Source organism: Hevea brasiliensis, chromosome 3 (assembly GCF_030052815.1).
Source record: "Hevea brasiliensis isolate MT/VB/25A 57/8 chromosome 3, ASM3005281v1, whole genome shotgun sequence".
In the NCBI taxonomy this organism is placed as follows: domain Eukaryota; kingdom Viridiplantae; phylum Streptophyta; class Magnoliopsida; order Malpighiales; family Euphorbiaceae; genus Hevea; species Hevea brasiliensis.
Genome location: NC_079495.1, coordinates 99,650,223 through 99,722,311, shown reverse-complemented (window position 1 = coordinate 99,722,311; position 72,089 = coordinate 99,650,223). Strand labels below are relative to the sequence as shown.

Below are 72,089 nucleotides of genomic sequence, written 5' to 3'. Positions count from 1 at the left end.
CCACTATACATGGATATGAAAATTCTATTAAATAATTAATAATGCTTACTTGCCCAAAGTAAACCTATGCTTATATATATATAGTTGGATCGATTGGTATACTAATTAGGGATTACAGATAGCAGTACTGCCTACATGGAAAATCATGAACTGACAATATATGTTTGATATGATTGTTTCACGGGCTAAATGCCTGCTTATTGGCCATTATGCCTAATTGTATTTCTGGCTTTAACAACCTGCCAGTTGGCCTTGTGCCTGACATGACAGATGTATATATGATAGAATATTTTCGTGTATGCAGACTTTATAGACTGTTATAGGTTACTTGGCATTGATATGATTTTTAAAAGACTGAGAATGCACTGATATGATTTTTACATGAATAATCATTGATCGAAAAAAAAAATGTCTGATATGATTATTCTACTGGCTTTATGCCTACCCGCTGGCCTTGTGCCTGACATGACAGTTGTATATAGGGTAGACATATGGAGGTCTAACCAATATACTCCCGTGTATCCAGTATTACTGTTTGTTATAGGTTACTTGGGCACAAATATGAGTAATGAGTCTTAAATTTAATTAAGTACCAAAAAGATCACAGATATGAGTAATAGGCTGTAAAAATCAATTGATTATATGAAGATATCTCAGTAAATTAATATGCTCCCATGGAGCAGCTAAAGTTATGAAATGACTCATATGTAATAAGTTTTAAAAATTAAATAATTACATGAAGAAACCACTGATATGAAATTAAGAAGACTGAAAATTAGAATAAATTATTAGAAATGATCCTGACAAGTTTAATTGCTTTTAAAGTTCAGTAAACATGTAATTAACTCAGAGTTCATGAAATATGAATCTCTACATGAAATTATACATGAAATAATTATTCTTGATTATTCAGTTATTTTTATTTTAAATTATGCACCACTAAACAATATGCTTAGTGCGATGGATTGTTTCCTCGTGTAGGTATTGAAGAGATTTACTAGTAGAGTCCACACAGATATTCTGAGCAAATCTGCACTAGTGTGGGAGTCACCTCAGTAGAGTATTTTTGGTAGGGCCCATGTGTAATTAGATTTTGTATTTTTGAATTCTGTACTTAAGTCAAAGATGTAATTCATTTTGAGGCTGTAATATAAATTGTAATTTATTATATATGAATTCTATTAATGAAAGTAAATGTGTTTTATATGAATTGATTATACAACATATGATATGAATTAATGATGTGATGTGATACATGAAAACTAATGAGATGAATATGACAAGAGGTAAATTGATATAGATTGAACTTATGATATGAAAATTTTAACAGGTAAATAGAGGAATCTGCTATGCACTAATAAAATAGAGGAGACTCCATCTGAGTCTTCATAAGAATGAAATGTGATTAAAAAAAAAATTATACGTGGGATAATAAAAATAAATAGACATTAAATTAATAATCTATATGACAATATAAGATAGGGTGCTCCGGCATTAAATGTGACATACCTTGCTCGGCTACACTGTAGACGAGTAAGGAGTGTTACAAAGCATTTGTAAACAAATAAATAATGAAAAATATTATTATAATACACAAAAGTTCCTAGGCGTGAGGCATCTATTTATCTATAACTATTGAAAACTATAGCATGTGTTTTTGTGGCATTCTTAATTTGAATATTTCATTATTGGCAAATGGGGAATGATTATGTGTAACATGTTCATGAGTATGTGTATTAGGGGTGTGATTGGGGTGCCTTTGGGTTAAGCGAATTTGATTAGATGCTTTAGGTCAATTTCCCATTGAATTATACTCATAAGAATCTATCCTTAATTTTTAAATTTGGGTATGGAAACCAATTGGAGAAGGTATGCTTTAAAAGCATGCCAAACCTCTCACTTAGAAAAAAGTCATCTAGTGGTACCTAATCTCTGTTAGAGTTCCAAACCAACAAACAGGTGAATTTGAATTTTCCCTTTTCCAGTTAGTTAGGTTTATGTCCTATGAATTTGTAGTACTTTGTAGAATCAAATTCCGATTTCAGATGGAGAAGTTATTGACATTTTAGTCTAGTCTACCCTGCTTCACTTGAGTCTATCTTCCCACTCATTTTATCATAGTAAATCTATAGAATTAGGTCTGATGGTGTTCATGAGAGTTGTAGGAAATTCTATCCTCTTTCCAGATTGTTATATAGGCTTAAATATGATCAGTAAATTGTGAGTTATCACTAAAAAATAGAATCTGGTTCAGTCAGCCCTGCTTTGCCTGAGTCTGTCACATAGTCTGCATTCCCACCCATTTTATCATAGTAAATTTACACAATTACATTTGATGGTCCCCATAAAATTTGTAGGAAATTCTATTTTCTTTTTAGATTGTTTTCATAGACTTAAATCTAATTAGTAGATTATGAGTTATCACTGAAAAACAGAATCTAGTTCAGTCAACCCTGCTCATTCCAAGTTCTATCTTCAGACAATAATTCATCTAACTTAATGAAATAATCAACCTTAGGTGTCTTCATAAAAGTTGTAGTGCTATGGATAAGGTTTCTGGAAATGTAAAGATCATTGATTTTTGAATTTCCTAGAGAGAATTACTCTGAAAATACCGACCTGTGTGTAGGCAAAATTGATTTCTGCACTTTTATCTGTAGTTTGGGCTAAATTTGATAGGCTTAACGAAAGAATGGAGCTAAGCTTCCTTCTTATGATCTGAAGCCCAATGAGTGTAAAGTCTAGAAATACCATTTTGTGTTTTTTATTTATTTTTTTATCAGTATATTTATGTCCTTGTGTTGGCCCTTTTTTTTTTTTTTTTGAATTTCTTATTCGATACTTTGGGGACCAATATGGTTTTATGATTGTGACCATAACACACACACACGCACACATATTTCTTGACTCTTATGCTAATACATATGAATTAATTATTATTTGCGATGCTGATTGCATTTTATTTTAGATGGTTGATTAAAATAATTGACATAATAAAATGTTAGTGTGATGCATAAGCGCATTAACTACACAAGTTGTTTGTCTGTTACTTGCTTGGTATTGCAAACATAGGCGTCAACTTCAAAATGCTAGGTCATTTATTAATTCAATAAATTACATGCCAATTACATGTTCATATTAACTCTTTTATATTATGTGCAAATTGAGAACTTTAGAGACCAATTCATTGGATATATTTATGTTATAAAATTTTATACAAAATGATTCATATTAATAAAAAAACTACTTTCGAAAATAATAATATTCATATTTTTTAAAACATAAAAAATTATTTTTTATTATTTTATTTTTTCATTTGAAGATAGAAACAAGAATTAAGCTATTAATATGGAGAGCTACATTAAATTGAATTTAAATATTTTTTTATATATAAAAAAATATTTAACGGTAGTTTAGACTTTTAACATAAAATCCCTCAATTTAGAAAAACATTATATAAAAGTCTTTTATATCAAAATTCCACCGTATCTTTGACCAATCTAATATGTAGTGGTGTCACATTATAAAATAAAAAGAAATTAAAGAGATTAAAGTATCACAAATGAACTTCATATTAGTCTCTTTTTTTCAACCTCTACCTCATTTCTATTAATCTTACTTAAAAATTTAAAAATTATCTTTCTTGCTCGATTAGAGATTGTGTCAGCATATCATTTAAAATACCCATAGCAATCGGAACTTCATAATTTCATACTCAAACACATAAATGGGGTATATTTAGTATAAGTTCAAAAAGAAAAAAAAATAATTGGTATTAAAATTAATATTTATTTATCAATAATTATGACTTTTGAAATCTAACCATATTGATGAAATTCATTGTATTTTTTCTATTTTATGGTTATTAATATGTATACATGACAAATGTCATATATTATTTTCTAATTCCCGCATATAATTATAAAAATTATAGAAATAAATTACTCAATTTATATTTTAATGAAAAAATAATATTTTTATCTTATATTTTAATGAATAAATATTGCTAAAGTTGAATATGAAGTGAAATTAGATATAAAATGTATAGATGCTTTCATTATTTTCTTACTTTTTTTTTCTTATTTTTCTTAAATTTTATTTGATCAATTGATTTTAAAATTAAAAATTAATATTTATTTATCATTAATTATAATTTTAAAAATCTAAATTACATTATTAAAACAAATTTTAGAAATATCGTTTTCACTTATTTTCTTTAGAGAATTTTTATTTTTTAATAAAAGTTTAAAAATTATTTAAAATTTCTCTTTTGTACATGTATTACTGTTAAATCTTCTCTCTTTTATAAAAGGCAGAACACAAGCCACATAAAAAACGAGGGGGATGCATAAAACCTAAGCATAAAAAATTTTAATATCTATGTAAAAGCACATCTTGGATACTAACAAAGAATTTGCTCCTTCTCCTTACAAAGGCTACATTATAATTTATTCTTGGCATTAAAGAGAGTATATTAAATTCGTTTCGTCTAATTTTATGCTACGGGCCGGCTCTATGCTATTTAAGAGACATTATTATTAATGTCCGGTTTAATATAAATTCAATATATAGATATGTGAATTTATATATTTAATAATAAATTTTATTAATAAATCAATTTAAACAAAAAATATATATTATTTAATATGATTTGACTACACGAGTGAATTTATTGTACAAATGCATTTGCTTTTTTTTTTTTTCATTTTTTTAAATGTTTCATATCATTCTTATATAGTCCACTTTTTGAGTAATAAAATTAAGACAATTTCAATGCGTTTTGAAGCATTTTTGGATCATACTATAGAAATAAAAAGGGATTAGCAGCCGATCAAATTGGTTGCTAATCCACTAAAATTGATTTCTAATGAATTTAGCAATTGATTCAGTCGGTTGCAATAAAATTGATTACTAAATTAATTAGCAACCAATTTAGCAATTGAAAATCAAATTGGTTGCTAAAATAATCAAATTTAAAAAAATAAAATTTTTTATTAAAATCGAAATAGTTACAAAAAAATTTGTGTTTTTAGTTTGATAATTTTATAATCACTTTATAAATCGCTTGTTATTTGTAACTGATTTAACAACTAATTAGTGGTTGATTATTTAAAAAAAATAAAAAAATTAAACTTTCAAATAACAAATAAAATTATCATAAATAAAATTTTCTAAAAATTACTAAAATAATAATTTATTAATGAAAAATTATTGTAAAAATTAATAAAATAATAATTTATTAATAAAAATTATTACTGCAAAAATAATATAAAAATATTATTAAAAATTATAAATAATAATTATTAATCAAAATAATAACAATATATATATATATTATAACAAAAAAATTAAGAAAAATTAATTAGTACAAAAAATTAGAATTGTAAATAATTTACTAACAAAAATATATGAAAAAAATTATAATTAAAAAAAATTAAATAAAATGGATAAAAAAGAAAAAGAGGATAAAAAAATTATATGAGAAAGAAAAATTTGATGAAGAAGAAAAATGAGAAAGAAAAATATGATAAGGAAAATAGATGAAAGAAAAAAGTTGATGAAGAAAAAAAAAAGAAAAAAAAAGATGATTAAGAAGAAAATAGATGAGAAAAAATATATAATAAATAAAATATATTAGAAATGAAAAGATAATAAAGAAAATGAGAGAGAGAGAGAATGAATAATATGAAAAGAAAATGAATAATAATTTATATAAACGAACTGGCAATTAATTTTAATAACTAATTGTTTATTACTAATTTTTTTAAAAAAAATTGAACAAAAATTTTTTGGGACAATTGATTTTCCAACGGTTGCAAAAATTAATTTCTATTAGCCTTATTGTTTATATTTTATAAATTTAGACTTATTATTTTGACAATTATTATGCAGTAATTGACATTTAAATTAATAATTATTATACTTTTTATTTTGATAATTGACATATAATATATAAAAATCTAGTGCATTCATTAATTTGTTTATTTGTGAAATTGACATTAATATTACCTGTTACAATTGTAGGTGAAAGAATATTTTCTATAATGAAAATTGTGATGACTTAATTATAAAATTGAATGGGATATTATAAATTTAAGATTATAGCAAAAATTTATTAATTTATGAAAATAGTTTCTTTTTCAACTTAATTGTTGTTATATATTGAAAAATATTCATGTATTATTTTCATTTTTTTAGTAGACAATTTTTTATTATATATAATATATATATTTTTTTAAATTGGAAAAAAAAGTATTTTGACCCGCTTATTCAATTTTTTGACTCCGTCCCGTATAGCCAAATCAAAAACCTCTGCATAGGAACATAATAGAGTAAACTCTCCAACTAACCAACTAGTGTAATTAGGGAAAAATCTCGAACTTGTCAAAAAGCTCTATTTTTTTCTCCTGTCTGTTTCTTTTCTCGCTGATCCGGACCACTTGTCACTGCCTAGTTGAGGCCTTCACCTGACCGAGATGGCTTGTTCCTTGTCTGGATAGTAGGTCTTTCCCTCCCTACCTCTAGATAGGGTTGTGAATAATTTTTTGTTGTGTTCTTTTGATTGCAGATCGGGGCGAAAAGAGTGGGATATGAAGTGAGTCCACCTTGAGCTTGCTCTACAGAGCCTCAGTTGTAGTGGTAATGTCCTGTGGTGATGTACTATACTTGCTTTGCGAGAAGGTGCACTCCTTTTAGTGTTTGAAGGGTATCTCTGGGGTGTTTCCGCTAGTCACTACTTGGCTGCCGACCCTAAAGGCTAGAGAAGTCTATGAGCTCTGTCTTTTAGCTTTCTCGCAGTGGTCGATAAGATGACGTGCTTAATGATTTGAGGCCCTTTCAGCCTTGGAAGAAAAACTCCATTGTTGCTTCAAGGTGTCCTTGTTCTTTAAGGGTACTGTTCTTTTATTCTTCCAGATGATGATAACTGGGCGGCATTGCAACAAAAATTTGTTCTGCCTTACTTGGAAGCTAGGATTTATGGTGGATGGGCTTTAAGCCTTTGTATAGGCAGTCTAGCTATCAGGGGCCTCTTTTTTATTTCTTTGATGATTTGGGTCCTGCACTTGCAAGTGTCTCATGTCTTCTTTTTTTTTTTTTGCTCCTAAGGGTCTCAAGTCTGGACTTATATGTAACTTTTAACCTAATCAGCATAAATTAAAAAAAAAGGATAATTAACCCACAAATTTAATTAAATTCAATTACAAAATAAGCTCAGGAAAACCAAAACAAAATCCTAAACGACTTTATTATTTAATAACTATTTTAATTGTGCTTTTTTTTAATTAAGGTAATTTTTTTCTTTTCCTTTATTTTAAAAAAAAATTGAAAATAAAATCTTTTTTACATTGAAATGTCTTATAAGAATCTTTTCTTTAGGTCAAGAATTAAAAAAAAATAATTATCAAAATTTAGTTATTTATATATATTTCTATGAATATAAAAAAAAACCCATTATTAAATTATTTTTTACTATTGCATATATTGATAAATTTCTTAAACCATTCTTTTTCAGTTTGCTTATCATTCAGACAATAATTGAGCATTTCACAAGAGATATTCGTGTTAAGCTTTATTAAAAGCATATTTTCTTGTTTCATTGGATTATTCTTCATTATCATTAAAAAAAAGCACGTCAGTATACATCATGAAAATTCCACTAAAAACATTAATCTCAACTGGATTAAATAAATAAATCAATCTTTGATAACGAAAGAAGAAAGAATAAAAATCAACAACACGTCTCCCTATCGCCAGATGTGGACCTACGATTTCTCCTTTAGCGGGAATCTAACGCCATTACCACCAATGTTATTTCTTTTTAGAAATATTTATTTTCCCATTTTCTTAATCAATTTATATATATAATTTTAAAAATGTTTCAATATCACTCGTTAGTGCTCGTATAAAGAGAACAGGTCGTGTGAACATCTGGTGCAGAAAAGCCTTATTTTTTCTGCTGTTTGAAAGTTACCATTTTATTCTTGATTTTCAGAAACTTATTTAAATTTATATCTTTTTTTTTTAATTTAAAATTTAATTTTTAAATATAAAATGAATAAATTTATTTAATAATTAAACAAATTTTAATTTTTTAATATTTATTATACTATTTTATTTTTTTAATACAATTACTAATGATATATTATAATAAATATGCGTAATGCGGAACAATTCCAAATGAATTAAAGCGAAAAATAACACAATTAAAAGTTGCCTCTGCTTGGCGCATGCCCTCAATTGCATCTACACGGAAAAGAAAATGACTCACCATCCACACTCCCAGTCCCCACGTATCCTTCTCTCTCTAATCAACTCAATTAATTACCCTAATTACCATTAAGCAAAACATAAATAATCATTAAATTAAGCAAAACCGCTACAATCCACCCCATTTTTCTGGTCTCCACGCCACTGGTAAAAAAAAAAAAATAATAATAAAAAATTGAAAGAAGTGAAAATGGAAATGTCCTCTTCTTTGCTGAGCCTATAAATATTGAAAGAAGACACACTTGTCCCGAATAAAGCAGAGCTCTATCAGTTGCCTTTTAGCTCGACTGTTGGGCCGAGTTCTTTTAAAAAACTTGTATCTGCTACTGCTACTACTGTATAAGCAGGGAGGGAGAGGGAGAGTGATGGATGGTTATACCGTGCATCTGGCCATGGCAGCGCTGGTGGGGGCTTCACTGGTGGCGGTATCTGCGTATTATATGCACCGCAAAACCCTAACACAGTTGCTAGAGTTTGCCAAGACGGTTGAGAGAGAAAGAGAGAGGGAGAGGGATTATAACACCGATGGAGACTCGCCGCAGCATTTGAAGAAGCGCCGTAGCCATGGACGGAGGAAGGGGAACGGCTATTACCGCCGCTGCTCTGCATCGCTGCCGGACGTCACGGTCATTTCTGGTGGCGGTGGAGGAGTCGATGGAGTGGAGAAGCGGAATGGTCCGCTTCATGTGGACGGGATTCCCCCTGGGTTACCCAGGCTGCACACGTTACCTGAAGGTATAAACATGTCGGACTTCTTGCCGGAGTGATAAAACTCCGCTTGAATTGAGGGCTATCATATTTTTATAGATTGATAACTTTATAGTCAAATTTATGGAGAAATGATTTTAGGAATATTTTATGACTCGCTCAGGGGCCATGTTGAATATTTATTCCTGATTGTTAGTTTGTATAAATATGGTTGTTGCTGATAGAACTTCTTCATATAAATGTATATTTGTCTGCTTTGATGCCTGTGAGAATTGGGAATCAGAGTTCTAGGCTGAAACTAGTTTTACTTGGTATTTGGATTTCTGCAGTGAGACCTACCAATTTGTAGGTCCTGGCTTCTCCAGGTTATTGGAATTTTGCTAGCATACTTGCTTGGTTAAATGATGTTGGGACCTCAATGATCATATTATGGAGAAGTAGATACATCTGGTATTTAGTAAACTCATTGTCACTTGTAGCAGTCATGTAAAAGAGTTAAACATTGCAAATACCACCAACCTTCAAATTCTTCCTTCTCCATTCTGTTGCGGGAAAAAAGATAATTTTTAAGTGGAGGATGAAATATTAGACTTCACACAGTCTTGAGCCAAGCCATTCTTATATTATGAAGTTCTTAGGGTGGAACTAGCTATTTTTTGCTCCATCCAACGAGCAAATTGAAGATGCTTCTGATTCATTTTTGGCTTTCTTTATTGACCAAATTACAGAGTGATCCACCAAGACATGGACTTGATTGCAGTTGTTCCTCTTCATGTCTGTCAATAAATTCTTAATACCTCCTGTACTTGTCACCTTGGTAAAGGGCATTAACTCTAGCTTAATGGCTCTGACAATGAATGAGTTGGGATAATGCTTATTCTTCCTTTTTCTTTCTTTCTTTTTATTGTAAATTTGGAGATTGCTTTACTGTTTTGCTATTAAATATAGTATCATTTTGTTCAGGTAAAGCTGCAGGACATGTCAAGAGAGCTGGAAATCTTATCAGACCAACTTCCCCAAAATCTCCCGTTCCTAGTGCTAGTGCCTTTGAGAGCGTAGAAGGATCAGATGAAGAAGATAATATGACTGACACTTCTAAGCTAGACACTACTTATCTCAATACGAATGGAAATGCTGTTTCTGTGAGTTTATTATGTGCTTATGGGATGTTTGTTCCTTACTTTGTACCATGAGCATATGTTTCTCTCTTCATTTCAGTGAGAAAATTGCTCTCTCTATCTCTCTCTCTCTCTCTCTCTCTCTCACTCACACACACACACACACATGCATAGACACATATGGTGCTCATTTTGGCGGGATTTGTTTGTTACGTTTTATTGCTGTGTTGCACATTTTCAAGGATCTATAGGATAACTTATGAACCCCCCATGTCCAGGGCCCCGAGTGTAAAGGCCTATTTGAGAATTTGTCAAAACAAGTTAATGCCAATGGAGAGCAAATTCCAATGCCTGCTTCAAGCATGATTCGATCTCATAGTGTATCTGGTGACTTGCATGGTGTACAGCCTGACCCTATTGCAGCTGATATTCTTAGAAAAGAGCCAGAACAAGAAACTTTTGCACGGCTTAAAATTTCCCCTACTGGTATTTAATGCCTCTTGTCTCTACTTTATTTTATATATTGCCGCTTGCACATGGTTTCTTCATAAATCTGAAGTAGCATACATTTGAAGATTTGTCACAGCTTGCTTCATGTATTTTTGAATTGTGGTTATTGCACATTTATTACATGATAATATCATGTAGTGCAAGTATGCAAAACAACAAGTGCAGTCAAGATACAAAGAAAGGTCAATGTGACAAAGCTACCATTTATATGGAGTTTATAGGGAAGAACTATGAAGCATGGAAACTCCAATCACTGGTGTTTCCCCTTTTCGGAAACATTTCCGAGATGGAAATGACAGGACATGCCCATGACATGTTTCGGGGCTGTGTCCAGAAAAATCAAAAGATGAAAATGCATTTCTGCGTTGGAAACACGTTTTTTACGGTTGGAGATGGCTTCTGGCTTATGATTGACGTTTATTAATTTTCCCCATAAAACCTATTGATAAACTGCCCAAAGCCACCGTTAATTCCATCTGCTTTGGTGCCGAGCTTGCTAGATCGATCAGCTGCTTCGCTATTGTCGGAGAGTGGTCTGAGTCTTGTTGGTGATGTTCATAGTGAGTAGGGTATGCTCCTTAGTTTGTTTCCTTTTTAATTTATTTTCTTTTCTTATTCTTCTTATTTTCAAAACTTAATGAAATATAATAGATTATAATAAAAGAACAACTTCTAGAACAATTGTTCTATCTACTTGTACTATACTCATTTTAAATTTCTTTCTCAATAATTAAGCGAACTAAATTAAACAATACTATTAATATTAAGAATAAAAATAAATGAAAATGCTAACAATGGTAAGTTAAACGCAAGTAAATTATCAATATAATAGCTTTATTAGTTGTAAATTAATTCCATGTATTTATTTTATTTATGTATTATTTTATTTAATATTTATAAATATACCTCTGTAATTTTTATATTTACACGTTTCTCCCATGTTTTTGTTTCGTATATTTTTGAAAATGTTGTTTCCTCGTGTCCGTGTTTCTGTTTTTGTGCTATGTTATTTTGTTAAAAAGAATAATTTGGAGTGCTTGTGCAAACACACACATATTTATAGGTCCTCAAATATATTAATGTTTCAGGCTGTCCTATGTTCATAATATTATCTATGCTTCTATTAGTTTATTTATGGCAACTATACTTATTTGAATGGTCATACTTGTAAGTTTGCAAGTGAATAAGGTTCTATTAGGATTTCAATGTTCATTTAAGATCAATATTTGGTCCTTTTTTTCTTGTAGGGGTTTGATGCATGTCTGTATGATCGAAGCTTAGGATTTGTTCTTTTTCTTTCCTTCTCATGCCCCTTTTGTTTCTTAATGTGTAATTACAAGCAGAGGTACCATCCCCTGATGAAGTGGAGTCCTATATAGTTCTTCAAGAATGCCTTGAAATGCGAAAAAGATATGTATTTAAGGAAGCAATTGCTCCATGGGAGAAAGAAGTTATTTCTGACCCCAGTACACCGAAGCCTAATCCAGAGCCATTCTTCTATGCTCCGGAGGGAAAGTCTGATGTGAGCCTATTTATTTGATTCTGTTACTTTGTGGAATTATTACCATGGATTTTTTTTTTTACTTATTTTTCTTTTTTGTTCATGTATGCATTCTGCCAGCATTACTTTGAGATGAAAGATGGAGTCATTCATGTGTTTGCAAATAAAGATTGTAAGCCAAGAAATTTGATTTCTGTTCCTCTTTCTTGTTTATTATGATTCATGGATTGTTTTATTGTTGTGATGTCAATATGATTCTACCCTTCTTTTTTTTTAATTATTTATTGTCTTTTTGCAGCTAAGGAAGAACTCTTTCCAGTTGCTGATGCAACAACCTTCTTCACTGATTTGCATCACATACTTCGAGTTATTGCAGCTGGGAATATCAGAACTTTATGCCATCATCGGCTGAATCTTCTAGAACAAGTATATATCCTTATATTATTTAGCTGCAACTTATTGAAGCACAAGCTTGTTTGTTCTTATGGATAAACAACTAAACTCTGACATTGTTTTTACTTTTCAGAAATTCAACCTTCATTTGATGCTTAATGCGGATAGGGAGTTTCTTGCCCAGAAAAGTGCTCCGCATCGTGACTTCTATAATGTTAGAAAAGTGGATACACATGTTCATCACTCAGCATGCATGAACCAGAAACATCTTTTAAGGTTTATTAAGTCAAAATTGAGGAAAGAGCCCGATGAGGTAAAATATTATATTCTCTGATTATGTGTTTAGAGTTTTTATGCCTAGCCAAAACTTCTTGTCGATTTAACTAAAATTCTAAAATTATACAATATGCATGAGTAGTTGAATAACCAATAGATTGTAATTTTTGTTTGGTTAAACATGCATGTCATGTTTGGTGACTTGAATTTTGTGTGCCACTCTAAGGTTGTTATATTTCGGGATGGAACTTACTTGACTTTGAAGGAAGTGTTTGAGAGCTTGGATTTGACTGGGTTAGTGTTTTGACCATTTTATTATTATTTTTTTAATTGCTTTCACTGTTTTCATTTTATATTGCTTCACAAGTAGGATTTAATTATATGCATATTTGTCCATGCAGGTATGACCTTAATGTTGACCTTTTGGATGTTCATGCTGACAAGAGCACATTTCATCGCTTTGATAAGTTCAACCTTAAGTATAATCCATGTGGTCAGAGTAGGCTCAGGGAGATTTTCCTTAAACAAGACAATCTTATCCAAGGTATATCTCAATTATTTTCTTAATTTGGTGCCATTGGGTTAGATGCTGAAGTCAACATTTAGAATTAGTGATTCATTCTAAGTTTTATTTTTATTTATTTATTTTGTGGGGTGGGCCGTGGAGTTGGTGTTCAAATTCCCATTACTAAAATCTCGTAAGTGTTGAGAGTGTATTTTTTTTTTCTTTGCATGCATTCTTGTTTATCCTTAGGGTTAGATGGTCTTTTGTGTCACGACATTTCATTTTATCTTCCCTACAACAGTACAACTGATGTATAAGCTTTTCTTCTTCTTTGATAGTCACACATTCTGCTTTTGTGGTTGTCAATGGATGAGCAGGTCGTTTCCTTGCTGAGCTGACAAAACAAGTGTTTTCTGATCTTTCCGCAAGCAAATATCAGGTGCTCCCTTGTCCCATTCATAGATGAATTTTTTTGCATAGATATGTAATCTATTTTGGTTTATCTGATATTGTATTGAATTTGCTGGATGACATTTGCAAGCTTTTTAGATGTAGAATCTTGAGAGTTTTATTTTTTTTTAACCCCCACTTTTGTATATTGTATGCGTTTTTCATTTTTTGGATTTTCCATTTCCATTTTTTTTTTTCTTTTTTTGGGGGGGGGGGGGTGTTGTGTGGTTAACATACTCTATATGATTCTTAGATTTTTTTTGGGTTCAAAGTTCAAGAGATATTCTGAACATTTGTTTGTAAATTTAAGAGCTTGCTTTTGTTAATTCATTTATTACATTCTAAACTTTATTTGGTCACCTAGAGACAGGCAAATATGAAATTCTGGAATTTACATGTGCTACAGTTCTGCATCCTTTCTTGGGATATCATTTCTTGATTATTATTTGCTAGCCTTGATGCATTATACTGAGAATTAGTGTGAAAATTGAAATGTGTCAATATGTTGTTCAACGCTTGTTGTTTATGAATTTGTTGACTGTTGTAATCTTAACTGCATAACACAAGTGTAAGAGAAAGAGACTTTTAGAAGCTTTTTTGGGTGTTGATAAGAAACCAAATATTTTCTTGGCAAATGGGACTGAGTTCTTTCCTTCTTTTGTGTGTGTATATGACTAGACCTGGCTATTATCCTATAACATTTGAAGCTAATGCTATTTTTTTAATATTCAATAACGGAAAAATCTACAAAGTAATAAGGATATATGTTTGTACCTTTTTACATGTGGAAGTATTTCAGAGCCATTTTTTATGCCTGATAAATGATTTTGTTGCTGTAGATGGCTGAATATCGAATATCAATATACGGCCGCAAGCAAAGTGAATGGGACCAATTAGCTAGCTGGATAGTGAACAATGAATTGTACAGTGAGAATGTTGTTTGGTTAATTCAGGTAGTGACAACAGTCTGTTTAACTCCTACAGAGGTTGCTGTGTAACTATTTTTGTTGAATACTTACTGTTATTTGCATAAATGGGCACACTTATTTGATTTTAATCAACATAAGTACTTTCAGCTGTTTTATATTCTTGTTGTGTAATACCTTGGTCTCTTTTCAGCTTCCAAGACTGTACAATGTGTACAAGGAAATGGGGATTGTGACATCATTTCAGAACATTCTTGACAATATCTTTATTCCACTCTTTGAGGTTACTGTGGATCCAGATTCACATCCACAGTTGCATGTTTTCTTAAAACAGGTTTGTCATTTACCTGTTATTTTCCATATCACCTCCCAAAGGTATAAGACATGGTTTTTCAGTTATATATAGGTATGTGGTACATACCATACTATGTTATGACTGACCAATAGCATCTTAGGACTTATAGTTGTCTGTGAAGGTAGTTAAAATATTTAAATTAATTAATAATTTAAATGAACTTGATTAGTATTTTCCTGCCTCGTGCATCCAGATACTCTTAGTGCTACTTCTTTCCATTTTATCTGTCCATATGCTATGTGGATCCTTTACCATACTACATGCCACGAAAAAGAAAGTCTAATATCTATTTGTTGAAACTTGTACCAAGCCATTTTCCCCATCAGTCTGAGTAATTCTACTCAAGAAGCATTGCTGATTGAGATCCCCAAAAAAATGTGAACTCTACCACACAATGTTAGTTGATGAGTTTACAATCTGGCAGGATTGTCAATGAATTGACCTGATAGGGAAAAGAAATTTTGAGCTAGGAATTCTCAGCAGATCTAGTACATATTATTGAACTGTAAAGTAATTTTTCTTAGGGGTATTTAAACTTCTTCCCTTTATTCCCTTCGAATGTGTCACCTCCCTGCCCCTGCCCCCCTCCCCCCACAACCGCCCCCCCCCCCTTCAAAAAAAAAAAAAAAAGAAAAGTGAAATTGATGTTGGATTCCAATCCAAGTGACAATTTTTTTTCTTCTGGTTGGATGATGAGTTGGCTTTGTTTACATTCTCAGGTTGTTGGATTGGATTTGGTTGATGATGAAAGCAAGCCTGAAAGACGCCCTACAAAGCACATGCCTACACCAGCTCAATGGACCAATGTGTTCAATCCTGCATTTTCATATTATGCATATTACTGTTATGCTAACTTGTACACTTTAAACAAGGTGTGTAGTGTACCTAATAAGGTGTTATTTGTGGATGCTTATCAAAGACCATTTACTATTATCCTTTTCTGAATATTTTGTCAACCACTTTTCCATTATTTTCCTTTTTCCCCTCATGAGCTTATGAATTTGATGCAAACATTTGATGGCTGGTTCTTTTGTTTTTTTCTTTGGCCTCCAATGCCCATGAATGGGATAATATTTCTTTCAATAAAATCATTGCTAGATGCACTGGTCTATATTGATGTATCATTCACTCACCTGATACAATTCTATTTTTTAGCTTCGTGAATCAAAGGGCATGACGACTATCAAATTCCGGCCACATTCTGGAGAGGTATTAATAGAAGCTTAATTGTACTTGATGTAACTGTTAAGGTTTTCTGGGTGCCTCACATACATATATGATTATCAGGCTGGTGACATTGACCACCTTGCTGCTACATTTCTGACGGCTCATAACATTGCACATGGGATTAATTTGAGAAAGTCTCCTGTGCTTCAATATTTATACTATCTAGCTCAGGTCTTATTATTTTTTTTTATTATTATCTTATTATTATTATTATTATTTTTTTTTTTTTTTGGGGGGGGGGGGGGGTGGTTAGGAGGGGTTATACTGAGGTTTCTGACTTGGCTATTTTTCATATCTGATTGGCAATCGCCGATGACTTTTATCAGATTGGCCTGGCGTTGTCTCCTCTAAGCAACAATTCCTTATTTTTAGACTACCATCGGAATCCATTTCCTATGTTCTTCCTACGAGGTCTCAATGTTTCCCTGTCAACAGATGATCCACTCCAAATCCACCTGACAAAGGAACCTTTGGTGGAAGAATACAGCATAGCTGCTTCTGTGAGTTCTCTTTTCACTCAAAGATGAAGATTTTTAGTTTTTAAAGTCACAAGGTTTAATGTCTTTAATATCATTCTCAATTAGGTGTGGAAGTTGAGTTCATGTGATCTGTGTGAGATAGCCCGGAATTCGGTATATCAATCAGGTTTCTCACATGCTCTGAAGGTGCGTACTTTGTCCTGGCTTGGTAGAAATGCTGAAATTTGGAAAGTGGGGGACATGGGTTTGACCCCACATTGTTTGGCAATAATAATAAAGTTGGGGTGTGTAGCAATGAATTGATTATTCCTTTTCGCCCAGTATTGCCAATCCAAATAGACATGGTGATGAAAATGCATTAGAAAAATACTTCTTGTTTTTACCCAAAGAAAAAAAAAAGACTAATTTCTGGAGTGGGGAAAAGGGAAACTCACTGATTATTATTTCTCTTGAGAACAGTGAATTGTATAGTGAAACTACTACACTTGCAGTCCTCTACTTTATTGAGGCGGTTTGGATAATAGATGCTTTATGACTTGGTTTACATAGGCTTTTGAATTTTGTGTTTCAGTCACACTGGATTGGGAAAGAGTACTACAAGAGGGGGCCAGAAGGAAACGATATTCGCAAGACAAATGTGCCTCACATCCGAGTGGAATTTCGTGAAACGGTATAGACATGTTTGAACATTTTTGCCATTTGGCTTGTTTGGTGTTTTTCTTTTAGGAAAATTCTTACCTAGTCTGTCTACCATGAACCCAAGACACGAACGTGTAGGATTCATCTATTTAATATCCTTTCTTTTATTGTGTAATGACCTTCACATTATGTGCTATTCCATTTTAGTGCTTACTATGTGAGATAATTCATAACTGCGCTTCTGTAGAAATAGTCATTCTACATCCTCTCTCTCTCTGTCTCTTCACTTCCCTTCCCCCCCCACCCCCCAAAAAAAAACCCCTTCTCTCTCTCTCTCTCTCTCTCTCTCTCTCTCTCTCTCTTCTTTTCCTCCTGTATGTCCAACTTCAAGTTTGTTTCTTCTCAATGCAATGGAATGCATGCCTCTTGCAGATATGGAGAGAGGAGATGCAACAGGTCTATCTTGGCAAGGCCATTATCCCTGAAGAAGTGGACAAGTAAATAGCAAGGAATTGCTCATAGTCCATTCATAATGTGATTATGTATAACTATAAAGGTGCTCGGGTGCTCTAATATCTCATCTTTTATTACTTGATCAACTTTCTGTGAAATTGGGCTTGATAAACTGGGCGTCTCATTTAATGCAGGAAGCGAAGAATTTTGCTTGCTCAGTTAGAATTTTGAGAAGGGCAGCATGCATCTGTTCATGCTAACTGAGAACTGGATCAACAAGCTAAAGATAAATTGAACTTTGTTCGAGAACCAAGACCATATACCTGATAAAATTGGTGTGACTTTGATGACATCTGGATTACAGCAACAAGATGGCAACATTGTGCCCGCTGAAATAACTGAATGTGGTCTGCCATGTTAGACGTAGCTTAAGGTAAAATGATATTATACATCATAGAATGAATTTTGTTGCGTTAGAATATAATAGACAATAAAATGGGCAAAGGGCAAGAATGATCTCTTGCTTCCTTGTCTTTCAGATGAATGCTTCATCAAATTTTGAATGTATTTCTGATCACAGTTTAAGAAAGTTTTGTATTGTGAGCAAAGAAATTTCATTGTTTCTTCTTTTTGTTTGCAATTTTGTTTCTGGGTTGAAAATTTTTGACACCGAGCTTATGATGTATATCGTGAAAGCTTCGTATCGTAATCGCTTCATTCTGGATTTTATGATTTCTTTTTAACTCATTCTCGTACAAGTTCAAGATTATGTTAGATATGCTTTTTGCATATTAGGAGTTTAACAGTAATTAAATTAAATATTTATATTTTTGTAAAATTAATTAAAATATATAATAAATATATAAATTTAAATGTAAATATTAAATTTAATAATAATTAAGTTTATTCTTTCTTCTTTAAATATTTTATTTATGAGAAATTATTAGGTGTATTTAATATACGGGTATATTTACTAGCATTGTTGTCGGTGTGCATGTTCGCTCGCATTGACGTGAGACTTGCCTATTCGTAAAGTCTAACAAAACGAAGTATTTTATAATTTACCAATCTGTGTGTTCTACAAAATGAAATTTATTTATTTATTTTTTCAAATGTAAAGATAAATTCATTCGATAGGAGTTGAGAATACAGGCCCAAGGATTGGTACAAAACACAACAGACGTAAAGGGGCATTAGGAGGCTCAATTACCTCAAATTTGAAAAAAAAAACAAAAGCCCATAGGCCCACTACAAGAGCTAGGCGGGATGATGCAAAAGAGGTAGCATCCAAAATAAAATTTTCAGCTATGGTTTTATCAAGACGTGGAATCTTGTCGTGAGCACTGGGTGTGTCTCTGTCTTTGATAAAACCATAAAATTCTCGGTCATCTTCTTCTATGTTAGAGGTAAGAGAACAAGACTAACAGGGGGAGGAGATTGGCTTCACGACTCTTGACGTCCACTGTAGAATTAAACGTTAACACCAAACCCACAAGCCCATCTTTCCATTGTAACCTCAACCGCTAATATCCTGCAACCTAGAATTGAACCAGCAACCCTCAAAGGGTGGCGCATGGCAGAATTCAGAGTGTTTCACTTTCTTATAGTCTTGACGGTCGGCCAGCAAGATCAAATATGAATGGTCAAATTTTAAATTGTTATATAATTATTATAATTAATAAAAATTTATAAATTACAATTTAATTAAACAGTAATCAATACTTATTTTTATAAACTATATGTTTTATTAATTTAATAATAAGCAAAAATTTAATAAAAAAGTTCCATATTACACTTACGTCACAATCAATCTATAATCTAAAATATCAAGTGGAAAACTTAGAATAAAAATATTAGAATAGGACATAAAAAGTTTGAAGGCTCCAAAAATGTGAGAAACGATTCATCATTGCTAAGGCATAAACAATCTTATTAGCTTGTCGTTCAAAGTTAAAACCCGTTAGAAGCATGAGATAAAAAAATTATAATCCAAAACTAAATTTTAGGGTTTTAAAGTTAAAGAGTTAAAGTGTGATGAAACTAAATTTAGGTTTTAAGAATTTAAACTTGCGCAAAAAATATTTTAAATTAATTAATATTTTAAAATAATAATTTATAATTATTATAATAAATAGTAAATAAAAATTTTGATTTTAGGAATAAAATATTAATAATTGAATGAAATTATTATTTTTAAATTTGGATAAAATTTTTTTTGACAAAATAATAAATTATTGACTTAAACTAAGATTTTTAATAATTTAAGCAAATATAAAAATTACTAAAACTTTATATTTATTTTTTCAAGAAAGCGTAAAGCTTTAATAATTAAATAAAACTTTAATTATTATTTTTTAGTTGGGGGCAAGGCCACTCATATGGCCCCTATATATATATATATATATATATATATTAATTTAAGAAAAAAAATGGGAGAGCCTTCAGGCCATAACTTCGGTCCGCCCTGGAAAGAACCTAAAGAAAAAATGGAAAAATATGAGAAGATTCTCTCTAAAACTAGAGATTCATTGATATATTCTTGGAGCTCTGATGTAATGCCACGTGTCTCTTCACCTTAAATAGGGTGTGAATGTTACTTCTACCTACAGCGCGGATGAGTCGAAATATATATATATATAAAAAAAATAGAAATTATTTAACGGAGATCAATAGATGTGGATTATGGAATTGGAAATCTGGTTTTCTTTTTATGTGTAAGATGCTAGAATTTTGTTTCTTCAATTGAGAGCATTTATAAAACTCAAGTCATCAACTTGTTGAGATCAATAATATCTATGTTTCTATAAATTAAAAGTTTAGGATGATAACGAATACGATACTTACAAAAATTATTTTATTTAAATTTAAATTCGATTAATATTGTTAAAACTTGAATTCGTCCTAAATTCTATTAAAATTTATTATCAATTATTCGAACTCGTTCCAAACCTGATTATTATTGTCCGAAAAAAATTCAAACTCATTTAATTTTATATATTTTAATTAATATTTTACATTAAAAATAATTTTGATTAATAATTTATATTTTAAAAATTTAATAATTTCATAAAATATTTAAAATTTATTTTATATAAAATAAAATATATAAAAATTTATAAATATTATTATGAAAAATATATATTTTATATTTAATTAAGTATTTATATAAATGAGTTCAGGTAACGAATACCCAATATGTAAAATCCAAATCCGACTGGAACCCGTCACGGATATTATTTTTCAAACCTGAACTCATCTTAAACCCGATTGTATAATACCCAAACTCATCCTATTAAAGTTCGATCGACTCAGATACTCATAAAAATCCTATCCATTGTAATCCCTGTTCAACTTAAACACGTTATCAAAAAAGAAGAGAATTCACTTAAAATACACATGAACTTCTCTGTCAAACTACTGTTACTTCACCCTTAATGGAGTAGCAAGTAGGCCATCACTTCAAGTCCTAACTTCTCTAAAACTCTTCCAAAACCCGATCTCATTTTCTTAACTAAAGATGTCACTAAGGTGGCAAAATGGTTGAAACAAAGAGCACTTGCTCTAGTGGATTACAAGGGAAAATGACCGTATAAGGGGATTGTAGCACTGAAGATACTGAAATGAGATGTAGCGTTGAGAAATTATCAAATAGGTATGAATATGCAAAGGACGCTATTCAAAACAGTGTCTCAAGACAGGACGCCAATCAAAATAGCGTCTCAAGGCTGTACGCTATTTAAACAAAATAAAATAGTTAAAGTAAAAGTTAGACGCTACTTATAGTAGCGTCTAGCTTTTACTTTAAATTTTTTAATTATTTTATTTATTAAAATAATTTTTATTTAATTAAATTTTAATTTATTTTGAAATAAAAAATAATTTTTTATAATAAAAATATTATAATATAAAATATTATAATATAAAATATTAATTATTATAATATTATTTATTAAAATAATATTTATATTTTATTTAAAATAAATAAATTAAAAAAATAGTAAAAATTGGACGCTACTATAAGTAGTGTCCAGCTTCTAATTTAAAATTTTTAAATGCTGAACGCTACTATAAATAGCGTCCAGCTTTTATTAAAAATTTTAATTAATTTATTTTAAAATTTAAATAAAATATAAATATTATTTTAATAAATAATGTTATAATAATTAATATCATATATTAAAATATTTTTATTATAAAAAAATATTTTTTATTTAAAATTAAAATAAATTATTTTAAGAAATAAAATAATTAAAAATTTTAAATTAGAAGCCGGACGTTATTTATAGTTAAAAAATAATTTTTTAATTAATTTATTTTAAATAAAATATAAATATTATTTTAATAAATAATATTATAATAATAAATATTATATATTATAATATTTTTATTATAAAAAATTATTTTTTATTTAAAATTAAATTAAATTTTAATTAAATAAAAATTTATTTTAATAAATAAAATAGTTAAAAAATTTTAAGTAGCATCCAGCTTTTACTTTGACACTCTATTTTGATTGGCGTCCTACATTGGGACTCTATTTTGATTGGCGTCCTACATTGGGACGCTATTTTGAATAACGTCTTTTTGCGTATTCATACTTATTTGGTAATTTCTCAACGCTACACCTCATTTCAATATTTTCTGTACTACAATCCCCTTGTACGGTTATGTTCCCCGATTACAAATTAAAAGAAAATCACGAAGCGCTAGAAATGTCAAGGAATGAGCAGTTTGGTTGCAGATACTATTGGAGAAAGAGAGAGTGTTGAAGACTATTGAAAGGAGTTAATATCAACTATGATGTTCAGGATCACTAAAGGAATACTTCCTCCTTGAAGAGCATTAATTACTAGCTAAGAATCACCTTCCACCACAAAATTTCTAAACCCTTTTGTTTTGGCTAACTGGACCGCCTCTTTGCAAGCAAGATTTTCAAGAATAAGAGGATCAGTAATGGCTTTGTGAATTTTACAAAACCACTCATACGAGAGACTGATGATTCCTTGCTATTACCGCAATTGCACCTTCATTCCTTTGCTTTGTAACCGAAGCATCGAAATTCACTTTAACCACACCTTTATTTGGAGGGATCCAATTCCTGGAATTTGATGGATTGTATGGTTCATTTTGTGAACCAGCATTCATTGCAATTGCAATTGAGCTGCCGTAAAATCATCATAATGTTTTATTGCCTCCCATAATAGCTTGACAGGAAGGAATTTCCTGCCTATCGAAAGTGAAGCTATTCCTACTCTTCCACAAATGCCAAAACAGGAAGATTAGTAAGAGAATTTTGCGCTGTTTCCCTGATTTGAGAGGTAGGAAGTAAGTTTAAACTAGACATCCATCAAGAAGGATCCAATAAGCAATTGAGAGCGCAAACGAAGCAGCAGGTTAATCCAAAAATCCATGGCTGAGACAAGAAACGAAGAGATATCTATCTCAATTTGTCCATATGCATCACATTCAATTGGCACATGAGGCAACCTCTGTTCAGATTTTCCTTCATTGGCAATCCAAAGCGCCATCTTGAGAAATATGAAGCTGCATAATTTATAGTATCACTAAAGAATCTTATACTTTGCCGTTTATGTTTTAGGATTTTCCCCAGGCGATAAGCTTGTGAAGTTTGCGTTCTTTTAGAATGGGAGTGTTAGGAATACTTGTCTCACATGAAAAATCTATAAAATAAAAGAGTAATATATAAATGATTGGGTTACAATATCAAAGTAAATAATCATTTTGATGTGTAAAACAATTTAATCATTTATATAAACTCAAATTAAAATAAATTAATATTTAATTTAACTCGCACTCTCTTCAAATTTAATGTGATATTAAAACCTAAGCTGAGCCTATATTGAGTTATTGTTAACTACTTATCAAGTGACAACCATATAGTTACACTTTAGACAAGCTTTAGAAATACTTATTCTACTTGAAAATTTTATAAAATGAAATACTTGAAAATTTTATAAAATGAAACAGTAACAGATAAGTAGTTGAATTGCAATATCAGGTTAATCATTTATATAAACATAAATTAAAATAAATTAATATATAATTTAATTAATACACTCTCCAAATTTAGCAGGGAGAAAACAAGAATGTGAGCAGCAACGAGGGCTGAAAAAATCGTACCTGCCAGTTGTTACTGAAGGTGACGGCATTTCTTTTGCAACACTTTGGGGCCCGTGCAAGCTGCTGAATCATAATCGAGACAATGCGCCTGCCTTTTGAAGTTTTTTCTTTTTTTTTAATTTTCTTTTATCGTATCGGTTCATGTTGCTCGCATTTACATAAGCTCATATTGCAACAATTATTGCTATTTTTGATGATTGAATACCCTGTGGCTTAGGAAAGCTGAGGGTAGAATCTTTGGAAAACATCTCATTACTAACAGTTCCATGTCCCCAGCACTCTAGGGATGTCTCGGAAACAATTATCAGGCCACAAACAAAATATAATCTTCAACTCTCCCGGAAAATATCAAATAAAAAAGATTTGGCGGAGAAAATTGAAAGTGCTCTCAGCAAGAAAAGACGCTACAGAGTTGAGCAGATATTTCTACTTTTTAGATTTGTACTGTTTTATCTCTTTAATAATACCATCTGCCAGTGACTCGACATCATTGTTCTTCCCAAAGAACTTCACAAATTCCATGCGAGGATCCATCAAGTACCTATACAATAGCAGAAATGTTGTTAGAAAACACAACTTAGAAAGTGGGGTGCTAGAGCTTAAATTGATAATCTAACAAATGAAATTGAGTATATTAATTTTTAGTCTCTATGTTTTGCCATTATAAACACTTTCATCCCTTTATTTTTAAAAAAATAGATTAAAAAATCCCTAAGATTTGATTCCGTCAAACACTTTAGTCCTTCCATCTATTTTCTAATTATATCCATATATTTTCTAATTATATTTCAGCATATTCCGCCAATCAAACAAATATGAGATAAAATTTCAAGTAAATTACCATTTCATCCATGAGTTTGGGCATTACTAATAATTTCGTCCCTCTATTTTGAGGGGGAAAAAAAAGGACCAGAACGTCTTTAAGGTTGCTGATTTCAACGAGAGTATTTTGATCTTTTCCTGAAGCATTAACGGCTAAAAATGGACTAAGATAGAATTAAAGTGCTTGACAAAACAAAAATTTCGGGATTTTTTTTGATCTATTTTTCACAATAGAGAGACGAAAGTGTTAATAATGGCAAAACAGACTAAAAAATAATTTACCTTACCAAATTCACCAAGCAGTAAGCACACAGTGTAACAAAAAGCAGATAAAAAAACAATTAGCATACCTGCAGAAAAACAGAGGGAATATTTAAACATGATTTGACAACACAGTACTCCATTAAACAATTCTTGTACTGGGAAACTAACATACCCTTTCAGAAACAATTTTTGTTTTTCAATTTCCAGTTGTTTCCTATTGAAAGAATAGTTTTGTGTTTCGTGTGTGTGTGTGCGTGGTTTTTTTATTTCCCCCTCTCTCTCTCTCCCCAACACACCACCAACCCCCCCCCAACCGCGTGAATGCAGAAACAATCATGATGGCGTGATTGCAGTGGTGGTGCCAACAATGAGATTGCAGTGGCAATGGCAGTTGAGATGGTGCAGGAACATATATGCACAAATTGTTCAATTACAAATCTAGTAGAAAACAAAAGTTAACAGCATAAACTATTTTTATTTGATTTCCTAATATCAATATAAATTTGGAGAACAGGAAAATATTTACAACTTGAGAATAAAACCCAAGAGTTTCTATTTGTATTTAAGAAAAATAATTAAAGAAAAGCCCAAATTTTCAGCATGAGAATACTCCTATTCAAAACTCAAAATATTACAGTGCAGACATTCGCAAGATTAATATTCTTATCACCACTTCAGGTTTCATGCTTTTTTTTTTTTTTTGAGGGTGTGTGTGTGTGTGTAAATTATGAATAACAATCTCAGATACATACATGACTATGGAGTGATCGACCAGATAATCTGAATCTTCCTCTGCTGTCTTCATATAATAGACCCGATATGCACGAGCAGCTTTCTTTATCTCATCAGGGTTGCCAGTTAACCCAATTAATTTTGGATGGAACTCTGGAACAGATGAGAATAATCATAAATGTGAACTCATCAATCATATGTTAATAGAATGATATAAGATGTAAAATAATAGTGAGTCCAACAAATATGTTAATAAGAACCTTTGACATATTCGCGCACTTGCTCAACAGTATCTCTCTCAGGATCGACAGAGATGAAAACAGGCACAAGTTCAAACCCTGATTTTTCCTCTACAAGCATGAAAACAAGAAAAGAAAATCATCAATTTACCATCACGCAATCATAGTGGTCCAGAAAATTTTACTTAACATATACTTATTCAGAAAAGCAATTAATGACATAGGATAGTTTCAGATAGTCTCTTTCTGATCCAAGTTCCAAATTAGGAGGCTGAAGGGTTGAAAGAACTCTTGAACATAGATTTTTCACAGATATTATTTACAGTTTCCCATAATAATTCTAATAAGATTCATAATTAACCTTCAATCACCCTTCAGATTCTAATGACCATCACAAAAGTCTTGGTTTAGGAAGTATTCATCTTGGAATTAAGGCTAGAGGTGTGTCAAAAACTGAAATCAACTGAAAAACTAAAATCATGTAAATTGTTAACCGAACCAAACCAAATTGAGAGAGGAACTAAATTGGTGGAACCATTGGTACTGAAAATCCCTAAACTCTGTCGTTTTTAGTTAAAAACAATACCGTTTACCCTCCCTCACAATCCCAAATTCCCAACATCCAAACCCAGCACCCATTCATTAACTCATCATTGAACTTGGAACAAATTCAATCAATTTCCAGCATTCACAGCAACAAATTCAATTAATTACAATTTACAAATTGAAAAAAAATATTTCAAAACAATTCTCAAAATTTCAACAGTGAGAGATGATGGCACACTGTGAGGCACAAAGCTGGACAGAGGAGGCCGGGATGATGACACACCATGAAGCACACAGCAGGACCAAGGTTAAACGCATAATGAAATGTCAAATTGTGGAAAACTAAATAAGAATGAACATTGAAGGGCAAGATCACAAGCCATGGGTCTCTGATGGCATCAAGATGACTAGTGATCATTGATGCTCTGTGCGATGGCTACAGGTGGCATAGAATGCTGTGATGCATCAATTCAATGCTCTAGAGTACGAGGTGAGAAGCAACCAGCAACAGTACAAGGCAAGACATGAAAGACATGCAGAGGGCTGAGGGTGGAGTGTGGTCTGAGATTCTGGTCTCTGAGGGTCAAGGGATTTGGAATTGGAAATTTATAATGAGAGGAGAAGTGACTGGAGAGTGGAGATTCGGACTTCGGAGAAGATGCAAACGGCCAGAGGTGACAAATGGGTTTGTGCTGAAGATAATGGAAAATGGACTTGTGTTTAAGATAATAAAGTTGGGTTGTGCTTCTTTGGGCTTATAAGCTTAAAAATGGGCTTAGAACAAAAAAAAAAAAAGAAAATGGACAGCTGAGCGTATGAGCCCAAATAATTTCGGTCGGTTCAGTTGTTTCAGTTATTTTTACCAAATTAATCAAACTGAACGGCTAACCAATTTTTTCTTCAAACAAAAACTGAACAGAATCGATAAAGTAAAAAAACCAAACTGAAAAAGCATATTCCAATGGTTCGGTTCGGTTCGGTTGTTCAGTTATAACTGAAACCAGCTCACCCCTAATTAAGGCATGGCTTAGGAGGCCTATTTCTAGCAATAGGATACCTGTTTCACAGAGACCAAATTACTGTGACCACAAGACAGCATGCTAGAAGTGAGTTGACTAAGTACTACCAGCTACATTAATTCAGCTGAACAGTTTCAGCTATTGTTAAAATATGCTAAGATGCAGGAGCATGCTTCTGCATTCTCCCAAAATCAGAAAGCAAGAGCATTATGTTTCTTATTGAATCAGAATTTGCTCTATCCGACTAACAAATATTCCTATAGACCATTCTGCAATGAGATATCAGAAATAAAGTGCCAGTAAGAAAAAAAAAATCAGCAACTCACTTATTTTATCAACTGCAGCAGCAAGCTTTTGCAGCTCATCCGGGCAAATATCAGGGCAGTGAGTGAAACCAAAATATATTAATGTCCAGTTACCCACAAAATCTTTCTCTGTTACATTCTTCCCATCATGGTTGATGAGATTAAATGGCCCCCCAATGGCTGCTTTTCCCACAGATGGTCCCTCTTTTGCAGCCTCAGAAGCTTTATTTATTTCTGCAAAGATAAGAGCTTATCAAACATGAAAATAAAGGAAGATGCAGTATAATACTTTAAAGGGGCAATTTAATGGAGATTTCAATCTGTGATTCAATCTATTCAAGAGAAAATGGTAGACAACAAATCTGATAAGTATTGGCACAAGCTACAACTCAAGTAATGGTATCAAATTTTCTTCTCCCCCAAAATTGTGACCAGTGTACCACTAAAATCAGCTAATGCAAAATAAGTTCTTTTGGACTCTGAGAAAAGGCAAAATCATAAGTTCAACTAATCTGTACCAGAATCTAAAATCCTAGATGAATTGGCCCTTGGATACGGTTTCAAAGCGGCTTTGCACTTGGAAGGTCTTGGTCACTAAGGAAATGATCATATCTTGAGTGACAGCCCAATAGTCCTTAAGCACAGGGGCACACACCAATTAGGAAGATGATAGTTTGATTTAACAGACAAACTCTTAAAAATGTCCAACTCACTCACCGTTAGAAGTCTACCTTCAATATGCCGCTTCTTCTCCCTATCGTAGTATAAGATTATTCCAACTCCAGTGGCCATCAGCAACAGAAAACTTAACCACGATACAGGCTGCAAACCCCAGCAACTAAATCAGCTCATAAATGAACCCAATAAAAGTTTCCACAATCAATGGATTCAATTAAAAGCAAATTAATAAAACACAGAGAGAAAATCAAAATTTACCCCTCCGCGTACAGGTTTTCCAGCATCACTGTCCTGCTGCGAATCGCCTGACTTCTCACCTCCATCCGATTTAGTGTCTTCAGCTTTTCCTGAAGTTTCCGAGCTAACAGTACCAGTACTTGCACTTGCACTAGATAAAAATCTTTGATAAGTCCACATGGAATGCACTCCTACATCTACAGGTACAACCTAATTAAACGAATTAAAAAACAAAAGGAAAAATATTAATCATACTGAATTAAAAATCGACAAAAAGGATAGAAATAGAAAGCACAGATAAGAAAAACGAACCGAGCAAAAGAGAGAGAGATTTCGATTATCGAATGCCGGCGACGGTGATGGTAATGGCGGCGGCGGCAGCACGGACGGTCTGCATTGACCGAGGAAGCGAAAATAGATAAAGCGACGGGCATTTCTCGATAGAACAGACGCCATATGTGAATCTTGGAAGCTTACACAGCGTTTCAGTGTTCGAATAAACCCTATCAAGGGGGCTTTCTCCTTATGCGTTGAGTATGGGCTTTCAGATCAAGGAACTGCAGTCCCTTCCAGGGTTTATAGAGGTTTAGATCCACCGCACACTGTTTTGAGTATGCAATACCGGAGATTTATTTTAATACTAGCGGAATATCCCATCACAGTAGAGAAAAATTCATATTAAATTTAATTAGATATTAAATTATTATTAATTAAAAAATATTTAATGTTATTATTTAAAATATTAAAATAATAAAATGCCCATAATAAATTTTATCAAATAAATTAGCAATTATTTTTAAATTAGTGGCTTTAACAGTAATAAATTTTTTAATAGTCATAAGTCATTTTTTGTTTATAATAATAATAAATTATTTAAAATAATAAAAATAAAATAAATTAAAATTTATTAAATATAAAAATGGAGAGAAAAAAATATTTAAGTATTGATTTTCTTTTGAAATAAATATAAATTTTGATTTTATTTTGAAATAAAAAATTAGAAAACATAATTATATTTAGTAATTATATATTATAACTATTTAAAAAATATAAAAAAATAATATTGACTCTCTTTCTTTAAAAAAAAATTAAAAATTAATGAATATGCATTACCTTTATTAGTTATATATGTGTAAAAAAATTTAATTATTAATTTCTTACAAAAATTTAAATATCTCTTAATGCTTAATTAATTTAGAGTAAATATTTGAAAAGAAATTAAATTTTTAATTTTAGTAATAATTAAAAAATCATGATAATATCCGTTAAATTTTAAAATTAAACGTCTTAGGTCGACAAATTATCAGTAATTAAATAAAAAAATTTAATTACAAATATGTGTTTAAAAATATTCTACTAAACATTTTTATATTTTTTTTAAGTAGATATGAGTCTTAATTTTACTGCTAATGTTTTTAAATTAAAAATTAAAAACCTCATAAATGACAATTATATTTTTTAATGGATACTTTTCCATCATTTAAATTTGAAAGATCAAATTAATTAAAAATTATATTTAAAAAATTAAAGTATATAATAATTATATATTACAACTAAAATAAAGAAAAAATTATCATCAATAAATTTAATTAAAAATTACTACTTGACATAAATGTAATAAATTTAAAATTCTATCTTTTCTTCGATTTGTTTTATAAAAATCTGAATCACCTTTAAATCAAGAAGTGAAAATAAAATATATATAAAATTAGCATATATGTTTGTTATGTATAATTAATAAATTAATCTAATTAAATCTTAATTTTTCCTATCTCTAATTAAATTAAAATTTTTAGGTATTTGTAATAATAATAATAATAATAATAATAATAATAATAATAGTTACTTATTATAGTATTAATGTAACATCTCGCATTTTTAAATAATTATTTTATATGTAAATTATAATATTTTATTGTATTAAATATTATGAAAATTAAATTAAAATTTTCTAGATTTTTAAAATCGAGTTTATTTTTTTAAGACAATAAATTTTATTGATTTTTAAAAATTAATTTAAAAACCATATGGCAAATGTAAAAATATATTTGGACTCCACAAATTTTTTTTAAATTTTCTATAATTTTTTCAGAATTTTTAGGCTTCATTTTGGATCTCAAGGCAGAGTAAAAATCGAATTTCTGGTATCTTAAATCGAATCAATCAAATCAAATTGGATTGGATCGAACCGATCAAATTGAATTGGCCCATCTTTTTCTTTCTTCCTTCCACTTCGCACACTGTTGCCCCCTCCCTCTCCCATTTTTTCTCTCTCCTCTCCCTTCCCCACCGTTGGCCAGCCGTCCCCCTCCCTCCCTAGCATGCTAGCGCCCCACCTGGACCTCTCCCCGCCGCTGGCTGCCACCCCAGTCATCGGAAAAACACGTTTGAAGATCCTCATCGCACAGCATGATTTTTTAACTTCCAGACCTATTTCTGGTAGATCCGGCCACCAATTGGACCAGGTCCAATTCCAAAAGTGTTCTACTCCTCGAAAGCTTTTCAAAGACACTAAGAACACAAATTTTCATTGAGCAGTTTATCCGAATCAAGCTCGGAAAATTTTAGCCCATTTCAATGTTTGGGCTAAATTTCTCCCAAACTGGGATTCTGAGACCACTAGCACGCTCTACTCAGCGAGAGCTTCGTGGTGATATAAATTTCAATTTTTTTTTACACTAAAATTTAAGTGGGTCTCATGAATTTTGCAGTATTTTTTCAGGCCTTTATTGAGTGTATTTAGTTGAATAAAAGTTATATCATTACTCCTGGTTATGTGGGCTTTGCATAGGTACTTTCGTTTCTCGAAAATTTTACTGGCGTCCGAATCTGCATTTTTTGGTCAGACAGATGAGTTGCCGAACTCTCTTTAGAAGTGGGTCAATATTAGAGTCCATTCTACCATTTTTAGACGCCCCAGAAGCGTTCCAAGTGTCAGAATTAGCGTAAATAAGTCCAAACTCCGAATTGCATTATTTATTTAATGTCGAATTTAGAATAAAATTTATAAAACATTTGTAGATAGTTAGAAAATTGTAATTCCTCTTGCAATAACTTAATAACATCGTTAAGGACTGCGAGGCATAATTTTAGAACTTTTAGAGCTAGTTTGGATGATTTTTGTAAAATGTTAGTTTTAAGGATTATAGCTGAATTATCGAAATGCTTGAGTTTGGTCTGGTTTGGTGGGCCTGTCATGACCCAACATATGGGCAGGACCGGCACTAGGACCTGAGCTAGCCTAAAGCCCTCGAGACCCGTAGTAAGCTTAATTATTCCTTAACCCAATCCTAAGGCCCATATTGAGCCCAATTTGAAGAAATCAACCGGACAGAGTCCGGCCATAACATAGACCATCCAACGGGGAGTTTTTGACTCACTCGACTTGCAAGCACAATATATATAATAATTTAAGGAGCTCAGCTCACCTTCTACATACTCATAATAATATTATTTCAAATGGGAGCTTAGCTCCCTCATTCAACCCAATAATCATCCCTGCATACTCATATATCATACTTATAATTCCAGTTAATACATACATAATAGATCCAAATGAATACATCACTAATAATAATAATACATGCGGAGTTTTAGAATAGAATAAAAGAACAAAATACAATTAAATATCGATAATAGACCTGCGAGGAAGAGAGTTGGTTAAACTCAATAAAGGGTCTCTTGTATCCTGGAAAAATAGATAAACAAGAGTGAGCGTTCGACTTAGAGAGTAAAATACCAATTTTAAGTATAATTTCTATAGCTATCTAAAGCTAATGCGTCCTAAAGAGTGGAATGCAACATCTTTATAGTTTTCATACAAATCACATCATAAACAACAAAAAGGTAATTTGGAGCACTCACACACCTGTCGCAAGGTAATTTGCGGTCACCTCAACGAAGCTCTTCACTGAAGTGGGTAAAGTGAGGAGTCGTCACTTTAATTTTGAGGGAAATTAAAGAAAATCATTTGTGAAAATATATTAAAAAAAATCACTTTGAAAACAGAGATTCTAGGTTCGGGGTCCGTATACAGGCAGGGAAGGTATTAGGCACCCTGCCTCGTCCCTCAATGAGGATAAACAGATTTAATGTTATGCTCTTCATAAGTTAAAAAGATAATTAGAGAGTTGGGATAGTGATGATATTAATCCTTTGTGCGACATAAAGGAATATTTGATATTTCACTTATTTTGGGTTGCCCAAGAACACGAGTTCACGATATGGCCTTTTAGTGAATAGGTATCGAGTAAAGTTATCTTGTGTATTGGAGTTGTGTTATTTTGATTTGGATTTTGTTAAGAGAGCTCGGATAAGAAGTTTCTACCGATCTCTAGGTATGTTTTTTAGAGTTTTAAGTGGGAGATTTCGGATAAAAACTCTCCTCTGAACTCCGAGTACATTATTAAGATTTTAGCAAAAATCGAGTAAAAACTCTCTCCCGATCTCTTAAAATATTTTGTTTAAAATTTTAAGTGAAGGGTCTCGGATAAAAACTCTCCTCCGATCTCTATGTTTTATTTAAATTTTAATGAGAATTGAGTTTAAAGTTTTGAGTGAAGGATCTCGGATAAGAACTCTCCTCCGATCTCCGTGTTTTATTTAAATTTGAATGAGAATCAGGTAAGAACTCTCCCCCGATCTCTTAAAGTATTGGGTTTAAAGTTTTAAGTAAAGGGTCTCGGATAAGAACTTTCCTCCAATCTCCATGTTTAAATTTGGAATGAGAATCAGGTAAAAACTCTCCCCCGATCTCTTAAAGTATTCGATTTAAAGTTTTAAGTAAAGGGTCTTGGATAAGAACTCTCCTCCGATCTCCGTGTTTAAATTTGGAATGAGAATCAGGTAAGAACTCTCCTCCGATCTCTTAAAGTATTCGATTTAAAGTTTTAAGTAAAGACTTTGAACTAAGGATTCTAGCGCCAGAGAGCGCCAGAAACCCACGCAAAGCTTTTCTTAACCCACTAATCCTTATAACTAGAGGGTGGATACAAGACTGAACTTCTTGCCGATTACCTATGTGATCGCCTTATCAGAGCTCTTTGGCTAGCGATATCTGATCTCTTTTGGTTACTGGTCCGGGACCCAATCTTATCTCGATTCTCGCTCCATTATGTCATCTTTTGGGCTCGTTTCGTAGCCTGACCTCATAACTTATTCATCTGACCTACTATTCGACCTTTTGTTACGACTATCCTTTTGTTATTTTTATTTGTTTGAAAACTTCCACGTTAAGATACTTCTACCAATATCTTTTAAATTACCTACAGGTTGTCCACAACCATAACATCTATTTTCGAAAGAAATGAAAACTAATAAGAGATAAATAAAATTTACGAATGAATAGAAGAAGAATACTCAGGAAATAACTATGGGCTTGAATAATCTACATTGGGATTTTAGTGCGACTGAACATAATAGAAATTTCAAGAATAAAAACAGATAAAATAAAGCACAAGTATTCGGCAAAATGATAGTCTGGACACTTACCTATGAGAGGTTGAGGTGACGGATGGAATGACTCCAGAATCCTCAAATATTGCAGAGCTAAAAGCTGACGGCCGAAAGACTAATGCTTACTTCGAAGTAACGGGAACCAGGTCGGAATACAGTTCGAAGCGACGGGAACCGGGTCAGAATGCAGTTAGGCTTAGAGAGTAATATACTGATGTTAGGGCGGCGAAGACGAAAATGGACAAAAAAGGAAAAATGGTCTCACAGAGTAATGAACAGACACTGAAAATGAAGAATTTCAGGGTCCAAAAACTCCTTCAATGAAGATACTTAATAAAACTGGTTTCCAAAGTTTCCCCAAAGCTTAGAATGGCAAAGTAGCAAGACTGAATCAAATTTAAGAGTCTTTCCATAATAATCACCACCACCTTTTTTTTCCCCCTCCCCTCTACAGTATTGCATGCAGGTATTTATAGGGAACGGGTGCTCCTTATGAAGGGTCAGGATCTCATCAGGAGAGACGGAGGGTTTAGATTCAAAAGGACACATTCCGATGTCTGAGAATTAAAGAGAATCAAAATGGAGGGTTGAGATTTCATTCAGAACATCCGTCCTTTCTTCTCTTAATCCAACGGCTCAGGGTCTTACCTTACAAGATGGATCCGAGGGCTGAGAATGAAAAGCGACGATCCTATCGTCTACTTTTTGATCCAAGGGCTCTGAGTTCGTCCTTACAAGTATGATCAACGATGGAAATCGAGGTATACAGAACTGCCATAACTGTTTTGGCGTCTGTTAGCTAGGTAGGCATTTCTGCAACTGAGGCGTGCGGTGAAGATTTGATCTGCCTGTAATGCTTTAACTAACTCGGCTCTGATTATGAAGAGAGTTGATTGAAAGTTATTTTAATCCCTCCATGCTTTCCGATCTCTATTTCTTCCGCTCTCCCTATTATGACCCTCTCCTTTTTCGATCTCTCTAGTATCAGGTCCCATCTCATTCCCCGATCTCTCCCATTCTAGATCTTTCTTGTTATCTGACCTGCCTTGGTAAAGTAATTAATTCTTCAGTTACCGATGCGTACGCTTCAGTTTTTGCATGCAATAAATGCTCAAGCCCTATATATATACACCAACGAGAAATCCCCTTCATACTTCACTTCTCCTTTTCTAGTTTCCCCATTTCTCCAATTCTAGCTTCTACGGTAACAATTCTGATTATGGTGACTGCTTTTGATCTTTTTTCGACTGTTTTCTTTACCCTTCGCCTAAAAATTTATGATCCCGGTGATCGGAGAACCATGGGGATAACATCTAATGACAGTGAGGGAACCAGACTAATTTACCAATTAAGATCGAAAGCGATGATCATGTCGATCTCGAATCGGTCTACCAATATAATTGGTGAACTAATCTCGGGCAAGAGGACTGCTAATTTCAATCTTAATATCGGTGACCGCCTCTTGAAGTTCATTTGGCTCCTCACCATATCGGGCGTCCCGACTGTAGCTTGATTCTGGTCGATGACATCGACAATGACTCCACTCACCATCATGAGAGTCATAGTCACTCTATCTGAGCTGCACATCTATCTAATACTTGTGGCTGGCTTTCTGATCAAACACATCTTTTGATTCAGCCATAAGACTAGGCTTTGACATAGGCCCTTACTAGGTAAGATGTAGTACTAATCTTTAGAGATTGCCTAAATGATATAATCTGATCTTTAAAGATTCTCTTAATGATGTAATCCGATCTCTTGAGATCGCCCAAATGATGTAAACCGACCTTTTGGAAATGAAATGAAATTTTATTTCAAGGTTATTATTTAATTATTGCATTAGTTATTTTTCCGATCTCTAATGTGCATATCCGATCTGATCTCTAACTAAATTGTCATTAGTCGATCTGTGGCTTTGAAAGTTTGCCTAATCCGATAACCCTAGCTAACTTATCTCATTTATTTGATTTTATTATTGTGTTTCTGGAACCTTCCCGCAACGTGTCAGGAAAGCGAGCCGATTCCGCTAACCAATGCGCTACTTGGGACTTTGTGAGCATTAAATGCTCAGACGGTATAAATAGGGGGAGGGTCAATCAGTTGCTCCCTTATATCAATTTCAGAACTTTGCTAGCAATCTCAGCATTCTCTCATTTATTTACGTTTTTCTGGCACCGATCACATTCCGGTAAGGATTTTGATTCTTTTTCTTGATTAATTTTTTTTTGTTTTTCTGAAAATAAGCGGCGCCGAGGGTCAGAGAGCCGCTAGCCTACTTTCCGTCCATGTTTTGTGGACCTCGAAAGAGGGCGATGTGATTAGATCAGGCGATCGAACCAGCACGACCATCATTCCGGTTACTGGACCGACTACTGGATCGAGGCGAGGGGCATCTTTGAGGAGAGAAAACTTGCTAATTGATGAATTGCCTTCAGTCTTAAGAGAAATCGATCTCCAATCTATAAGTCAGGAGTATAATCTGTGGATCAACTCCTTTGAACTGATCAAATGCCACGGCGATCATTGGGCTAATCATTTCTTTGATGAGAGTGATCTCATCATGGTGTATGAAGAGCAGTTAAAGGCCAGGCTTCATTTTCCTTTAGACAAATTTTACAAGGCGTCCTAAAGTTTCACCATGTCTCGGTAGCTCAAGTGCATCCAAACTCTTGGCAGACTTTGGTAGCCTTCCGGGGCCTCTGCCCAGCTAAGAGGCTGGAGCCCACGACAAAAGTCTTTGCCGAGCTACATAGGCTTGCCCGAAGGAAAGATGACAAATTTTGGTTCTTTCAAGCAAAGCCGAACTGTGGGCTTTTCACCGATCTCCCTTCTTCGTTGAAGAACTGGAAGAATCGATTCTTTATTTTGAGGAGCAAGATTCATAACGGCTTTAAGAGTATCCCACAGAGTTGGCAACATCTGGTCGCTCCGATCTCGAAGAAGATCGCCTTAAATAAAGACGAAGACACCATGGTGAAAGAGTTAAAGTCTTAGGTGTCCACCCAGAAATTCTCTTGTTTTGACGCTGTGATGGCCGAATTGAAGTATTGGATGATGCGGCTGATCACTGATGAAGACTACGAGCTTCAGCTCTCTGACCTCAGCCTTGGTACTATCCATATCTTTGGCCTCTGAATATTAGCGAACTCACTGACTTCCTCTCTGAGTAGGTATGGCGGGCGACGACACTTCCAAGGAGAGCCACAAGCGAAAGAGGGAGGTCTCCGGAAAAGTGAGGGCGATAAAGGGGGCCACCGTTACTGATGCTCAGACCCCTTGTCGTGAATTAATAGAGATGCCGAGCTCTCCTCCCCGATCTCAGGAGCAACCGATCCCTGAGGTAGAGGTTGTCGCTCCTGCTCCTCAGCAAATCGAGCTCTCGCCTCCCCCGCTTCCTCCGATCTCTTCCAATGTGGAAGGGGAATCCTCGGGTCCTATGGTTAGGACACTTTCCTGGGCACTCAACTTCTGATCCAGTTGCTGGAAAGGAACTGCTCTACAGGAGGGAATCCCCACCTGGCCAAAGTCATCTGAGCTTCCAAGAAGATTGGAACCGGTTGGCAGAGGAGAGCATGGATGATATCTTAGCTCAGACAATGAGCTTAGGCTTAGAAGCCATTGCAAACCAGCACGTACTCAGAGAGAAAGCTCACGCCTTAAAGAAGGAGATCCTTAAGGCGGTCCAAGACGCCTCAGCTGCACAAGCTCAGCTCTCTTCTGCTAATGACTACATTGCCAGAATGGAAGATTGGATGAAGCATTATGAGGAGAGGATAGTGGAGGTGGAGTGAGAACTTGAGGAGAGGATAAGAGATCAAAAAACAATTAACTAAGTGTGGGATCGGTTTATTTCATGATTAAGCAATCGATGTGTTTGGAAAAGTCATTTGTGATCGAAGGACGTCGGTTGGGAGTCGATTTTAAAATCCCTTGACTTCGATGATCGGCCAAAATATGGTGTCAACAATACCCATATAATATTCAAACAGTACATATATGAGAGCTGATCCCCTATACAGCTCTCTTAATCCAATCTCTGCCAGCGAGTACATCTCAAGCAGGACTTTCTCTTAATAGACCAAATGTGAGGGCCAGTGAGATCATCTCGAGCCATGTCTATCCTGACTTATCCATAAAAGGATCGGGTCCAGCGAGTCAAGCTCCAGCCGTGTCTGTCCATCATGTCCATATCTAATATCACAAGCCACACGCACACTAACACACGCATACTGCTCCAAATTGCTATAAAACAACATCCAAAACATTTCATCAAATAAAGATGCAATATAAAAAGTGTCTAACATTTAACTATATATATATATATATATATATATATATATATATATATATATATATTTATAAGTGATGCATGGGCATGCCTAAGCATATAATAATATTGAAATTATAATTAAAATCAATATTTTACTCACAAACGTAAACCGAGGTCACTATGGTGGCTGGGAGAAGGAGAAAAGCTATCCCAACTCACCTGACAATTATATTACAATTATTTAATATAATTGACTCAATACAAGCTTAAAAAGAATCAAAGACACCCTAAGTTGTATCAAAAATCCGGCAGAGTTCCCCCTATACTTAGGATATACCCATCCTGCAAAAGGGCTCAAAATACACTTCTATATTCACAAGTCATACAATCATATCTCAATCACATCACATGGCCCCTTCTAAGCCCATCCAAACAGGTAACAATCACAATTTTGAAAAGTTACAATTTAGTCCCTACAACTAACCCTTTTTGCAAAAACTACCCAAATGAACTCTAAAAATTCTAAAATTTTTTTTCGTGGTCCTTAGCAATATTACTAAGCTAATACAAAAGGAATTATAATTTTCTAACTACCCACGAATATTTTATGGATTTTTAATCTAAACTTAAAACCAAATAATTAAGGAAACTTAGGGTTCGGGCTTACCTACACTAATTCTGATACTGGAAACGTATCCAAAAATGTTTGAAAATGGTCAGGTAGCCTATGATCTTGACCCAGTTCTGAAGTAGCTTCAACCTGTTTGTCCGACTCGAAAATGCGATAGTCGAATTTATTAAGCTTATTTAATGCGCAGAAAAATATTATAAAGTTTCGTAGGACCCACCCAAAAATAGTGTCGAAAAATTTTGAAATGGATATTGCCGCGAAGCTCTCGTCGAGGGGAGTACTCCGGTACTCTCAGATTTTTCATGGGGTCTACGATTTGCGAAAAATTTAATCCAAAAGTCAAAATGAGCTAAAACTTTCTAAACAAAAATTGGACAAATCGCTCGATAGATTTTTTATGTTCTTGGTGTCTATGGAAAGTTCTTGAGGTGTAAGTAGGTTTTGGGATAAGACCCGGTCTAATTAGTGGCCGGATCGGCCATAATCGGTCTGGGAAGGTCGAAAGTCTCGCGTGTGCTAGGGGGGTCTTTGGGCTAATTTCCGACAACCTGGAGGCCAACTGGTGACGGGGGAGGGGCAGGGGAGGTCGCCGACGAAGCAGGGAAGGGAGGGGAGTTAGTGGCTGGCACGGAGGAAGAGGGAGGAGAGAGAAACGGGAGGGAGAAGATGGCATCGGTGAAGAGAAGGGAGAAGGGAAAAAGAAGAAAAGGGATCGGTTCGATTCGACTGATTTGATTCGGTTAAGTTCGATTAGGACGATTCGATTCAGAATACCAAAAATTAAATTTTTACTCTGCCCTAGGACAAAAAATGAGGCCCAAAAATTTCAAAAAAAATTTAAAAAACTCAAAAAAATTTTTAGAGTCTAAATATATTTTTAGTTTTACTACGTGGTCTTTAAATTAATTTTTAAAAATTATCAAAGTTTAACATTTTATGAAAATCAAACCAGATTCTAAAAATTTAGAAAATTTCAAATTATTCTCAAAATATTTAATACAATAAATACTAATATTTATATATAAAATAATTATTTAAAAATTAGAGGTGTTACAGGGCCCAGGAGGGGCCTTGTGATATTGATAATATGTGGGCTTGAGGTTTGTGGTCTTAGAAGTGTTATTTGAACAACTTTACAGATTGGGTAAGTCCTAGATACATGAGAAACTCTGTAGGATTTCCAGTATAAATTAGGATGTCTTTTGACTCTTCAAATCTTGGTTTTGTGTAAATGCTAATCATTTAATAATATAATTGTTTAGGTGATCAGGGTCTGTCATCTTCCTCCATCCAGCTGCCACAATAGTCCTTGGTTGATCAGTGAGTAGATATTGATTTTATTTATAATTTCAATATTATTATATGTTCAAGACATGCCAATGCATTTACTTATATATATATATATATATATATATATATATATATATATATATAGGCATGATTTGTATTGCATTTTTATTTGTTGAAATTATTGTGGGTATCGCCTTAAGGTAATTTGGAGCTTTGTGCGTGTGTCGGCATGCTTGTGGTGTGATGTTGGATATGGGTAGGATGGGTAGAACGGCTAGAGCTTGACTCGTGGGACCCAATCCTTTTTGTGGATATGTCAGGGTGAGTACTACTTTGAGTTGATCTCACTGACCCTCGCATTTAGATTATTAAGAGAAAGTTTAGCTTGAGTAGATCTCACTAGCAGGTACTGGATTAATAGAGCTGTATAGGATATCAACTCCCATATTTATATACATTAATGTGATACACGGGTATGTGAGTGTTCCAAATTATCTTTTGTGTGAATATTATTTGAATTTGATTGAATATGTTTATGTATGTTGCATTTCACACTTAGGGATGCATTAGCTTTAGATAGTTATAGAAATTATATTTAAAATCAATGTCTTACTTTATGAGTCGAATGCTCACTCCTGTTCATTCTATTTTTTTCAGGCTACAAGAGAGTCTCTTTTTGAAAATAACCTGCCTTTTTTCTCACAAATTTAGTCAAAGAAGTTTTATTGTACTTTCATTTTCCTTATTTCCATTCTAGAACTCTGCATGTACCAATAATGTAATATTTATTTGGATTTGTAATAACTAAATTCTGCGGTTGTAATATTATTTATATGAATGTGTATAGATACAGGGGATGGATTGTTTTGAGGATGAGGGAGCTGAGCTCCCATTTGATTATGTGCTTAATTGAGGATTGTGAGGGTGAGCTGAGCTCCCTGATTTGATATATTTTGTGTTCAAAGGTCGAGTGAGCTAAGAACTCCCGTTGGATAGTCTAATTTATGGCCGGACTCCATCCGTTTGATTTCTTGAAATTGGACTATGGATGGGCTTTATGATTGGGCTAAGAACAGTTAGGCTTACTATAAGCTTTAGGGGTCTTAAACTGACTCAAGTCCTAGTATTGGTCCAGCTCATAATTTGGGTTGTAACAATTAAAGTATAATAATTAAATAATTTATAATTTATATATACATAATTAGGGAATAAATAAGTTATATATACATCATGAAAGTTGACTTTTTATTTTTTTTTGTCTAATAAATATTTTATATGGTTTGTGAAGGAATTTATAAAAACTTTTAACAAAAAGTCTAATATCAAATTGAATATTTCAAAATATGTTAGCGTTAAATAGTAATAATAATTTTAATTATTTAATGTGACATATATATATATATATATATATATATATATATATATATATATATATATATATATATAGTGTAAAAAAAAAGTACACGCGGGGATCAGTTTTACCAACTCATCTCTGGATAACTGCCACAGTATTTGAATAATTATGGGAGTCGACTCTGTATCTGAAAGGATATACAGAGTATTTGAAAAGACTTCTGGTTGGGACAGATCAACAGCATGATCTTGGAGGTGATAAATAATTTGGTGGTGAAGAGTTACTACCATAAAGGATATCGTCAAAGCGATGGCATATAGAGTGACCATGCAACATAAAAACTAAATTTCTTAATAGAACAAATCTTCTTGGACATTTAGACAAAAGGTGATGAGAGTTGGAGCAACAGGCCGAAACATAGAGTGTGTTTCTTCTTCCATTGATTCAGAAAAAAAAAAAATGCTTCTTGATAGTTGAAATTGTGACCGAAAGGGATAAAAAGATGGTTATTTAGGTGTGAAAGTTTCCTTAAATAATTTAGGAGGTGCATAAAAAATAGAAGGTCCACCTCCTGCACTTCCTTTAATCTCTCATTGCATAATGTTCCCTCAAGAAGATTTTGAAGAAAATTTTCCTCCTTTAAACCATCACATTGATCCCACCTACATTGCATTAGTTAAAATATGCATAAAATTTTTACACTACTAAAATTTGTTGGCTCTCCCTATATATAAATATATATTTTTATTTAAAAATCTCAATAAATTAAATAATAATAAAATCAGGTAAAAAATTAAGCAATAATAAATGAAGCATCGCTAAAGCAAATATATATATATATATATATATATATATATATATATATATATATATATTACATTGAACTTTAAGTAAATTTATTTATAACTTAAATTAAATATTTTTATAAAAATTATTATTTTAAGTGGTTATTATATGAGATTAATATGAATATTTTATATTATAATTGTCTTAGGATCCCAATCTTTGTATCTTACTACTTTCTCTGTATATAGGGTCAGCTTCCTTTTAAACTCTTAAAAAATTAATCTTATGCCTTTGAAATCACTACCATGGAGATACAAATTGGATGTAACTCAAAAACTCCTGAACACCGTCGCAATTACTGTAACCCACAAAATTACCCAAGTTTTGCATGGATAATCTCCCCATCTTTGATTTATTACGTTTATCTATACGGTTTTTTGATACGTAAAATTCAGATAAAATTGATTATGATAGCAACTATTTTCCAAATCACACATTGATAGAAATCAATAGATCTAGAAGATTAAAATGGATATTGTGAAACACATACTGAAATTTGAGCTTGTGACTTCAAATACTTTTAGAAAATTCTACGGTAAATTGATGAATTTTTTCAGATTGGATTGTAACAAATTATAAAATATCCTCTTATTTTGTTCCTTCTTTTACATCGAGATTCAAATGAAAAATATGGAGAACAGATGCAGCTTCTTGTGTCATTAATTTCTTACAGACGGCATAATTAATACTGTTCATGAATTTTTCTTGCGGGTTTGAACCTGTAAGATAAGAGAATTATATTCATTTGTACATTTTAAGTAGTATTGTATCAATAATTAATTAGTCCAATCAAAATAAAGAAAAAAAAAATCAAAACAAGTTAAATAAAAACAGTAAATGAAAAGATGGTCACCTTGTTTTCACTTTAGCTTTAATATAGATATGAAGACATATTAGTCCAATCAAAATAAAAAAAAATTCTAAAAAAATAAATAAGAATATTAAATAAAAAATGGTTACTTTCTCTTTGCTTTAATTTAATATATATATATATATATATATATATATATATATATATATATATATATATTCACTTTGATTGAAATTTAAAAATTAAAATTTTAAATCTTTAAAAAGAATTTGCATTCTTTCTTTTACATGCATATATAGAATCGCATCACTCTTCATATTTTAATAAATATAAAGTATACTATATTTTTTTAATGTATCCTATAAATTTTTTGAGACTCATTGCCAATTAAGTTGTGTCAAAGATTTTCTATTTCAATAATTTTTGCCTGTTTTCTAAAATTATCTTTAAACTTAAATTATGATCGAAATATTAAAAAATATATTTTAATATTATTAAAAAATTTATTTGGTTATTTAAAAATTTTTATGATTGAAATATATTAAATTTCATTTTAAAATAATTTTAATTAAAATATTTAACAAATTATTTTTTAATAATAATATCAAATAAATTCTTAAAATCATAATATTACTTTTTAAACTAATTATTAAAATGCGCTGACCTTTATAAACACACACCCACCCATAACATATATATAGGGGTGAGCATTATTTGGTTCAAACTGGATAAATCGATTCGAATCGAATTGAATCGAACTATTTTAATGCGATAATTCGTTTAGTTCGATTTTTAAGATAATTAGGTTCGGTTCAGTTTTATATTATAAAAATTTCAGTTATTTTGATTAGGTTCGGTTCGGTTTTGAAGAGAAAAAAAAATTATTTAAACCAAACTGAACCAAATAGTTTTATTAATTTTTCAATTGATTTATTTTTATGGAGAATTTATGAATTATATGTAATTATATATATATAAATTATTTAATTTCATTGATTAATGGTTATTATGTTCAAACCAAGGTCAAAATCAGATAAAATAACTTAAAAATTAAGTCTAAATTAAAAAATAATAAAAAATAAAATCGATCTGTTTGAACAGAACCGAACTGAAATAGAGCAGTTTGATTTGATTCGATTCGATTTTTTATCCATTTTAATTCGGTTTGATTTCTAAAATATGTAATTAAGTTTTCATGATTTAATTTGATTAAGTTTGATTCAGTTCAATTTGAATCAAATGCTCACCTCTACGTATATACGGTTGATTTCTTCCAAATTCATAAGTGGGAATTCCATGTTAGAGTACAAAAAAAAGGAAGAGAGAACATAATTCCAATAATCACATATTTTATTAATTGACCAACACAAAGATAAAAAAAAAAAAAAAAAAGAAATGAATTAAATACAAATGGGGAGCTTCAACATCACCAAATTATTCCAAGATATATGGCCTTTGCTGGAGCCTTTATTCTCTGCAAATTCATACTCCATAAAAAAATAAATAAATAAGTAAAAGAAGAAGAGTGAAAGGAATCTAATGGATTCATTCTTAGCAAACTTCCTTTAGAAAGAAAAAAGAAGTGCAATTTAGAGTTGAACGATATCGGACTGGTAATCCATGGCAAGGACTTTCTCCAGAGCAGGAGCGAGAAGATTGGAATATTCAATGTGAGCAGGATGAGCTACGTACTCTGCAATTCCTTGTGTTGTCTCAAAGGTAGATTCAAACACATGAGTGTAACCTTCTGTCAGGTTCTCAATGCCTGCATCTGTGCCCCTGTGGATGTCATCACCACACATATAGATCAATTTAAATGATTTAGGAAATTAAGGTACAAGAGTAATCTATGTATGTATGTCTATCTCAAGTATTACCAACGGAAAGACTTCATGGGTGGAATAAGATTGACGAGATTGGCATATCCCTTTATGAGTTGTTGAATCTCTTCAGCTGAAACATCTTCTTTGAACTTTGCCAAAATAATGTGCTTGGCGACTCTTCCTGCTTCTGCCACTCCTTTTGCTTCAGCCATTGATATCTCTATCTGTGTTTATTAATATTAGCTTTTGTAATGAATGCTTATGCTGCTACCTTGTAATTGGCCTCTATTTATAGGGCTCTTAGCGGCTAAAGTTGAATTAATAATCAAATTTGGAAATTTTCTAATGATCCAATTTGGAACTTCTAAAGTCTAACCCAATTAATAATTATTACATGATAGATTGCCCTCTAGAAATGGAGGTTTCAGTTCAGAGGCGATGGACCCAATCCGTTCCCATTATAACAATGTCAATTATTCAATCCATACGGCCGAAATCCGACTTCAAATGTGAAAGGAGTAGGATTTGAACAATGACAATTTTGAACTGACCCAATTGCCCGATTACTTGGAACCAAATAAAAAATGGGTCTATTTTGGCAGCTGTTCCATTTAATTAGGAGGTCTTGCAAGTTACACGGCTAGTTTTAATAATCCCAGTTCTTTTATTGCCATAATATATACATTTCATTTTCTCTTTGAGTGATCATCGATGAGTATTTTCACTGATAACAATTTTTTCTTTTTTTTATTTAATAATTCTCCGATCTTTGTTTGTTTAGAATATATCTTGGGCATATCTTCTTAGATGATCATATGATAGATTTTGAATTGAATAAATTTCAGATATATTATTGTTGGTAAATTTTTATTAAGTTTTTATGGCATTTTTTTTCTTATTTAATGGAGTTTTTATATATTTTTTTATTAAAATATTTTATTTTTTTGGTAAAAAATACTTTACAATGTGTAAATTTTTAATTCAATATGAGATCTAAATTTAAAAGTTATATGATAAGACTCATAAGAAAGCTGTGAAATCGAAGAAGAAAACATGCAGTCCATGTATTGACAAATTTAAATGATTTAATTATTTTTTATATGAATGGTTAATTTTATTTATACACGAATATAATGTGTTGATTGTTTATTTATATTTTTTTTACTAAAATATTTTTTATTTCTATAAAAAAAATAATATAGCTAGACGTTTTTTTGATTGAAAACAAATTAAAAGATTGTACGTAGAAAAATTAATGGAAGTACGTTATTGCACCTAACTAATGAAAACTCGATTCATCAATGTGCCCTGCATATATGCTTACGTGCTGTGCCCATCTCATCTGCCTTTAATTATGTTATAAATTTTTAGACAATGCAAAGAGAGATTGTCATGAAATGCTTAAGTGAAATATAAATTGATCGAATAAAAAAAATTCATCAACCACATGAGTATACAACAATTTATAACAAAAATCAGCCAAATTTATTCTCTGTTTGAAAGAGGGATGAAAGTGGCAAAGGAGACAAAATAAAAACAGAATGGGGTTGTGGGATCCTATCGCCCACTTTCCTCCATTTTCCTCTCCCCAAATAAAACCTTCAAGAAACCAGCATAATTTTATCCATACTATTTTAATGATGTTTTTGAAAAGGGGAGAGTTAATGCAAACTTAAACTCTAGCTGCTTATTTCTTTAGATTCTCTCATTTATTTTTTTTCCCTTTTTATGAGCTTTTTAGTTTTATTACCAATGAGTATTTTCATCAATAGTTATTATTTCCTTTTTTTTTTTAATAATCTTCAAATTTACATTTTTTTGAAATATATGTATTTTTTTCTTTAATCTATTCTTGTTGATAGATCTAAGTTTTATCACATCCTTTGGGAGGATTTGATGTTTTCTCTTTTATAAAAATTTGATATTTCCTTATTTATGATAATTGTTGTTTGTTTTATTACGATGATCTTTTTTTCTTTTTTAATCATAGAATTGTTAGATTTTCTGTTCTATCATTTGGAAAGGAGCGCAACCGTAGAAAATGCATACTTTCTCTTTATGAGAATATTAAAATTTAAAAGCTTTCAGATTAGATTCATAGAAAGACCATATAGTCGAATAATGATAAATGACTATTGAGTAGAATATTGTTCCCATTGAATAGCCAAATCTAATGCTCCATCAACATAATCAAGTTCATAAATTAAAATAATTATTATTATATTTTGTATAAGAAACTTAAATTAATTTTTTTACAAAAATTATTATTTTAAATGGTTATTATATAAGATTATTATGAATATTTTATATTATATTTTATATTATATAAGATTATTAAAATGGATACTGTGAAACATATACTGAAAATTTGATTGTAATCTCAAATACTTTTAAAAAATTAATGTGATCTCAAATACTTTTAAAAAACTCTATGGAAAATTGATAAATTTTTTCAGATTGGATTGTAGCAAATTATAAGACATCCTCTCATATGATTCCTTCTTTTATATTGAGATTCATATGAAAAATACGAAGAAGAGATGTAACTTCTTATGTCGTTGATTTCTCACAGACAGCGTAATTGATACTGATAATGAATTTTTCTTGTGGGTTTGACCCGTAAGATAAGAGAATTATATTCATTTATATGTTTTAAATGGCATTGTATCAATTAATAGTCCAATCAAAATGAAGAAAAAAAATAAAATATTTCTAAAAAAATTAAATAAAAATACTAAATAAAAAGATGGTCACCTTCTCGTTACTTTAACTTTAATATAGGCATGTAGACACATTGATCCAATAAAAAAAAAATAGAAATAATTTTTTTTAAAAAATAAATAAAAATATTAAATAAAAAGATGGTTACTTTCTCTTTGCTTTAGTTTAATATATATATTAAAATTCACTTCGGTTGAAATTTAAAAATTAAAATTTTAAATCTTTAAAAAGAATTTGTATTCTTTCTTTTACATGCCAATTTAAAAAGAATTTTATATGCATATATAGAATCACATCACTCTTCATATTTTAATAAATATAAAGTACACAATATTTTTTTAATGTATCCAATAAATTTTTTGAGACTCATTGCCAATTGAGCTGTGTCAATGATTTTCTATTTCAATAATTTTTGCCTGTTTTCCGAAATTATCTTTAAACTTATTTGAAATTATGATTGAAATATTAAAAAATATATTTTAATATTATTAAAAAATTTATTTGATTATTTTAAAATTTTTATAATTAAAATATATTAAATTTAATTTTAATTAAAATATTTAACAAATTATCTTTTAATAATAATATCCAATAAATTCTTAAAATCATAATATTACTTTTTAGAGCAATTACTGTATAAAACTTGAACCCATTGAAAAAGGTTATTCTAGTTCAATCAGAATAAAGAGCAATTTTGCTAAGGCGTGTTAACTTTTATAAACACACCCACCCATAATTGATTTCCTGCAAATTCATAATTGGGAATTCCATGTTAGAGTACAAAAAGAGGGGAAGAGAGAACGTATTTCCAGTAATCACATATTTTATTAACTGACCAACACAAAGATAAAAAAAAAAAAGAAGAAATGAATTAAATACAAATGGGGAGCTTCAACGTCACCAAATTATTCAAAGGTATATAACCTTTACAGGAGCCTTTATTCTTTGCAAATGCATACTCCATAAAAATAAATAAATAAATAAATAAGCAAAAGAAGAAAAGTGAAAGGAATCTAATGGATTCATTCTTAGCAAACTTCCTTTAGAAAGAAAAAAGAAGTGCAATTTTAGAGTTGAACGATATTGGACTGGTAATCCATTGCAAGGACTTTCTCCAGAGCAGGAGCAAGCAGATTGGAATATTCAATGTGAGCAGGATGAGCTACGTATTCTGCAATTCCTTGTGTTGTCTCAAAGGTAGATTCAAACACATGGGTGTAACCTTCTGTCAGGTTCTCAATGCCTGCATCTGTGCCCCTATGGATGTCATCACAACACATATATATCAATTTAAATGATTTAGAAAATTAAGGTGCAAGAGTAATGTATGTATGTATGTAAGTTTGTCTCAATTATTACCAACGGAAAGACTTCATGGGTGGAATAAGATTGACGAGATTGGCATATCCCTTTATGAGTTGTTGAATCTCTTCAGCTGAAACTTCTTCTTTGAACTTTGCCAAAATAATGTGCTTGGCGACTCTTTCTGCTTCTGCTACTCCTTTTGCTTCAGCCATTGATATCTCTGTGTTTATTAATATTAGCTTTTCTAATGAATGCTTATGCTGCTACCTTGTAATTGGCCTCTATTTATAGGGCTCTTAGCGGCTAAAGTTGAATTAACAATCAAATTTGGAAATTTTCTGATGATCCAATTTGGAACTTCTAAAGTCTAACCCAATTAATAATTATTACATGATATATTGCCCTCTAGAAATGGAGGTTTCAGTTCAGAGGCGATGGACCCAATCCGTTCCCATTATAACAATGTCAATTATTCAATCCATATGGCCGATATCCGATTTCAAATGTGAAAGGAGTAGGATTTGAACAATTACAATTTTGAACTGCAACCCAATTGCCCGATTACTTGGAACCAAACAAAAAAATGGGTCCATTTTGGCAGCTGTTCCATTTAATTAGTAGGTCTTGCAAGTTACACGGCTAGTTTTAATAATCCCAGTTCTGTTATTGCCGTAATATATATATATATTAAAAGCAATTAGAGCCGCCCAAATATTATTGATATGTGTATCTAAATAAGATTTTTTTTTTCTTTTCATCTTCTCTTTGAATGATCACCGATGAGTATTTTCACTGATAATAATTTTTTTTTAATAATTCTTTGATCTTTGTTCGTTTAGAATATATTTTGAGCATATCTTCTTAGATGATCATTTGTTAGATTTTGAGTTGAATAAATCTTAGATATGTTATTGTTGGGAAATTTTTATTAAGTTTTTATGGTGTTTTTTCCTATTTAATGGAGTTTTTATATTTTTTTATTGAGATATTTTATTTTTTGGTAAAAATAAATTTTTAATTCAATACGAGATTTAAATTTAGAAGTTATATAATAAGGCTCATAAGAAGACTGTGGAATCAAAAAATAAAATGTGTAGTCCGCGTATTGACAAATTTAAATGATTTAATTATTTTTTATATGTGTGGTTAATTTTATTTGTACACAAATATAATGTGTTGATGGTTTATTTATATTTTTTTTACTAAAATATTTTTTTATTTCCATAAAAAAAATGATACAGCTGACTATTCTTTTGACTGAAACAAATTAAAAGATTGTATGTAGAAAAATTAATGGAAGTGCGTTATTGCACCTAACTAATGAAAATTCGATTCATCAATGTGCCCTACTTGCTTACGTGCTGCACCCATCTCATCTGCCTTTAATTATATTATAAATTCTTAGACAATGCAAAGAGAGATTCCTGAAATGCTTAAGTAAAATATAAATAGGATCAATAAAAAAAATCATTAACCACATGAATATATACAACAATTTATAGCAAAAATAAGCCAAATTTATTCTGTGTTTGAAAGAGGGATGAAAGTGGCAAAAGTGAGAAAATGAAAACAAAATGGGGTTGTGGGATGCTATCATCCACTTTCCTCCATTTCCCTCTACCCAAATAAAACCTTCAAGAAACCAGCATAATTTTATCCATACTATTTTAATGATGTTTTTGAAAAGGGGAGAGTTAATGTAAACTTCAACCCTAGCCGCTTCTTTCTTTAGGTTCTCTCTTTTTTGTTTTTTTCCTCTTAATGAGCTTTTTAGGGTTGTTACCAATGAGTATTTTCACCGATGGTTATTATTTCCTCTTTTTTTTTTTTTTTTTAATAATCTTCAGATTTACATTATTTTAGAATATATGTGTTTTTATCTTTAATCTATTCTTGTTGATAGATCTAAGTTTTATCACATCTTTTGAGAGGATTTGATATTTTCTCTTTTATAAGAATTTAATATTTTCTTATTTGCGAGAATTGTTGTTTCTTTCATTATGATGATCTTTTTTTCTTTTTTAATCATAGAATTGTTAAGTATTCTGTTTTGTCATTTAGATAGGAGCGCAATCATAGAAATACATACTTTCTCTTTATGAGGATATTAAAATTTAAAAGCTTCTAGATTGGATTCGTAGAAAAACTATACAGTCGAACAGTGATAAATGACTATTAAGTAGAATATTCTTCCCATTGAATAGCCAAATCCAATGCTATATCAACATAATCAGGTTCACAAATTAAAATAATTATTATTATATTTTGTATAAGTAACTTAAATTAAATTTTTTATAAGAATTATTATTTTAAATGGTTATTATATGAGATTACTATGAATATTTTATATTATAATTTTCTCAGTATCCCAATCTCGTATATGAGCTTGGTTTAACCCCACGACTCTTACTACTTTCTCTGTATATAGGGTATGAATAGCTTCCTTTTAGATCCTTAAAAAATTAATCTTATGCCTTTGAAATCACTACCATGGAGATACAAATTGGATGTAACTCAAAAACTCCTGAACACTGTTGCAATTACTGTAACCCACAAAATTACCCAAGTTTTGCGTGGACAATCTCGCTACATCTCCCCATCTTTGATTTATTATGTTTATCTATACAGTTTTTTTATACGGAAAATCCAGATTAAATTGACTATGATAGCAATTATTTTCCAAATCGTACATGGATAGAAATCAATAGATCTAGAAGATTAAAATGGATACTGTGAAACACATACTGAAAATTTGAGCTTGTGACCTCAAATACTTTTAGAAAATTCTATGTCAAATTGATAAATTTTTTTAGATTGGATTGTGACCTCAAGAGATACAGTTTTTTGTGTTGTTGATTTCTCACAAACAGCGCAACTGATACTATCCATGAATTTTTTTTGCGGGTCTGAATCCATAAGATAAGAAAATTTTATTCATTTGTATATTTTAAGTGATATTATATCAATAATTAATTAGTCCAATCAAAATGGAGAAAAAAATTTAAAAAAAATTCTAAAAAACTTAAATAAGAATACTAAATAAAAAGATGGTCACCTTCTCTTTTCTTTAGTTTTAATATAGATATGTAGATATATTGGTCTAATCAAAATAAAAAAAATAAAAATAAAAATTTCTAAAAAAATAAATAAAATATTAAATAAAAAGATGGTCACTTTCTCTTTGCTTTAGTTTAATATATATATTAAAATTCACTTTGATTGAAATTTAAAAATTAAAATTTTAAATCTTTAAAAAGAATTTGCATTCTTTCTTTTACATGCATATATAGAATCACTTCACACTTCATATTTTAATAAATATAAAGTATACTATATTTTTTTAATGTGTCCTATACATTTTTTGAGACTCATTGCCAATTAAGCTGTGTCAAAGATTTTCTATTTCAATAATTTTTGCCTGTTTTCTAAAATTATCTTTAAACTTAAATTATGATTGAAATATTAAAAAATATATTTTAATATTATTGAAAAATTTATTTGATTATTTTAAAATTTTTATGATTAGAATATATTAAATTTAATTTTAAAATAATTTTAATTAAAATATTTAAAAAATTATTTTTTAATAATAATATCAAATAAATCCTTAAAATCATAATATTACATTTTGGAGCAATTACTAAGGTGCGCTAACTTTTATAAACACACACCCACCCATTGTAAAATAAATCTTAATAAATCATAACAATCATAAACATAATGTGAATCATAAACGTAAGATTCAACCATCACCTTAATAATGGATCTTGAACAAATAAATTCTCACAGATCTAGAAAGTGTACCTGATGTGGAGTTTAACTGAGCCACGGTAATAATTGAGAGGGACCCTTTGATTCAATAAACTGATTTTTCCCTTTTGACCCTTCTTGATTCACACACAAGAATTTAGCGATGGAAGACTTTCTTGAGATGACCCTATTATCTCTGACGTTATGAAGGAGAATGTGCGTGACCTTATGGGTAGAGAGAGGACTAGCTCATATATATATATATATATATATATATATATATATATATATATATCTAAGACTTAATCTGATACGTCCATCAAGTATCCTTATACAATTAGAATTATAATTTATTTTAATTAGAGTAATCCTTATACAATTAGGATTTGTATTAATTAAAATAAATATCAATTAATATTGGGCCATATTAAAAGAATTGATTTTGACCTATATGTAATATTAATTACTGGACAAAATCTTACATTCTCCCATTTGGCACAATAATTAAGTGATATAAACTTTAATAACATAAACATTAGGCACATATAAAATAAACAAATCCTTTCCATAATATACTTCATAATTACCTTCCTATAACAAATTACTAAGTATGGGTTATGGCGGTTGTACATTGTTTAATCACATACTTCCTTCCATATACCACAATACTAGCAACTTACCATATTAGGTACGTAATGGATATATGTTTATCACATCATAGTCCACAATAATGTTTCAAAAGACTTTTCCTATTATCATTCACTCAAAATATTATGTGTACACAATTATGAGAAATAGGAAATACTTTAATGTATATCAGAAACACATCAATGAGTTCAGAGTGTCAAAGCCAATACATCATTAATTAATACAACCAAGACCCATTCTAAGCACATGTTCTTTAAATGTCTTAGGTTGCAAGCCTTTAGTCAATGGATCTGCAATCATGAGATCAATATTAATGTGCTCAATAGACACTCTTCGTTTTTGAACTTCCTCCTTAACGGCAAAATACTTTAATTTTATATGTTTGGCACCCTTCGAATATTTGTCGTTCTTGGAGAAAATACTGCTGCGGAATTATCACAATAAATTCTCAGCGGCTTGCTAATGGTGTCGACTACCCCAAGTCCTGAGATAAAGTTCCGCATCTATAATGCATGAATTATAACTTGAAAACATGCCATAAATTTTGCTCTCATAATTGATGAAATAATGACAGACTATTTTTTCGGCATTTTTTCATAATACTGTTCCTTCAACTGATAAGAACAAGTAGCCAAAATAAACTTTTATTGTCAACACATCCAGCTAAATCTGAATCTAAATATCCAATCACTTCTAAATGATTAGATATCCTGTAAGTGAGTATGAAATCTTTAGTTTATTGTAGGTACCATAAAACTTTCTTTGCAGCTTTCTTAGTTATCAATTCCAGTATAAAGAATTGTACAGGTTTAAGCATACATCAAATTGTCCACAATTGAAGCATAAGGAATTGATTCCATTTCTTTAGGTTCCACATCATTCTTTGGACATTGATTGAGACTAAATTTGTCCCCTTTTTGTATGGGAACAATTCCTGCTGAACATTTATGCATATTAAATCTCTCTAGAATTCTATCGATATAGGCTTTCTGAGACAATCCCAACAGTCATTGTGATCTATTACGGAATATTTCTATTCTAATCACAAAGGATGCCTCTCTCATATCTTTCATTTCAAAATTCATTGAGAGAAAATCTTTAGTCTCACGTAATATGCACAAATTATTTGCAGCAAACAAGATATCATCAACATATAGAATTAAGAAAATAAACATACTCCTACTGATCTTAAGATATATATACATCGATTAATGACTTTTTCTTTAAATCAAAAGACTTTATGGTATCATTGAACTTAATATACCACTGGTGGGAAGCTTACTTAAGTATGTATATTGATTTCTTAAGTTTACACACTATATGGCCTTTTCCTTCAACTGAGAAATCTTTAGGTTGGTTCATATAAACTTCCTCTTCAAGTTCTTCATTTAGAAAGGTTATTTTTACATCTATTTGCTATAACTCTAAGTCATAATGAGCCACCAATACCATGATAATTCTCAATGAGTCTTTCTTTGAGACTGGTGAAAATGTTTTTTTTTTTTTTTTTTTTTTTTTTTTTTTTTATAGTCAATACCATCCTTCTGAGTATAACCCTTGGCAACAAGTCTTGCTTTATATCATTTGATTTTGCCATTCGAGTCGCGCTTGGTCTTAAAGACCCATTTACACCCAACTCGTTTAGATCCTTTAGGCAATTCGACAAGATCTCATACTTTGTTTTGTTCCATAGATTTTAACTCATCTTTCATGGCATCTAACCACTTATCAGACTCATTACTTTCTATAGCTTGTGAAAAGGAAATTGGATCTTTATTAATTCCTATGTCAAAATCTAACTTTTGCAAGTAAACCACGTAATCATTAGCAATTGCCGATCTCCTTTCTCTTTGAGATCTTCTTAATGGCATTTCTTGTGCTTGACCTTCATTAGCTCTTTGTGGGTTAGCTTTTTTAGGTGTTTCATCATTATGTTGTGTAGCATTGTTAGGTCCTTCAACAACTGCTGGAACAACATGTGGAGCAGGAGTGGATATTGGAACTTTAATAGGCACATGAAAATCAACTTTATTTTCTTGTATATCCAGATCCTATCTCTCAACACTCCCACTAACTGACCATTCTCAAGGAATCTTGTGTTACCAATTTCCACAATTCTTGGACTATGGTTTGGAACATAAAACCTATATCCTTTAGATTTCTCTGGATAACCAATAAAGTATCCACTTATCGTTCGAGAATCTAATTTCTTTTTATGTGGATTATAAATTCTTGCTTCCGCTCGACAACCCCAAACATGCAGGTGCCTTAAACTAGGTTTCCTTCCAGTCCATAATTCATAAGGTGTTTTTGAGACTGCCTTACTAGGAATCCTATTTAACAAGTATATAGCAGTTTTAAGTGTATATATCCACAAAGATATAGGTAAAGAAGATTTACTCATCAAACTCCTAACCATATTCATTAAAGTCCGATTTTGCCTTTCCACCACCTCATTTTATTTAAGGAGTACTTAGCATAGTATATTGTGCACATATGCCATAACTTTCTAAGAACTTTACAAATAGACCATGACATTATCCCATTTCAGTGTGTTTGCCATAGTATTCACTACCTCTATCTGACCTTACTATTTTCACTTTTCTATCTAATTGCCTCTCAACCTCATTTATGTACACTTCAAGTGCATTTATTGATTGAGATTTTTCATTGAGCAAATAAATATGTTCATAACATGAAAAATCATCAATGAATAAAATATTTTTCTTCACCTAAAGATGGAATATCAAAAGGCCTACATATATCAGTGTGTGTAATTTCAAGAAGCTTACTGCTTCTTGTGGCTTCTTTCTTATTGTGTTTGATTTGTTTTCTCTTAATGCAATCTACACACATCAAGATCAATAATATCTAAACTCGGTAGAATCCCATTCTTTATTGACCTTTCTAATCTTTCTTTAGATATGTGACCCAAACGCTTATGCCACAAGAAAACAGAATTCTCGTTCAGTCTACTGTGATTAATTCCAATATTGCTATAAGTGACAAGTAAGGATTCAACAAAATTATCATCAAGTTTCAGTATGTATAGATCATCAGTAAGAATTTCAAAAATAATAATGAAATTATCATTATTATTAAATAAACTAAAACATCCATGCCCAAACTTAACATTGAACCCAAATTCATCAAGTTTTAAAACAAAAATGACATTCCTAGAAATTGAAAGCACATAGAAGTTTTTTAATGGGTCTAGTTGATAGCCATTATCTTAGGCCAAACGGTAAGTCTCTATAACTTCAATTAGAGCCTTCATATGGTTCCCCATAAATAGGAAGTCTTAGTTGGGTTTTCTGTTCGGACCATAAGGAATTCTTTCATCACATTGGAGACATAAATAGTAACATCAAAATCAAGCCATCAATTATTTTTAGGAACTTCAAATAAGTTTGATTTGAAATATACATAAGCATAAATATTACCTTTCTTTTCCAATCAAGCTTTATCTTTCAAGCAATCTTTCTGATAATATCATACTACCATTTTTTTCCTTTCCTTAGCTTAAGTAACATTTGAAGATCCATTCTTTTTCTTCTTAAACTTGTAGGCTTTAACTTTAAATCCTTTATTAGTTTCTTGACCCATAATGTTGACAGAATGAGTTCCTTGATTTTTCAGTCTTATTTCCTCCTATACTAGCTTACTGGTCAATTCATTACCATTTCACTTATCCTTAATAGTGTTGTAATTAATTTGAAATAACTCATATTCAGGAGGTAATGAGTTCAAGATGAACTACACCAATAAGGAATCATCAACTGTCATTCTTAAAGTTTCTAATTTTGCTACAATATCACTCATTCCAATAATGTGTTCTTGCATACTTTTCGACCCATCATACTTCATGGTCGTGAGTTATGCCATTAGAGTACCAATGAGTGACTTAACTTCAGAATAGAACATATCTTTCATGAGTTTAAGGTATTCTTTTATATTTTCACCAGGTGGAATTGTAGTCCTAATGTTGTTAGCAATAGTTATTCACAAAAAAACATAAGGCTTAATTTGCTTAATGATTCTCATTGCTTATGGTATAACTTCTCTTCCTCACTACTTATATCCATAATAGCAGCGAATTAGCCAAGTTAAGGTCCAATACACTAATTGGAACTTGACTTGCTCACACCATTCAAAGAAGTTCAATTCATTAAAACAATAAGAGATTAAGCTTGCGAATGAAGAGAAAAACCTGCAATATGATATTTATATGCTCAAAATAGATTCAGATAACTTTAGCAATTAGAGTATACTATAGTTCTCCTTTGGGTACTATAATATACTATCCTGAATTAAATGCCTTTAAACTTGATTGGATAATAATTAACTTATATCAAATATACATGTTGTCTTTGGACATCCAATATATATTTGATAAAATATTATTGTCCTCATAATTCTCACTATTATAGAATAATTGATTTACCTTTGGGTAAAATCCTTAAGTTCTGATGACTAGTAAGTATCAATTAATCCACTTTTCATCATAGGCATCTATTAGTACGGATGATTGATAATTTTTATATGCATATAAACATCATTCATAGTTCGGCCACTTTGGTGAATAATAAACTATTATTTTTATTTTATTTTAATTTGGCCACTCTGGTGACTAACAAATTAAAACAAATATCATAAGGCATGTATATAAATTATGTACTTTAATAAACCTAATATTTATTCATTTATTAGGTTTAGTTATAAATCTTAATTAGATTGGGTAGAAAACATAATTTTTTTTTCTTTTAATTTATTTCTTTTGAGAAAATATGATCTTAAACTTAAATCCTTTTATAACACGATTTTTCGTCGTGTTAATAATCTTCATGCCCAAAATTTAATTGGGTCAAATTTTAATAATATTATTTTAATTATTTTAATCCTTAACATTAATCATAAAACTTTCACGATCTACACTTTAATCCTACTCATATCTAATAATAAGTAAGATCTTTAATATTATGTTCATATGTTCATCACCATAAATTTAATGGAGAAATTTAATTATTCAGAACTTAGGGCTCTGATACCACATGTAAAATAAATCTTAATAAATCATAACAATCATAAACATAATGTGAATCATAAACGTAAGATTCAACTATCACCCTAATAATGGATCTTGAACAAATAAATTCTCACAGATCTAGAAAGCGTACCTGATGCGGAGTTTAACTGAGCCATGGTAATAATTGAGAGGTACCATTTGATTCAATAAACTGATTTCTCCCTCTTGACCCTTCTTGATTCACACACAAGAATTTAGTGATGGAAGACTTTCTTGAGATGACCTTATTATCTCTGACTTTATGAAAGAGAATGTGCGTGACCTTATGTGTAGAGAGAGGACCAGCTCATATATATATATATATATATATATATATATATCCAAGACTTAATCTGATACGTCCATCAAGTATCCTTATACAATTAGAATTATGATTTATTTTAATTAAAGTAATCCTTATACAATTAGGATTTGTATTAATTAAAATAAATATCAATTAATATTGGGCCACATTAAAAGAATTGATTTTGGCCCATATGTAATATTAATTACTGGACAAAATCTTACACCCATAACATATATTCGATTGATTTCTGCCAAATTCGTAAGTGGGAATTCCATGTTAGGGTACAAAAGGACAGGAAGAGAGAACATATTTCCAATAATCACATACTTTATTAACTGACCAACACAAAGATAAAAAAAAAAAAAAAAGAAATGAATTAAATACAAATGGGGAGCTTCAACACCACCAAATTATTCCAAGGTATATAGCCTTTACAGGAGCCTTTATTCTTTGCAAATGCATACTCCATATATAAAAAAAAAAAAGAAGGAGAGTGAAATGAATCTAATGGATTCATTCTTAGCAAACTTCCTTTAGAAAGAAAAAAGAAGTGCAATTTTAGAGTTGAACGATATTGGACTGGTAATCCATTGCAAGGACTTTCTCCAGAGCAGGAGCGAGCAGATTGGAATATTCAATGTGAGCAGGATGAGCTACATACTCTGCAATTCCTTGTGTAGTCTCAAAGGTAGATTCAAACACATGAGTGTAACCTTCTGTCAGGTTCTCAACGCCTGCATCTGTGCCCCTGTGGATGTCATCACCACACATATAGATCAATTTAAATGATTTAGAAAATTAAGGTACAAGCGTAATCTATGTATGTATGTCTATCTCAATTATTACCAACGGAAAGACTTCATGGGTGGAATAAGATTGACGAGATTGGCATATCCCTTTATGAGTTGTTGAATCTCTTCAGCTGAAACTTCTTCTTTGAACTTTGCCAAAATAATGTGCTTGGCGACTCTTTCTGCTTCTGCCACTCCTTTTGCTTCAGCCATTGATATCTCTATATGTGTTTATTAATATTAGCTTTTGTAATGAATGCTTATGGTGTTACCTTATAATTGGCCTCTATTTATAGGGCTCTTAAAGGCTAAAGTTGAATTAATAATCAAATTTGGAAATTTTCTAATGATCCAATTTGGAATTTCTAAAGTCTAACCTAATTAATAATTATTATATGATATATTGCCCTCTAGAAATGGAGGTTTCAGTTCAGAGGCGATGGACCCAATCCGTTCCCATTATAACAATGTCAATTATTCAATCCATATGGCCGAAATCCGACTTCAAATGTGAAAGGAGTAGGATTTGAACAATGACAATTTTGAACTGTGACCCAATTGCCCGATTACTTGGAACCAAATAAAAAATGGGTCTATTTTGGCAGCTGTTCCATTTAAATAGGAGGTCTTGCAAGTTACACGGCTAGTTTTAATAATCCCAGTTCTATTATTGCCACACACACACACACACACACACACACACACACATATTTCATTTTCCCTTTGAGTGATCATCGATGAGTGTTTTCACTGGTAGCAATTTTTTCTTTTTTTTATTCAATAATTCTCTGATCTTTGGTTGCTTAGAATATATCTTGGGCATATCTTCTTAGATGACCATATGATAGATTTTGAATTGAATAAATCTGAGGTATATTATTGTTGGCAAATTTTTATTGAGTTTTTATGGTGTGTTTTCTTATTTAATGGAGTTTTTATATATTTTTTATTGAAATATTTTATTTTTTTGATAAAGAATACTCTACGATGTGTAAATTTTTAATTCAATATGAGATTTAAATTTAGAAGTTATATGATAAGGCTCATAAAAAGGTTATAGAATCAAAGAATAAAGCGTGCAGTTCTCGTATTGACCAATTTAAATGATTTAATTATTTTTTATATAAGTGGTTAATTTTATTTATATACAAATATAATGTGTTAATTGTTTATTTATATTTTTTTTACTAAAATATTTTTTTTATTTCTATAAAAAAAAATGATACAGCAGACTTTTCTTTTGACTGAAACAAATTAAAAGATTGTATGCAGGAAAATTAATGGAAGTACGTTATTGCACCAAACTAATGACAACTCGATTCATCAGTGTGCCCTATGTGTATGCTTACGTTCTATGCCTATCGCATCTGCCTTTAATTATATTATAAATTCTTAGAAAATGCAGAGAGAGATTATCATGAAATGCTTAAGTGAAATATAAATTGATCGAATAAAAAAAATCATTAACCACATGAGTATATATACAACAATTTATAACAAAAAATACAACCAAATTTATTCTGTGTTTGAAAGAGGGATGAAAGTGGCAAAAGAGAGAAAATGAAAACAAAATGGGGTTGTGGGATCCTATCACCCACTTTCCTCCATTATCCTCTCCCCAAATAAAACCTTCAAGAAACCAGCATAATTTTATCCATACTATTTTAATGATGATTTTGAAAAGGGGAGAGTTAATGCAAACTTAAACCCTAGCTACTTCTTTCTTTAGATTCTCTCATTTTTTTTCCCTCTTAATGAGCTTTTTAGGGGTTACCAATGAGTATTTTCACCGATGGTTATTATTTTCCTTTTTCTTTTTTTTTAATAATATTCAAATTTACATAATTTTGGAATAGATGTGTTTTTATCTTTAATCTATTCTTATTGATAGATCTAAGTTTTGTCACATCCTTTGGGAGAATTTGATGTTTTCTCTTTTATAAGAATTTGATATTTCCTTATTTGCAAGAATTGTTGCTTCTTTCATTACGATGATCTTTTTTTCTTTTTTAATCATAGAATTGTTCGGTGTTCTGTTTTACCATTTGGATGGGAGCACAATCATAAAAAATACATACTTTCTCTTTATGAGGATATTAAAATTTAAAAGCTTTCATATTGGATTCGTAGAAAGACCATATAGTCGAATAGTAATAAATGACTATTGAGTAGAATATTCTTCCCATTGAATAGCCAAATCCAATGCTCCATCAACAAGATCAGGTCCACAAATTAAAATAATTATTATTATATTTTGTATATTTTGTAGTGAGTGTTGGGCACTGAAGGAGTCGTATGTGTCTAAGATAAGAGTTGCGGAGATGAGAATGTTAAGGTGGATGAGTGACCATACTAGACTAGATAAAGTCCGTAATGAGAGTATTAGAGAAAAGGTAGGAGTGGTGTCAGTTGAGGATAAGTTGAGAGAAGGGAGATTGATGTGGTTTGGTTACATAAAGCGTAGACATACAGAGGCTCCAGTTAGACAAGTTGAGCACATTAGATTAGAGGATAGAAAGAAAAGTAGGGGTAGACCTAAATTGACTTGGAGGAGAGTAGTACAACATGACTTAGAAGCATTACACATTTCCAAGGACTTAACCCAAAATCGTGTAGAGTGAAGAAAGAGAATCCATATAGCCGACTCCAAATTTTTGGGATAAAGGTTTAGTTGAGTTGAGTTTAACTTACATTAAATTTTTTATAAAAATTATTATTTTAAATGGTTATTATATGAGATTATTATGAATATTTTATATTATAATTGTCTCAGTATCCCAATCTTGTGTATGAGCTTGGTTTAACGACACGACTTTTATTATTCTCTATATATAGGGTCTGTATAGCTTCCTTTTAAACCCTTAAAAAGTTAATCTTATGCCTTTGAAATCACTACCATGGAGATACAAATAGGATGTCACAACCCAAATTATGGGCCGAATCAGCACTAGGACTCGGGTCAGCAAAAAGCCCCCAAAATCGGTAGTAAGCCTAAACTATTTCTTAGCCCAAACTAAAAGCCCATATTCGAGCCCATTTCAAGAAACCAACTGGACAGAGTCTTGCCATATGCTGAACCATCCAACAGGGAGCTATTAAATCACTCGACTTGTAATCTCAATAAAATGCATTTGGGAGGCTCAGTTCACCCATACAATCATCCATAAATTAAAATAAAATCAACTGGAAGCTCAGCTCCCTCATCCAAACCATAAGCCTAACTCATTCGACCATACATGCATCATATGAAGTTTAACATTTCCAAAATACATAATCTTTACAATCCCAAATCAAATTAAATATTTTCTAACACACGCGGAGTTCTAGAATTCAACTGACAATATAAATTACAAAAATAGGCATAAAAGGACCTGCGAGGAAGAGAACATGTCAATTACATGTAAAGCTCTCCTGTACCTGGAAAAAATGGGTGAACAGGAGTGAGCGCTCGACTTATAGAGTAAGATATTGATTTTCCATTAAATTTCTATAACTACCTAAGTCTAGTACATCCCTAAGAATGAATGCAACACCGATAAGCAATTTTACCAATTTCAAGCAATATTAGCATAAAGAATAATTTAGAGCACTCACATACATGAATATATCACAACCGATATATACATATGAGAGCTGATACCCTATACAGCTCTCTTAATTCAAGGCCTGCCAGCAAGATCAACTCGAGCCAGACTTTCACTTGATAATCCAAATGCTGGAGTTAGTGAGATCAACTCAAAGCCATACTCACCCCGACTTATCACAAAAAGGACCGAGACCCAAGCGAGACTAGCTCAAGCCGATTTGCCCGTCCTACCTATATCCATTACTGTCGCAAGATATTTTGCGATCGCCTGGACGAAAGCTCTTCACTGAAGTGGGAAAGAGTGAGGAGTCGCCACTTTAATTTTGAGGGAAATTAAAGAAAACCATTTGTGAAAATAAATTGAAAGAAACCACTTCGAAAATAGAGATTCTAGGTTCGGGGTCCATATACGGGCGGGGAAGGTGTTAGGCACCCCGCCTCGTCCCTCAATGAAGGTAAACAGATTTAATGTTATGCTCTTTTATAAATTAAAAGGGTAATTAGGGGGGTTGGGATAGTGATGATGTTAATCCTTTGTGCAAAATAAAGGAATGTTTGATGTTTCACTTATTTTTGGGTTGCCCAAGAACATGAGTTCGTGAGATGGCCCTTTAGTGAATAGGTGTTTGAATAAAAATCGTCTTGTGTATTGGAGTTGTATTGTTTAATCTAGATTTTTGTTAAGAAAGCTCGGGTGAGAAGTTTCTTCCGATCTCTAAACATATTTTATTAAGAGTTTTAGGTGGGGGACTTCGGATAAGAACTCTCCTCCGATCTCCGCGTTTTTTATTTGAATGAGGATCAGGTAAGAACTCTCCCCCAACCTCTTAAAGTATTTGGTTTAAGGTTTTAATGAAGGATCTCGGATAAGAACTCTCCTCCGATCTCCGTGTTTTGTTTGAATGAGTATAAGGTAAGAACTCTCCCCCGACCTCTTAAAGTATTTGGTTTAAGGTTTTAATGAAGGATCTCGAATAAGAACTCTCCTCCAAACTCCGTGTTTTGTTTGAATGAGGATCAGGTAAGAACTCTCCCCCGACCTCTTAAAGTATTTGGCTTAAAGTTTTAATGAAGGATCTCGGATAAGAACTCTCCTCCGATCTTCGTGTTTTGTTTGAATGAGGATCAGGTAAGAACTCTCCCCCGACCTCTTAAAGTATTTGGTTTAAGACCGAGTCTTTCACCGATCTCGTATATGACTCTCTTGTCTGAACTCTTTGGCTGGCTACATCTAATCTCTTTTGGTTACTAGTCTGGGGTCCTATCTTGATCCCCGCTTTATTATGCTATTTCCTAGACTCGCTTAATAGCCTGACCTCATGACTTTTCTCCTGATTCCCTATTCATTCTTTGATTTTTTTTTTTTTACTTATTTCAAAAGACACTATCACGTTAGGATATTGCTACCAACACTTTGCTAAATTACCTAGAAGTTACTCGTAACCGGAACACCTATATTCGAAGGAAATAAAAACTAAGAACAAATAAACAACGTGAACTGGAGAATAGAAAGAGTAAACTCAAGAGAGTAATTATCGGCCTGAAGGATCCACATGGAGATTTTTAGTATAACTGAACTTAATGAGAATTTTGAGAATAAAAACAGAGAACGTAAAATGAGAGCATTCGGAAAGGTGACAGTTTAGATACTTACCTGTGTGAGGTCGAGGTTATCAAACTAACTTTGGAGATCACAAATATTGTTACGTTGAAGGCTGATGGTTCCGGGACCAATGCTTACTTTGAGATTGCGAGAACCAAGTTGAAATGCAGTTAAGTCGAAGCTACGGCTACCTGGTCAGAATAAGGTCAAGCTGAGAGAAGAATATGTAGATGATGAGGTGATGAAGACAAGACTGAACAAAAATGGTATGGCAGAGTGATGAACAAACTGAAAATGAAGGATTTCAGGGTTCGAAAACTCTATCAATGGAGACACTCGAGAAAACTAGTTTCTGAAGTTTCTCAATTTTTATGCAAGCTTAGAATGGCAAAGCAGCAAGACTGAATTAAATTTCAGAGCCATTTCACTATAATCATCACCACCTTTTTTGTCCGTCCTCTCTACAGTATTGCATGCAGGTATTTATAGGGAACGGGTGCTCCTAATGAAAGGTCAGGATCTCTCTTGTGGAGATGGAAGGTCAGGATTTCAAAGGACATGATCTGATGTCCGAGAATTAAAGAGAATCAAAATGGATGGCTGGGATCCTATCCAGAATATCCGTCCTTTCTCTTCCTAATCCAACGGCTCAGGATCCTGCCTTACAAGATGGATCCGAGGGCTGGGAATAAAAGGCGCTGGACCTGTCGTCTGTTTTTGATCCAAGGGCTCCGAGTTTGTCCTTGCAAGTATAATCAACGGTGGGGATTGTGATGTACAGAACTGTCATAACTGTTTTTGGCGTCTGTCAGCAATGTGGGCGATTCTGCAAATGAGGCGTGCGGTGAAGATTTGATCCCGCCTGCAACGCTTTAACTACCTCGGCTCTAATTATGTAGAGAGTTATTGGAAGTTATCTCATCCTCTTCGTGCTTTTCGATCTCTTATTTCTTCCGATCTCTCTATTATGACCCTTTTCTGATCTCTCATATCGGGCCCCTCTCCCGATCTCTCCCATTCTAGAACCTTCCCCTCTATCCGAGCTGCCTCAGTCAAAGCATTTAATTCTTCGGTTACCGATGCATCCGCTTCGGTTTCCGTATGTAATAAATGCTCAGGCCCCCTATATATATGCCTCAGCGGGGAATCTCTTCCACATTTCATTTCTCCTCTTTCCATTTCCCACTTCTCCTGTTCTAGTTTCTCCGGTAACAATTCCGGCCATGGTGACCGCTTTTGATCTTTTTCCGACTGTTCTCTTTGCTCCTCGACTGAAAATTTATGATCCCGGTGATCGGAGAATTGTGATAACCACATCTGATGACAGTGAGAGAACCGGACTAATTTACCGATCAAGATCGAAAATATCGATCGTGTCGATCTCGAGTCGGTCTACCGATATAATTGGTGAACCGATTTCGGGCGAGAAGACTGCTAATTTCCCTCTTAATATCGGTGACCGCCTTTTGAAGTTCATTTGGCTCCTCACCACATCGGGCGTCCCGACTGCAGCTCGGTTCTGGTCGATGACATCGACGATGACTCCACTCACCATCATGAGAGTCATAGTCACTCCATCTGAGCTGCACATCTATCCAATGCCTACGGCTGGCTTTCTGATCAAACACATCTTTTGATTCAGCCACAAGACTAGGCTTTGACATAGGTCCTTACTAGGTAGGATGTAGTACCGATCTTTAAAGATTGCTCAAATGATGTAATCTGACCTTTAAAGGTTCTTAATGATGTAATCCGATCTCTTGAGATCGCCCAAATAATGTACTCTAACCTTTTGGAAATGAAATGAAATTTTATTTGACGGTTATCATTTAATTATTGCATTGGTTATTTTTCGATCTCTGATGTGTATATCCAATATGGTTCCTAACTAAATCATCCTTAGCCGATCTGTGACTCTGAACATCCGCCTTAATCCGATGACCTTAGCCAGCCGATCTCCTTTTACTTTATTTATGGTGTTTCTAGAATCTTCCTGCGACGTGTCAGGAAAGCAGGCGGATTCCGCTAACCTATACGTCGCTTGGGACACTGTGAGCATTGAATGCTCAGACGGGTATAAATAGGGGAAGGGTCAGTCAATTGCTCCCTTATGTCATTTTTAGCACTTTGCGAGTGATTCCAAAATTCTCTCGTTTCTTCAAGTTTTTCCGACACCGATCACATTCCGGTAAGGGTTTTGATCTTTTCTTAGTTAAACTTCTTTGGTTTCTTTTGAAAATGAGCAGCGTCGAGGGTCAAAGAGCTGCGAGTCCGTCTTCTGTCCATGTTTCGTGGACCTCGGAAGAGGGTGACGTGATTAGATCAGGTGGTCAAGCCAGCAGAGCCCTCGTCCCGGTAACTAGTTCGGGTGCCAGACCGAGGCGAGGGACATCTTTGAGAAGAGACAACTTGCCAATTGATGAGTTGTTTTCAGTCTTGAGAGAAACCGATTTCCAATCTATAAGCCAGGAGTACAATCTGCGGATCGACTCCTTTGAACTGATCAAATGCCATGGCGATCATCGGCCGAGCTAAGGGACTGGAACCCACAGCCAAAGTCTTTGCCGAGCTGCATAGGCTCGCCCGAAGGAAAGATGATGAGTTCTGGTTCTTCCAAGCTAATCCCCATTGTTCTCTCTTTACCGATCTTCCTTCTTAATTGAAGAATTGGAAGAACTGGTTCTTCATTTTGAGGAGCAAGATTCGGAACGGCTTTGAGGGGATCCCACGGAGTTGGCAACACCTGGTCGCTCCGATCCCAAAAAGGATCACTTTAAATAAGGACGAAGATGCCGTGGTGAAAGAGTTAAAGTCTCAGGCGTCCACTCAGAAATTCTCTTGCTTAGACGCAGTGATGGCCGAACTGCAGTATTGGATGATGCAGCTGATCACTGGCGAAGAATACGAGCTTCAGCTCTCCGACCTCGGCCCTGGTACCACCCATATCTCTGGTCTCTGAATCTTAGCAAACTCACTGACTTTCTTTTTCGTGCAGGTATGGCGGGCGGTGATGCTTCTAGGGAGAGCCGCAAACGAAAGAGGGAGGTCTCCAGAAAAGTGAGGGCGATGAAGGGGGCCACCACTGCTAATGCTCAGACCCCTCATCGTGAATCAGTAGAGGTGCCGAGCTCTCCTCCCCGACCTCAGGAGCAACCGATCCCTGAGGTAGAAGTCATCGCCCCGGCTCCTCAACAAATCGAGCTTCCACCTCCCCCTCCTCCTCCGACCTCTTCCAATGTAGAAGGGCAGTCTTTCGGTCCCACGATTAGGACACTTTCCCGGGGCGCACAGCTTCTGATCCAATCATTGGAAAGGAACTACTCTACTAGGGGGAATCTTGGCCTGGCCAAAGTCATGGGAGCTTTTATTTGCTTCCAAGAAGACCGGAACAGGTTGGCAGAGGAGAGCTTGGATGATATCTTGGCTCAGACAATGAGTTTAGGCTTAGAGGCCATCGCAAACCAGCATATTCTCAGAGAGAAAGCCCACGGCTTGAAGAAAGAGATCCTTAAGGCGGTCCAAGATGCCTCTGCTGCACAAGCTCAGCTCTCTCCTGCTAATGAGTACATCGCCAGAATGGAGGATCAGATGAAGTGTTATGAGGAGAGGATCGTTGAAGTGGAACGGGAACTCGAAGACTCTCGAGCTAGTTGGTCTGCCGATCTCGCTCGTTATGCTAAAGACCTTCGGGCGAAGGAGGAAGAGCTCCAAGCCAAGGATGAGGAACTTCAAGCTAAGGAAGAGGAGAGCACTACGAAGGAGGCCAGGGCTTATGTGAATGCCTATAACAACCTTATGGCCGAGCTGAAGAAATGGTATCCTGAAGAGGATTTCTCCTGGATGAACAAGCTCGCCCCAGAGGCCGAAGACGAGAGCGACGAGGACCCCGGGGGAGATAGAGAGGGTGAGCAAAATGTTGATGTAGAACAGGCTGGGGGTGATCCTCTAGCCGAATGACTTGTACTTTTATTTTAAAATGAAATGAAATCCCTTTTGCTCAATTTCTTGATGAGATCAAAAAGTATCCAAATTGTATGAGTGCTTGATTGTCTGAACGTATTAGGACATCAAACTTAAAAGTGATTATTAATCTAAGTATAAGAGGTTGGAAGAACATTGTAACCATGAGATCAGCCTAAGCCGAGACCAAACACCGGATAAAACTTTAGATCATTAAAATTGGAAACTTGATTTGAACACTTAAGATCGGAAACACCATTAAGTCGAACTGAAACCTTAACTTTATTAAACGATTTTTCACAATATTTATAAAGGAGAGATCGGAAATGGGACTGGATGGCACAGAGACCTGATATTGGTTTGATCTCCTTTGTTGAGAGATCGGAAAGCATTCAATTAGATGTGGGATCGGTTTATTTCCTGACCAAGCTACTTGTAACCGAAGAATGTCAGTTAGAGGTTGATTTTCAAAGTTCATTGACTTCGGTGATCGGCCAAAATATGGTGTTGACAGCTGCCTCTCTTTACATAATTTCTATTGAAGGGAATAAAATTTTTTCGTATAGGAATTATGTAAAGATTCAGACCCATATTTTGGGGGATTGGGTATCAAAAATTAAAACGCTGAGACTCAAAATTTGATTTGGAAGTTAAAGTTAAGAACTAAAATCAACTTAGATCAAGGAACTAGAGGTTGATGACAGGAATTTAAAATCAACTTGGATCAAGGAACCAGAGGTTGATGACAGGAAAATCAACTTGGATCAAGGAACCAGAGGTTGATGACTGGAATTTAAATGTGAAAATTAAAATCAACTTAGATCAAGGAACCAGAGGTTGATGACAGGAATTTAAATGCGAAAATTAAAATCAACTTGGATCAAGGAACCAGAGGTTGATGACAAGAAATTTAAAATGCTGAAAATTAAAATCAACTTGGATCAAGGAACCAGAGGTTGATGATAAGAATTTAAAGGCAAAAATTAAAATCAACTTGGATCAAGGAACCAGAGGTTGATGACAGGAATTTAAATGTGAAAATTAAAATCAACTTGGATCAAGGAACCCGAGGTTAATGACAGGAATTTAAATACAAAAATTAAAATCAACTTGGATCAAGGAACCAGAGGTTGATGACAGGAATTTAAATGCGAAAATTAAAATCAACTTGGAAATTTAAATGCAAAAATTAAAATCAACTTGGATCAAGGAACCAGAGGTTGATGGCAAGAAACTTAAATGCTGAAAATTAAAATCAACTTGGAACAAGGAACTAGAGTTTGATAGCAAGAAATTTAAATGCTAAAAATTAAAATCAACTTGGATCAAAGAACCAGAGGTTGACAGCAAGAAATTTAAATACTGAAAATTAAAATCAACTTGGATTAAGGAGCCAGAGGTTGATGACAAGAAACTTAAATGCTGAAAATTAAAATCAACTTAGATCAAGGAACCAGAGGTTGATGACAAGAAACTTAAATGCTAAAAATTAAAATCAACTTGGATCAAGGAACCAGAGGTTGATAGCAAGAAATTTAAATGCTGAAAATTAAAATGCTTACAAAGCAAGCCTAACCTGACACAAGAAGTTCTTCTGCGACGAAGTGTACTTAACAGGATCCCGAAGATAAACGATTAATGGAGGACGAGTCTCAAGATTTAAACCCATAACCTTCCCTTTCTTACTCACTTCCCAGGATGCCCTTTCTGTTCTCGACTTTCTTATTTTGAGAAAAGCGCTCTTGCGGGTTTTCACTTTCCCTTATGCTCATCTGACTAGAAGCGCCTTTTCGGGTTTTCACCCTTTTTTTTTTTATCGATCATTTCCTGCAAATCTCTTAGCAAAGTTATGAGGTTATCAATATCCAAATCCTAATCTTATGACAAAATTTTAACAGATTAATAGTGCACAAGATAAAGATGTAGAAAAAGACAGCATTAGACTGTGAGTATATGATAAAAGATAAATTTCAGTGAAAGCAATAAATTAAAATGTGAATGTGTAAAGAAGATAGATTAAAGTGAAAGGATGACTTTATTATGGCTTGAGATAAAGAGGTACAGTTTCAAAGGAAAAGGGTACAAGAATGGATCTCACAGATTCCTTGTAGTTGACTTTGAAGTCCCTTAACTGCCATTATTTTAAATACTCCATTGACGAACATTCGTGCCGTGGTGGCTTATTTCCTTTCCTGGTCCCGTGTCTTCTTCCTTATTTCTCCATTTTCTGGTTCTAAGGGTGCTCTTTCGGGTTTTCGCCCTTAGACTTTTTTTTTTTTTGCTTTTTCAGGGTGCCTTTTCGGGTTTTCACCCTTCACTCATTTTACAGAAAGCGCCCTTCCGAGTTTTCGCCTTCTTTCGCACATTTTGCTAGGAGCGCCCTTTTGGGTTTTCACCCCTACTCTTTTTTTTTTTTTTTTAGGCATAATACCTTTTGACAGTGTCCTCATTCACGGGTCTTGGAAATTCTTCTCCATCCATATGGGTCAAGATCAGGGCCCCACCAGAAAATGCCTTTTTAACCACGTAAGGTCCTTCATAAGTTGGCGACCATTTAACCTGGGCATTGTTTTGATTCGGAAGCACCTTTTTCAGGACCAGATCTCCTGGTTGGAATTCACGCGGGCGAACGCCTTTGTTAAATGCCCTAGCCATTCTCCTCTGGTATAGTTGCCCATGGCATGCTGCTGCTAGCCTTTTCTCGTCTAGCAAATTCAATTGGTCCAACCTCGATTGGATCCATTCTGACTCTTCAATTCCTGATTCTTTTAGAATCCTCAAGGAAGGAATTTCTACTTCGATAGGCAAAACAGCTTCCATTCCGTAAACCAACGAATATGGAGTTGCCCCAGTTGATGTCCTTATGGAGGTCCGGTATGCATGAAGGGTGTAGGGAAGCATATCATACCAATCTCTATAGGTGACTGTCATTTTCCGGATGATCCTCTTGAGATTTTTGTTAGCAGCTTCCACCGCTCCATTCATCTGGGGACGGTATGGTAAAGAATTAAGATGTCGGATCCTGTATTGGTCACATAAACTTTGGACCTTCGGACCATTCAAATTCTTGGCGTTGTCAGTGA

General features: G+C 32.6%; 5 protein-coding genes across 6 annotated transcripts; 1 reads left to right on the top strand and 4 right to left on the bottom strand.

Moving 5' to 3' along the window:
• The first annotated feature begins 8,480 nt into the window (after nt 1-8,480).
• Nucleotides 8,481-18,435, top strand: LOC110672561 (AMP deaminase). 2 transcript variants are annotated; one of them, XM_021835357.2, is made up of 20 exons: nt 8,484-9,003; nt 9,940-10,118; nt 10,373-10,580; nt 11,948-12,126; nt 12,226-12,277; nt 12,404-12,531; nt 12,632-12,811; nt 13,001-13,068; nt 13,176-13,318; nt 13,657-13,718; nt 14,569-14,682; nt 14,849-14,989; nt 15,730-15,882; nt 16,166-16,219; nt 16,298-16,408; nt 16,564-16,737; nt 16,822-16,902; nt 17,288-17,386; nt 17,788-17,911; nt 18,003-18,435. In XM_021835357.2, the coding sequence occupies exons 1-19, from the start codon at nt 8,634-8,636 to the stop codon at nt 17,854-17,856; spliced, it is 2,565 nt and encodes an 854-aa protein (XP_021691049.2). In that variant the 5' UTR covers nt 8,484-8,633; the 3' UTR covers nt 17,857-17,911; nt 18,003-18,435. The 2 variants fall into 2 exon arrangements, with proteins under 2 accessions (XP_021691050.2, XP_021691049.2); XM_021835358.2 differs by lacking the exon at nt 16,298-16,408 and having other exon boundaries at nt 8,481-9,003.
• Nucleotides 18,436-24,116: 5,681 nt separating this feature from the next.
• LOC110672581 (protein SCO1 homolog 1, mitochondrial) lies at nt 24,117-29,406 on the bottom strand. Its single transcript, XM_021835383.2, has 7 exons — nt 29,104-29,406; nt 28,813-29,001; nt 28,608-28,698; nt 27,898-28,110; nt 26,028-26,117; nt 25,788-25,920; nt 24,117-24,490 (listed from the first exon to the last, which is right to left on the bottom strand). The coding sequence occupies exons 1-7, from the start codon at nt 29,245-29,247 to the stop codon at nt 24,376-24,378; spliced, it is 975 nt and encodes a 324-aa protein (XP_021691075.2). The 5' UTR covers nt 29,248-29,406; the 3' UTR covers nt 24,117-24,375.
• Nucleotides 29,407-44,779: 15,373 nt separating this feature from the next.
• Nucleotides 44,780-45,548, bottom strand: LOC131178542 (stress-response A/B barrel domain-containing protein HS1-like). The gene is made up of 2 exons (XM_058143489.1): nt 45,325-45,548; nt 44,780-45,226 (listed from the first exon to the last, which is right to left on the bottom strand). The coding sequence occupies exons 1-2, from the start codon at nt 45,480-45,482 to the stop codon at nt 45,037-45,039; spliced, it is 348 nt and encodes a 115-aa protein (XP_057999472.1). The 5' UTR covers nt 45,483-45,548; the 3' UTR covers nt 44,780-45,036.
• Nucleotides 45,549-48,862: 3,314 nt separating this feature from the next.
• On the bottom strand, nt 48,863-49,559 carry LOC110641495 (stress-response A/B barrel domain-containing protein HS1-like). Its single transcript, XM_021793229.2, has 2 exons — nt 49,351-49,559; nt 48,863-49,248 (listed from the first exon to the last, which is right to left on the bottom strand). The coding sequence occupies exons 1-2, from the start codon at nt 49,506-49,508 to the stop codon at nt 49,059-49,061; spliced, it is 348 nt and encodes a 115-aa protein (XP_021648921.2). The 5' UTR covers nt 49,509-49,559; the 3' UTR covers nt 48,863-49,058.
• Nucleotides 49,560-59,373: 9,814 nt separating this feature from the next.
• LOC110641496 (stress-response A/B barrel domain-containing protein HS1-like) lies at nt 59,374-60,132 on the bottom strand. Its single transcript, XM_021793231.2, has 2 exons — nt 59,913-60,132; nt 59,374-59,814 (listed from the first exon to the last, which is right to left on the bottom strand). The coding sequence occupies exons 1-2, from the start codon at nt 60,068-60,070 to the stop codon at nt 59,625-59,627; spliced, it is 348 nt and encodes a 115-aa protein (XP_021648923.2). The 5' UTR covers nt 60,071-60,132; the 3' UTR covers nt 59,374-59,624.
• Nucleotides 60,133-72,089: the final 11,957 nt, after the last annotated feature.

What these genes read in the sequence shown, in the direction of transcription:
- LOC110672561 (XM_021835357.2), top strand. Translation starts at nt 8,634, where the DNA reads ATGGATGGTTATACCGTGCATCTGGCCATGGCAGCGCTGGTGGGGGCT. An exon ending in ATTTATACTATCTAGCTCAG is followed by an intron (nt 16,409 to 16,563) that starts GTCTTATTATTT and finishes GACTTTTATCAG; the next exon opens with ATTGGCCTGGCGTTGTCTCC. An exon ending in GTTTCTCACATGCTCTGAAG is followed by an intron (nt 16,903 to 17,287) that starts GTGCGTACTTTG and finishes TTTGTGTTTCAG; the next exon opens with TCACACTGGATTGGGAAAGA.
- LOC110672581 (XM_021835383.2), bottom strand. Translation starts at nt 29,247, where the DNA reads ATGGCGTCTGTTCTATCGAGAAATGCCCGTCGCTTTATCTATTTTCGC. An exon ending in GAAGAAGCGGCATATTGAAG is followed by an intron (nt 28,111 to 28,607) that starts GTAGACTTCTAA and finishes TTATCTTTGCAG; the next exon opens with AAATAAATAAAGCTTCTGAG. An exon ending in GTCGATCACTCCATAGTCAT is followed by an intron (nt 24,491 to 25,787) that starts GTATGTATCTGA and finishes GCTATTGTATAG; the next exon opens with GTACTTGATGGATCCTCGCA.
- LOC131178542 (XM_058143489.1), bottom strand. Translation starts at nt 45,482, where the DNA reads ATGGCTGAAGCAAAAGGAGTGGCAGAAGCAGGAAGAGTCGCCAAGCAC. An exon ending in CCCATGAAGTCTTTCCGTTG is followed by an intron (nt 45,227 to 45,324) that starts GTAATACTTGAG and finishes TGACATCCACAG; the next exon opens with GGGCACAGATGCAGGCATTG.
- LOC110641495 (XM_021793229.2), bottom strand. Translation starts at nt 49,508, where the DNA reads ATGGCTGAAGCAAAAGGAGTAGCAGAAGCAGAAAGAGTCGCCAAGCAC. An exon ending in CCCATGAAGTCTTTCCGTTG is followed by an intron (nt 49,249 to 49,350) that starts GTAATAATTGAG and finishes TGACATCCATAG; the next exon opens with GGGCACAGATGCAGGCATTG.
- LOC110641496 (XM_021793231.2), bottom strand. Translation starts at nt 60,070, where the DNA reads ATGGCTGAAGCAAAAGGAGTGGCAGAAGCAGAAAGAGTCGCCAAGCAC. An exon ending in CCCATGAAGTCTTTCCGTTG is followed by an intron (nt 59,815 to 59,912) that starts GTAATAATTGAG and finishes TGACATCCACAG; the next exon opens with GGGCACAGATGCAGGCGTTG.